The sequence below is a fragment of the Rutilus rutilus genome (assembly GCF_951802725.1).
Source record: "Rutilus rutilus genome assembly, chromosome: 9".
NCBI classification, from domain to species: domain Eukaryota; kingdom Metazoa; phylum Chordata; class Actinopteri; order Cypriniformes; family Leuciscidae; genus Rutilus; species Rutilus rutilus.
The window spans coordinates 34,353,465-34,425,553 of NC_140223.1; the positions used below are offsets into that span (position 1 = coordinate 34,353,465).

The following is a 72,089-nucleotide window of genomic DNA, read 5'->3' on the forward strand; positions in this document are numbered from 1 at the left end:
ATGAGAAGGCAACTTGACAGAATGTAATACAAGACCAATACCCGACAGAGAATGAGAACTAAAGAGGAACTTAAATATACATTGATAACGAATGATGAGATATTTATATTTTAATAGATCATTAACTTAACACAAGACACCTGATTAACTTAATGATTATGTGTCACGGTTGATGAATTCACTGACTCTTCCTTGCGCTGTGTTTATGTGTGTGCATGGGTGTGTGTTTGTGGGCGTGGTCGCTGATGATCCTCCGGGAGAATCAGCGCCAGCTGATTCTAATCACCAGTGCCTATTTATTCTCACCTCTTGCGTCTTGTGTTTGTCAGAATGTTTTGTTGAATGTTTCCCAGTGCAGTGTCTGTTCCTCCTCGTGTCTCCGTGCTTCAAGTCTGTTGTTCGTGTGGGAGGTTTCACCGTTGTGGGTTCCTGTTGTTCATCTGAGTTCCAGTCTTCACGTCAGCTTCATCACTCCGGGATTTACTTCACTCTTCTGACGACCGAGTTGCTTTATTGCAAACCTGCGCTACCAATCTGACTGTTACAAGTGTTTCATCCATTGAGTCTGGTTACTGATATTGTTTCAATAAACCAGTTTTACTTGCTATTGCCTCTTCTGTTCTCTTTGCCGTGACAGAACGATCTGACCATCTTGGAGGCAGCAAGAACCAACACCTGTGCTGTTCCTCGTTCGCGGCACTCTTTCAGGAGATGAAGAGGGTTTTCGATCGGGTGGTCGCAGGTAGAGAGGCGGCACGACGGACCTCTACCAGGGAGATAGACCAGTTGCCGATTATTCTATCGAATTCCGCACCCTCGCAACTAAGTGCCGCTGGAACGAGGAGTCACAGTGGGACAGGTTCCTGCATGGGCTGGCTGACCGCATCCAGCGGGAAATCTATACCCTGGACCTGCCAACGGACCTAAACGGACTTATTGAGCTGGCCCTGCGAGTGGACGCTCGTTTGCATCGCTTGAAGCAAAGCACCCGTACGACTCCGATTCCTAGGACCTTCGGACTCCCCCAGGCCAGTGGCTGTGATGCGGTCAGCCGCGTCGACGATCACGCGCCCATGCAGGTGGGTCGAGCTCGGCTCTCCCGGGAGGAGAGAGTGAGAAGGAGGTCCCGGGGATTGTGCCTCTACAGCGGAGGGGCGGGCCACTTTCTCAACAACTGCCCCCGTAAAAGATCGGGCCCGGCAGTAGAGAAGAGGATTCTGTCGGGCGGGGTCTCCATACAGAAACCCTCTTCCACCCTCCTCCCGGTGAGATTGCAATGGGCAACTCGGTCCCATCATTGTCAAGCTCTTCTCGACTCTGGAGCGGAAGGTAATTTTATGGACTGGACTCTGGCACGCAAACTTCAGATACCTACCATACCACTAACTAACAAGATTTCTGTTAACGCACTCAATGGTCAAGAGCTACCTACCATATCATTCACCACCACTCAGTTAACACTCATCACATCAGGCAATCATTCCGAGAAACTTTAATTTCTTCTACTGGACTCCCCTCACATCCCCATTGTCCTCGGTCATCCCTGGCTTGTACAGCATAACCCCAGGGTTGACTGGGGACATAATTCTGTTTCTGCCTGGAGCACTCAATGTTATGCGTCTTGTTTAATGTCTGCTGGTTCGTCGTTGTCCAGTTCTGTTTTGCAGGAGGAGCCGGTGAATTTGTCAAACGTGCCCGCGGAGTACCTCGACCTGAAGGAAGTGTTCAGTAAGTCCAGAGCTGCTTCTCTTCCTCCGCATCGTCCCTATGACTGTGCCATAGATCTTCTGCCAGGTACGTCTCCGCCTAAGGGTTATACTCTCTTTCTGTTCCCGAGAGGGAGGCCATGGAGAAATACATTTCTGATTCTCTGGCATCTGGGTTCATCCGTCCTTCCTCTTCTCCAGCGGGGGCAGGGATCTTTTTTGTGAGGAAGAAGGACGGCTCCCTGCGACCGTGTATTGATTACCGAGGGTTGAACAACATCACGGTAAAGAATACCTATCCTTTGCCGTTGATGTCTTCAGCCTTCAAGCGGTTGCAGGGAGCCTCGGTCTTCACAAAATTGGATTTACGTAATGCATATCATTTGGTCCGCATCAGGAGGGGGGATGAATGGAAAACCGCGTTTAACACCCCCAGGGGGCACTTTGAATATTTGGTCATGCCGTTCGGTTTGTCCAACTCCCCAGCGGTTTTCCAGGCACTCGTCAATGACGTGCTGAGAGACATGGTAGATCAGTTCATATGTGTTTACCTGGATGACATATTGATATTTTCTTCGTCTCTCCAGGAACACGTTCAGCACGTCCGACGAGTGCTTCAGAGGTTGCTAGAGAATGGGCTTTTTGTCAAGGCGGAGAAATGCACTTTTCATGCACAGTCTGTTCCTTTCCTAGGTTACATCATCTCGTCTGAGGGAGTGCGTATGGATCCTCACAAGGTTAAGGCTGTGGTGGATTGGCCAAGCCCAGATTCCCATAAGGCCCTACAGAGGTTTCTGGGGTTTGCCAATTTTTACAGACGTTTCATTCGTAATTTCAGCCAACTAGCCGCTCCTCTGACTGCCTTGACCTCCCCAGAACTACGTTCAGGTGGTCCGATACAGCCGAGGCTGTATTCACTAACCTGAAGAGCCGCTTCGTTTCAGCTCCCATTCTGATAGCCCCTGATCAATCACGTCAGTTCGTGGTGGAGGTCGACGCATCAGAGGAGGGGGTAGGTGCAGTGCTCTCCCAACGCTCTTCCACAGACGACAAGATGCATCCTTGCGCTTTTTTTCTCATCGATTATCGCCTACCGAACGTAACTATGACATTGGTAACAGAGAGTTGTTGGCGGTCAAGTTAGCGTTGGAGGAATGGCAACATTGGTTAGAAGGGTCGGGGGTACCTTTTATCGTCTGGACCGACCACAAGAACCTGGAATACATTCAATCTGCTAAAAGACTCAACTCCAGGCAGGCTCAGTGGGCACTTTTTTTTTGTCGTTTTGATTTTTCCCTCTCGTACCGCCCGGGTTCCAAAAACATCAAACCCGATTCTTTGTCTCGTATTTTTGATTGATCTGAACGCCCGTCTACTCCCGAGTGCATTTTACCCGAGACTCTATTCATCTCCTCACTCACATGGGAGGTCGAATCGAAGGTCAAGACGGCCTTAGAAGGGGTAACGCCTCCGCCCGGTTGTCCACCGAATCGTTGTTTGTGCCGGAGGAATTACGGTCCGACGTTATTCGATGGGGTCATTGTTCCAACGTGGCATGTCACCCAGGAGTAAACCGTACCAGCTTTTTGGTCAAGCAATGATTCTGGTGGCCATTGATGGTTCGCGACATTCGAGATTTTGTTTTGGCTTGGTCGATTTGCGCCACTGGTAAGACTTCCAATCGACCTCCAGATGGGTTACTCCAACCGCTGTCTGTCCCTTCGAGACCCTGGTCCCACATAGCGCTAGATTTCATTACCGCCCTCCCACCCTCCCAAGGCAAGACGGTCGTTCTGACCGTAGTGGACCGGTTCTCGAAGGCGGCTCATTTCATTCCCTTGCCTAAATTACCCTCTGCCAAGGAGACAGCGGTGACTGTCATAGATCACGTCTTTTGCTTACATGGCCTCCCGACGGACGTGGTCTCTGACAGGGGGTCCCAATTAGTGTCCAAATTCTGGCAGGAGTTTTGTAAATTACTGGGAGTGACTGTAAGTTTGTCTTCGGGTTACCATCCCTAAAGCAATGGTCAAACCGAGAAAGCCAACCTAGATTTGGAGAGAATGTTGCGATGTTTGGTGTCTAAGAATCCTTCCTCCTGGAGTCAGCAGCTCTCAATGGTTGAGTATGCACATAACTCGTTACCAGTGTCATCTACGGGCTTATCTCCATTTGAGTGTAGCTTAGGGTACCAGCCACCAATTTTTTCTAGCCTGGAATCCAAAGTCGCAGTCCCCACTGCTCACGCCTTCGTCCAGAGGTGCCACCGCACATGGACCAGAGCCCGTGAGACTCTGCTCCAGGTGGGGGCGCGCACCAAGGTTAAGGCCGATCGCCACCGGTCAAGACCTCCCGTATACGTCGTCGGTTCCAAAGTGTGGCTTTCTACCAAGAACGTTCCGCTCCGCTCCGTTTCTAACAAGTTAGCTCCTAAATTCATTGGCCCGTTTCCTGTCACCAAAGTCATTAGCCCGGTGGCAGTCCGACTCAAACTTCATCCTGCGTACAGGAGAATTCATGCGCACAGGAGAATTCACCGTGTTCCATGTATCCAAATTAAAACCCGTGTTTTATTCTCCCATTAATCCGCCGGCCCCGGTTCCCCCACCGCCGCGACTCGTAGATGGGGAGCCAACGTATTCTGTAAATCGTATTCTGGACTCAAGACGGAGGGGATGCGGATTTCAGTACCTGGTGGACTGGGAGGGTTACGGTCCGGAGGAGAGAAGTTGGGTTCCTGCTAGGATGATTACAATCAACAGGTAAGTTCTCCTGGGAGCGTCAGGAGACTTCACTCTGGGATTTACTTCACTCTTCTGACGACCAAGTTGCTTTATTGCAAACCTGCGCTACCAATCTGACTGTTACAAGTGTTTCATCCATTGAGTCTGGTTACTGATATTGTTTCAATAAACCAGTTTTACTTGTTATTGCCTCTTCTGTTCTCTTTGCCGTGACATTATGGAGACAAATTAATTGAAGAACTGAGGCACACAGAAACACTAAAACTGAATAGAAACAGAACATACATGTTACACTGGTTTCATCTTGTAACCATCCAGCAAACTGGTTATAAACAGAATAGTGTTAGTATTCTGGCACTGAATCACTTTTATTATTATTTCTATTAACAACAGATATAACTACACCAAATATCACGATTTGTAATTATTCGATATAAAGTATGTTGACAGCTATTGTTTGAACCTCTCAAAACTAATTCCTAAATCGTTATTTATAAAAAAATAAGCCAGGTTCAGTCTGACAATGTAATGCTTTGCATGCAGAATAACAAAATGTAAAAATTATACACCAGTTTAAAAAATACTTTTTTTATTTTAATCTTATTCTTTTTAAACAATACAATTATAAAGAATTACTGACACTAATAGTCTATCATTTTTACAAGATTTTATGGAAGCTTATATTCTATATATAAAGTTATTAATCTGATCTCATATGATATGGATGGCCCCTTTATTCAGTCAATTAAGAAAGATAATCTCTGATTGTGTTTCTAAAACCCTACAATATTTCACAAAAATGTATTTACTGAGGAGGTCAAAGGAAATCTGTATAGAATTCAGAAAGATGAAAACTATCACATTTAGCAATCATTCACAACTAGAAGGTGAGTGACTACTTGATTAAACAATTATCTTTAAATTTCTTCAAACTTGGTTTTCTGTGTTACAGTATAACAACAGAAACAAAGCAGGCTATTTTGAGGCTTTTATAAGATGCCTAATTTTTTTGCGGATATCAGGAAAGTTTAGACCATAAACAATAGGGTTTACAAAGGGTGGTATAACAATAAATTCAAGTGAAATGACAACACTCAGCGCTATAGGAAGTTCCCCATTCATAAATCTACTCAAAGTGAGCTCACAAAAAATAGCAACTGAGAAATTTAAAAGGATCACCATGTGTGGAATACAAGTTTTATATGCTTTGCTCCTGAACTCTTGTGTGCTTCTTTGACAAATTATAATAATTCTGACATAGGTATAGAGTATAAAACTCAAAGGGATAAAAATTGTTGTGATAGTTACAATCAGGCCATAAATATTATTAATTGTAATGTTCACACATGAGAGTTTGACAATTTCATAGTTGTGGCAGTACACCTTTAGCAATTTGTTACCACAGATTGTCAACCTTGCAGTCAAAAGAGCACTAATACCAACAAAAGTAATTGGATAAACCCATGCTATAACTATTAGAAAAGTTAGAAACCGTGTGGTAATTATGTTGTTGTAATGCAAAGGTTTACTGATTGCAACAAACCTATCAAATGCCATTAACATCAATATTGTAAGTTCAAAAGCTGCATATGAGTAAATTACAAAACTCTGTATGATACATGCTTCAAAGGAGATTATATGTGCATCATTGAGCAGGTCTGTCAATAACCTTGGAAAAAAGCCAGCTGTACCATATACAGAGTTGATGGACAAGCATGACATCAAAATGTACATGGGCTTGTGCAATGTCTTCTCCAGAATTATTACAAGAACAATAAGAACATTAAAGTATAAGACAGCACAGTAAAAAATAACCCCCAAAGTGAAGAAAGCATATCTTATGCACCCAAGATTTTCAAACAACATGAAGTAAAAATATGTTCCATTTTCCATTTTCCTTACACAAGGAAAACTTTCATTGACCTGAGGAAGAGAACAAACAAAGTTAATATGTTTTTAGACCATAAATAAATAAACACACAAACATTCATCTTAGAATGTTTAGCCACAGTGTTTTATACCATGTAATATGTCCCTAACTGTAATGTCTTAAGTCTGATTAGTAATATAATAATCATTCAGTTAAATGGATGGTTAGCACAGCAATAATTCAACACAGTCTAAGAAAAACTGTTGTTGTTGTTTTTAACACTACAAACATTATTAGAAATACCTTCTATTATATACTCTGAAATGCCCATCATTGCATCTTCATTAAAATTGCAGGTAATGAACTCTATTTGTGTTCTGATTTAGTTGGACTGTGGAGTCACCAGTGTATGCTACTGTTTTTATAGTATCTAACACATCTCAGGGGCCTGTTGTGGCCTCTCAAGTCCTCTGAAGTTTGATTTCACTAAAAACATAAATTAAAAGCATATATGTAAAACATAAATAGAGCATATACATTTAGCATAATTCTGCTTTCCAAACTTTCCACTGCAAATAATAATTATTAACTCTTTCCTCACTATGTTTTTTTTTTATCATTATCACAAAACATTCATGGCCCCCAGAGTATTTTGTGGTATGAATGTCTGAACCTGCAATATATCAAAAGAAAGAACAGAGCTTCTGCTAAAAAAAATGGGATGGAGCTTCATGACATATTGGATTCAGAACGATTATCAAAACATAGATGGAGTAGATCGAGTCCATAAACACCCCTAAAGCTTCACAGTCCTATAACTCTTCCTAGGTCAACATTTCATTCGGTAACGTAAGGCAACTTTGATTTATATACTGTTTAATGTTTGATGTTCATCTTATTTGCCATGTGATTTATAGGGGTGACCCCAAATCGTCGAAGATTCGATGCTTCGATTGGGAGGAGCCTGATTCGACTACCGATCTCACGGTCGAATCTTCGCAGAGGTGTTATGAAACGAGGATCATGCCACTTTGGCTATATGAGGGCGCTCAATGTCTGATTTCACATAGAACTACTGGTTTTCTGTCAATAGGTTAATATTCAGCCTATTATGATAATGCTGTATATAAAAATGTGCAAAGAAAGAAGCTTTTAATAAATACTTTTTAACGTGTGTGAATAAATCCAAACACCCCGTGACAGATTTAATTTTCACTTTCAATCCGTGACCGACAGAGGAGAGTCTTGGCGGGAAGGATTTAAATCTTTAACAATGTCTGGGAGAAGAAAATCTAAAGTGTGGATGTACACCATCAGAAAGGATATTCTCCAAGGCTGGATTTAGCATCAGGAAAACCATGATCGCACTTCTGCCGGCCAACGTTAACAAGTTCCCATTTTTAACATTCTAAAATGCTTAACGTGAAAAAAGCTTTTAAAACGCTTAAAAGGCACTCAAACGTGGCTTAAGGAAATGATCCGGCTGCGTCTGTTCTTTAATTAGCACGTCGTCAGTAGATCACGCGCTGAACTTTCCACTCCCATCGGCGCTGTGTTGTGAACTTAGAATCGAAAAACCAGGAGACTTGGTTGTTTCTTCAGCAGGATTCTTTATTGAGAACACGAGCTGTCGGTAGCTGCAGTCACCAAGTCTGAATGTGAATGTTCTCTTACAGTTTATATACATTTAGGGGCAGGAACCAAAATAGACAGGTTTAGGAACTGGTTTTAGACTGAGAGCATTGCCCACCCTAATTCACTCAGCATATCTATTAAAATGCTGAGACCCGAGTACAGGACTGGCAGGACTTTCTTGCTAAAACACAAACTCCAAGAGTTTCAGTAAAACAGGACTGACCAGAGTCTTTTGCTAGAAAACTCTGATAACCATAATTTATACCTAACCTTAACATGCTAAATTCAATGTAAACCTAAATTAAACATTTTAATAAATATGGATTTCCACATTTGCCCCTTTGAGAGTCTTAAAAAAAAAAACTCTCACAAAAATACAAATTTATACACTTAAAAGTTAACTCTTGTAACTTGTGTAAGTTACAGGCACAAAGCAAGTTCATTCTTGTAACGTGTGATAGTTACAGGCACATAGCATGATCTGTGTTGTTCATCTGTAATTGCATGTTGACACAGAAACAAACATGCAATTAGGGTCCGTGAATTTCTTACGGGTAATATTCTTTTATGGTTGGACCAGTCATTTTCTCGTGCGAGGCGTGAGTCATTTGTTGAATGAAACACTTGATACTGTGGAAGCATACGTAGAACGCCAGTAGGAGAAATAACAGCAGCAATGCTATTTCTTTAATCCACAGCCAGGGTTTACCAATCAAGTTTCCGAACCATGAAGAATTGTCTTCAGTCATCTGGTGTAATTTTGTTGAAAGATCAAGAATGTCTTGTTGGATTTTGTTCAAGTTCTCTGTTGGATCCATTAACCCGGTGCAGCACTCAGGTCCGATAATGGTGCAGGCTCCCCCTTGCGTTGCAAGAATGTAATCCAAGGCCACTCGGTTCTGTAAGATCATTATCTTGTGTGAAGCTAGAGTGGCTGTGATGTTACCCAGGGCCAAAGCCGTATCGTTGGCCAATTTCTGTACAGAATCCGACAGGCTTCTGACTTGATCGAGAGCCTGCATGACACCATACGATGGGATTAAGGCTCCAAGAGTTCTTGACCACCACGTTTGAACACAAGTGAGTCCTGGAATGCAGCCATCTTTGTTGGTAGAAGGAACTGAATTATGTAACTGTGGAGAGCTTGGGGTGGAGTGTGTATTTTCTCTGATAGCTGGCAGAACATACACCAGGGTGCACCTGCCGTTGAATTGGCTGGGTAGGATGCTGTAGACAGAAGTTCCACATAACCAAAAAGTGCCAGTTGGTGGAGGAATCATACACAACTGATTTATTGCAAAAAGTTTCGGTAGGGATGGGTTCCTGGATAGACACTCGTTTAAATCATTTTCCTGTTTCATTTCTGTAGTAGTGACGTACACATGGGACTCATCTGTTCCTCTTTCAATCACAAAACTGCAACGTTCACGAGGAATTTCACCCAGTGGAGTCGATGCTGGAGCATCATTTTCTATGCACCAGTGGAACATCATTGGCAGGAGTAGATCTGTCATGATGGGAGTAGCTGAAGTTAGGTTGCAGGATGGTAGTCCAGGAATGCAACACTGAGAAACTGGAGGAATGGTTACATTGTGACATGTATCCTTGTTGAATAATCCACTGGTATGATGATCGAACAAGGTACACGTGTCACATTTGGAGATAGGGTGTGCAACCCATGGGATTCCGGCTCCTACTGAAGGTGCATGTGGCATGCAAACGTTCTTTCCAGCAAACAAGGCATTTCTTGACATATTCATCAGCTCTAAGAATATGTTGTTTCTGGGGTCTACACTTTGCGCTATGTCCATGATGGTTAGTATTAAGGCAATCTTGATCATGTTGTTGGATGACTGAAGTTCCCGTAGTTGAGTTCTCTGCGTTGTGTTTTTTTTTTTTTTTTTTTCTGTGTTGGTTGTAGTCTCTGCAGTTGGTCTAGTTGTTTTCTGGAGGTTGGGTATATGCAGGTGTGTAGGTCAGTGCATATGGTTAAAACAAACAAACAAAGAACAACTGCAACAGACCAGTATTCATTGTAAAGACTACAAACATTAGGGTTGTATCATCTATTCAATCTGAGTCTGCTAATTGTGGTTCCTTCTTTCCCTATTTCTTAATTTATGAGACACCTAAAAGGAACAGTGAGGTGAGGATGGACTATGGTTGGGAAGGGCCTATAAGGGAATCTTCACCGCAGGGTTGGCCCCCGAAAGCCTGTTGCTTCCGGTTCTTCCCGGGCTCCTCACTGGTCCGTGTCCTATCCTATCCCTGTGGGGGAGGAACCACTTTACAATGTGACACATGAGTCCATGTTTTCCTTCCCTGAGTTTTCTGACATGTAACACACCTTTTGGCTGTTTCTGTGGCTACATTTCTGAATTTTGGATTCCACCATTGATTTGAGAACCTGTGATTCATCGTTGCTGGACCACTGTGACCCAAATTGTGTATTTGTTGAGCCAAATATGGCAGCAGTGATTCGGGAGCAACATACTTCCCCCCTTTGGTCCAGCAGCCAGATGAATCAACGGTGGCTCCTTTGTCTAACCATGTCCATGCTTCATATAGAGGAACATCTTTGTACAAATCAATGATAGATTCAGGAGGCAGAATTGTCTTCTGTGCTGTACTACCTGAACACACTTGTACAGTTACATAGAAACAAGCCTGTTTAGCTGCTACATCTGCAAGAGCATTACCTTTAGCTTCTGTAGTGTTAGTTGTGAGATGTGCTTTCACTTTGATCACCGCTAATTTCTTTGGAAGTTTCATGGCAAACATAAGATCTTTCACTAATTCAGCATGCTTAATGGGGGATCCAGCAGAAGTTAGAAACTGTCTACTTTGCCAAATGACACCAAAATCATGAATAACCCCAAAAGCATACCTGGAATCTGTGTAGATATTTGCAACTGATCCTGAAGCTAGTGTGCATGCTCTAGTTAAAGCTACCCGTTCTGCAGCCTGAGCTGAAAAATGATCTGGAAGACGACCTGAAGCTACCACCTCAGTGGTGGACGTTACTGCATAACCTGCTCGTCTGTTCCCTTCAATTACTTGTGCTGAACCATCAACAAACAACTCAAATTCTGAATTTTCTATGGGAGTTTCTGCTATTTCACTTGTCGCTGCATATGTAAGCGTAACACAATCATGAGTCATTTCGCCTTCATCCTCTAACACAACTTCAGTCATTGCAGACATCATACATGATGAGGGGTTCGTGACTGGTGCACGCTGTAAAACAATGTTCGGGGCTGTGAGAGTAGTTAACCAATTTCCCCAACGAGAGGAAGTGACAGAAGTGACTTTTGCTTGATTCATTAGTGCGGACACTGCGTGAGGGCATTTTACATTTACCGTCTGACCTAACACCATTACTGATGAAGCCTGAAGCGCTAGATGAACTGTCTGTACTGCTCTGAGGCATGGTCCCATACCTTGAGCTACTATGTCAAGTTTACCAGAATAGTAATGAATTGGACGTAAACTGCCCCCATGATCTTGCATTAGACATGCAGTCATGAAGCCTACGTGTTCATGGACATAGAGCACAAAGGGTCTATCAGACTGGGCAATTCCTAATGCTGGTGCTTGACATAGTGCTCTTTTCAAATCATTGAATGCTTTGAGGTGAAGTTCTTCCATACAAACAATATCTGAATCTTTACCATGGCCTTTCAACAAGTCATAGAGAGGCTGAGCAATCGAGGCATATTCTTCAATCCACGGTCTACAGTAACCTGCTGTTCCTAAAAATGAGCGTAGTGTTTTAATGGTAGTAGGCGGAGGTATGGCTTTGACTGAAGCCGTTCGATCCTGTGTAATAGATCTATTTCCTGCACCAATTGTTTGACCCAGAAATGTGACTTGCTTTTTAGCAATTTGAGCTTTGTGAAAGCTGCATTTGTGTCCTTTTTTATGCAAATAGTCCAACAATGATGCCAATTCAGTTTGATGTACCTCGTGATCTGTTGAGGCAATCAAAATATCATCGACATATTGGATCATAGTGGACTGTTTTACTGGACATTCTGGGTCACACAAATCACGTCTGACAGCCTGATGGTATACGGTCGGGGAGTTTTGAAATCCCTGAGCCAATCGGGTCCACTGATATTGTTCATGGTCAACTGTGAAAGCTAACCATGGCTGGCTGTCAGAGTGCAATGGTACAGAAAAGAATCCATTAGACATATCAATTACTGAAAAAATCTTACAATCTAATGGTAAGCCATACTAGCGGGGTGATTTTATCAATGTTTTTATTGGCTACTCTGTAGTCTATTGTGAGTCTCCATGTCCCATTGGATTTCTTGATGGGCCATATGGGTGAGTTACAGGGACTGTTGGTTTTAACTAGCACTCCTTGCATCAGCAACTTTTCTACAATAGGTTTGATTCCCTGTATGGCTTCCTTACTGATTGGATACTGTTTGGTAACCGGGGGTGGAGTTCCTGTCAATTTGACTGGTTCTACACCTGTCAATAAACCACAATCATCCTTGTCATTAGCCCAAATTGGATGATTCAGTAAGAAAGCATACTCTGGAGGGATTGCATTATTGGTAGAAATGTGTGCTGAGGAAATTTTAATGCTAGCAGATTCTGAGGACATGTCTAAAGTTAGATGTACTTGTCTCAGAAGATCCATGCCTAAAATTGCACCTGTATTCAATGGAGCACATAGCAATTTTGTTGTCAGAGTTTTTGGGCCAAATTGTACCTCTATGGGCGGGGTTTCATACAAAACAGAATCTTCACCTATTACGCCAGTTAAAGAAAGTTTGGTTTTCTTGTACGGGATGTCTAAACCTTTAGCCAATTTTGTAGGAATTATTGTAATCTCTGCACCTGTATCAAGCAAAAAGTCAATCTCTCTTTCTTTTATGCTACCTTTCACAAAAATTCTTTTGTCATTATGATGTATTACAGGGGAAAGGTAGCTACTCACAGCCCCAACAATTAGTTTTTTTCCTGTTCTTTTTGTGCTCTTAGAAGAGCCTGCGCGAGCTGTCCTAAAGTTTCAGTGGACATTGGCGGAACTACGTCAGGATTGTAGGCAGGCTGAGAAGGAGCAGAATTATGCATAGCATTTCTTTTTGTATCTTGCAACTTCTTCCTACACTCTCGCTCCCAATGTCCTAAGTTTCCACAGTAGTGGCATTTGCCTTCTTTTTTAGACCACCTGTTTTCTTGTTTTGTTGGGTTAAATGTAGCTGCTGCTATTCTCACTTGGGTTTTAACATCAGCATCTCTTTCCCATGTAGCTAACCTGTCTAGGTTACTTCTGAGAGTTCCGTTAGCCCACGTAACATGTAGGAATGGCAAGGCTGATCTGTATTCAGCTATAAGACCATCTGCCCAAATTCGGCTTAGAGCTCCTCTATCATCTAGTACACTTTCAGAATCCTCCACTATTCCACTGTAAGTTGCAGCTGACTGACAAAATCTTTCAGTGTATTCACTTATAGTCTCTCCTTTCTTTTGTACACATCTACCCAGATAGCAACAAAGTCTGGGCCGAGTCTGGCTTACATTAGGCACTTCTGGCTTAATTCTGGCACTGTTTTTGTGTCAAACAGTATTAGGCTAAGCTCTGGCTGGAGTCTGGCTAACCAAAAGAAACAAAAATCTAATTGTATCTTTTTGGCTGAGCCCTGGCTTGAGCTCGGTCTGCCAGAATAAGAAAATATTTGGCTGAGATCTGGTTGGGTTTTGGTAGAAGAGTAAATAAAAGATCTCTGGCATGAATGTGCTCTACTGTAAAATAGCCGTGTAAAATGTGGTGCTAATTGGTTCATATTTTATACATCATTATAAGGTTAATTTTGTCAAAACAGAATAAAATGAAATCTCTTTATTATAGGCCTAGTTAAAAAATACCTATAGATATTTATTCACTTTTACACATAAAAGAAGACCTTTCCTTTTTTTAAAGGAAAGAAGACTTGATTATTCTGTTGGCAAGATTATTTTAATGGTTAATTAAGGAGGTGACAATGTGCAAAGTGAAAAAACAAAAAAAAACTATGAGATGTTTGCAAAATGTTTGAAGACAAAGACAAATGGTTCAGTCTGCAGCATATAGGCTAAGACAAAAGATTGAATGGGACTGAATGAGTACTTTGTGATTATCCAAATGGTAGTCAAAATGCCACTAACAAAGTTTTGGCGAATTAATTACCATTTGTACAGTCTAACGACAGTTTTACTACAAAAACCCATGGTTAAAGTGTTTTTTAGAGCAGTCTTGCTCGGCAGACGGATCAATGCGGCGTCTGTGGTTGCTGATACGATGACGCAGTTTGCAATGCATCATGGAAATAGTAGTTGATTTACATATACGTTGTTAAATCCGCTTTAAAAAAAGGACTACTTTTCCCAGAGTGCACCCCGTGACATCATCCCGCCTACCAGAGGATCCGGAAGTTACGTTGCAGTTGTTCAGCGACTCATATTTTCCAACGCAGGCTCGCGGTGAAATTCAAATTGTCGTTCTAACTTCGACTATCACGCTATCTTGGTTTTATCTTTTGGAGTTTTAATACATGATCAAGGTAAGTTGATACTTCTAAACTAACACGTAAGTTAGATTTTAATCTATAGCGCAATACTAGATAGGGTTTTTTTGGGTTGTTTTCTGTGGTTGGATTGTATTTGTTATTATGTTAGCTAGAGGTTCTAGAATTATCCCCCATTTACAGTGCTTATAGGAAAATATGTGGGCTTACAGTGAGCGAAGTAACATGAGAAAAGGGGCTATTAAAAGAGTCAACAAGATGTTTGAATCTTTGGAAAAAGAAATCAATTCAGATTACAACTTTACAGTCTCCCGAACAGGCAATACAATCACCGTGGCATCATGAAACACCCAGACCACAGAGAAAAGGCCTCTCAAGCGATGACCGATTAATAAGATGTAAGATTTATTTTTGTTTTTTTACTATCATATATTCACTGTTAGCGTAAGGCTCATGTCATAGCAGAGGTGGTGTGGTAAACCTTTCAATACCTGTGTTTAATTTTTTAGCACTTCTCCATGACATAATATCTAAACAAGAGATCCTTATGGAGCAGCAGAGGAACATAAGGATGGTGCAAGATCTCAAAGGAAACACCGTTCAGGAGATCACAGAGGCACAGAACCAAAGTCCAAACCTGTTTCTAATTGAAGACTTAAGCTCATTAACTTCCCTGCAAAGTGATCTTCGATCATGTCCAGAAACAAGACAAAAAGTGGTAGGTAACACCGTCAGTAATGCATGCTGTTATCACTCACAAGTCTGGTTGTAATTAAATGGTGTGTGTGTGATCAATTTAAAACATGAAAAATCTATAACCATAACAAAAACTCTTTATATTTGTCTAATTTGGTAAATATAATATCGATATTAGAAACAAAAGCATGTTTTAGTGTTTTGACTTAATAGTGATGGCATGTTTTAAAAATATTTCAGGTACTTGAACTGGGATTGTTGGGTGGAGTCGACGTAAAGGACACGTCTGGCAGATTATGAGGCAAGCAATCAAAAATGACTTTGTCAAAGTGCTAAACTGGAGAGTTTGAGTTGTACATGGGAAAACACATTTCCAAAGCTTGCAGCTTACAAACATTGTGACTGGTAAGTGCATTTTTATTGTGTCAAAGTCTATCTGGAACTTCATGACTATTCCCTCATGTCATGAATGAATGTTGCAAGTTTTAATTCTTTGACTGGTGGTGTCTTTTAATACAAATGCTTTATGTCTCTATTGTTAATTTTAATTAAAAGTATTTTTTAACTGTATTTGTATGCTCCTATTCTAGAGGCTGTAAGAAGAAATCCTGTGTGTGCACGGACATCGGAGCTGGAGGTCGAAAAAGTTATTAAAAGGTGGTTTCATCTAGCTGGTGATCGTGAGGGTGGCAGAAAAAGGACACCTTTGCAAAATGTTAATGTAAGCCACACATTTTAAGTTATCAGGGACTTTGTTTTGCATTGTTGCAACTTATATTTTTACCTTTTTTGCACATCTGTAAATATAAATTGTATTTCATTTGTCTTTTATAACCAGCTTTTAGTTTGTTTCTGTACTTTTATTATTTATGCATGACACATTTATACTTTTGCTTTATTGTTTGTATCAGTTTAATTTATTGCTTGGTTTCTGTTGCTTTTTAGTACGGTGGCCGAGAGGGCTCAACACGCTGCAACAGAAGAAAACGCAAGGAAATAGAAAAACACAAGCAAATGAAGAAAACATCTTCATCCGTTTGACAGCACATGTGCAGCAAATATGCAAAAACAACCAAATACAGAAACGCGCTGCAAATGGCAGACCAACAACGCAAATATCTACAGTAGTGTTTTTATTATTATTTATTATTTATTGGTTGCATTGTATTTGCAGTGTGTGTGTATATTTCACACAATATGTGTTGTGAAACTGATGTTTTCTTAACTTGCTGGTGTTTTTCCTATTTGCATGTTTTCTTCTGTTGCAGGACGTTGAAGTCTCTTGCTGTTTGCAGCGCGTTTTTGTATTTGGTTTCTTAATTTGCTGGTGTTTTTCTGAATTACCTGTTTGCATGTTTTCTTCTGTTTCCATGCATTGAGATCTCTCAGCCACCGTATTTTGGTTCGTTTCTGTATTTCATTATTTAAGCATGCCACATAAAAGGTTTTTTTATTGCATTATTTTTGTAACATTTTAATTTAGTGCTCTGTCTTTTTATTCTTGTATTGTGACTATTTGTTGCTTTTGTTTTGCCTTACTCTAGTATTGTTTTATCTTGTCTTTTCCCCAATAGTTTTTATTTTTCCATTTATCTGGCTGAGATTTTCTTCCCCTCTCAATAAAATGCTGTACTTTGCATTTGTGTAGTGTCATTATTTTATTATTCATTGCACAATATATAAGTATTACACAGGGATCATTTCTGGTTCAGTTTTGGGGACTGGTATAATATTGGCCCCGTTATGGCTGTTTTCTGGAGCTTCTGGATAAGTTGTGGCTGAGTTCTGGGGTAAAGCTGGTGGCAGTTTGGCCCTTGTCTGGCTGACATCTGGGGATTATGGCGTTGTTTTGGGCCAGTTCTGGATAATATCTGGGTACATTGTAAAACTATGGGTGAGTTTTGGTCTGCTTCCGGCATTGATCTGGTTGACTTTCGGCAAACAGCACTTGGGCCAACCTTGGACCGTAATTCCATGCGGTATGTGGGCCAAAATCTCAGCCGAAATTTAGCCAGATCCGGCCCAAAGCCAATTTGCTATCTGGGTAGTAACTTTCGACCAATCTATTTTGGGTCCTAAGAGATTCTTTAGGATTTTCAAAACACCTTCTCTCAAATCGCCTTTACTGGCATGTTGTAGTTCAGACGTAACAGCAGACTCAAAATTGTTGAATTCAGATTCAGTTAGAATTTGTGACATCAGCTGTGTTACTTCTGGCAACGACATGTCGTAAAGACGCATTTTACTTATCAATGCTCTTCTAAATTCAGAAAAATTTGTGCGTGCTGAGGGTAGGCTCTGGGATAGTCTCTCTACATCTTTAGGTCCTAGCGCTTTGACAACAGTTTGTATTTGGACAACAGAAGAGTTGAGAGGAACACTTTCAGTTCCCTCAATTCCCTGAGACCTTCTCCTTGCCACACACACCTTCACTGAATCTACTGGCTTATCAGTTACTGATTGGATGGCTACATCTGTTTCAAAAAAAGCTTGTAAGTCAGGGTAAATGTTATCTGGCTGACTAACTTCTACATCAGTTTTTTCTATAGCTTTGTTGCGGCTCAATTTCTTAGTCAACGAAGATATTCTAGCACGTAGCTCATTTACCTGTTTCTCTAGCTCTGAGTTGCGCTTAGACTGTTCTGTAGCTTTTGCTAAAACATATTCTCGGTGGCAACAAATAATGCCCTTCATATGGTTTTTGCGGATGCTTGCTCCAAGCACCTTTTTACACTCATCTACTGACCAAGTTTTGTCTGGGTGAATTTCATATTTCTCAGTTAGTTCCTGTCTAACTTTTTCAGTGACTATTAGGTCCATTTGTTCTCTTAACATATTTTTGAATTCACTTTCTGACCACGATGGAGTCACAAAGCCACCTTTTTCCGTTGTGGGGATCAGTCTGGCATTTTTTCTAAACATTTCTGTGAGTTTTCTTTGTTACCACACAATAAAAAAACTAAAACTTCTCTAGGGTACACTTGTTAACACATCAGCTATTGTTAACTTTCCAAATGACCAACACTTCACACTTAACCTCCCTGCCTACAAAAAAAAAAACAGAGGATAAACCAAAATATTAGCAATTTACGCTAAAATCTTCCCTGCCTACAAAAACAGAGGATCAACCAAAATAACTAGCACGTAAAGCTAATTCTTCTCTGCCTGAAGCAAAGGATAAACCAAAATATTAGCACATATGCTAAAATCTTCCCTGCCTACAAAAACAGAGGATCAACCGAAAATAACTAGCACGTAAAGCTAATTCTTCTCTGCCTAAAGCAAAGGGTACACAATATTAACCTGTAATGTTAATCTTCTCTGACGGGCAGAGGGTATCTTTCATCTCTAAACAAAACTTTTTTTTAGAGGATAACTTAGTTAACCTGTTAACCGTTGCCAGTGCGCCCGCGCACTGAAGCGTTATTTATTTATTTAATTCAAAATTACTATCAGATTTAATGTTATACCTTGACAAACTATACATAATTAAAAAGATATAATACTCAAGTTTCGGTATTTGACCACTATTGTATTCTGAGAAACTCATAGTGACAGTTATGTCTTAATTTGTGTCAGGAGTTATGAAATGAAAAAATGAAGTCGATACCTTTAATATGAATTATGCGCGTCAGCCGCTTTCATTCATAAAAAACTCTGTGCTGTCGTCATGACAGCGATACACAAAACAACGTCCCTCAGGGCTTTAGCTCAAAACTGTGCAGATTTGGAGAAATATTGATAGATTCTCATAGATTTACATCATATTTCTATAGATAGGAATAATATTTATTGAATTTATACCCAAATGCGTCGATGTAATCTTTATGAGCATTTGGTATTCCGATACTGTGTTTTTTAATTCATACCAATAGCCTGAGGGCGCTACATGCACAATAATAGTCCATATATGGAACATGAAGAAGAGCCATGACCATGTGACATTCCAGGACGTCACTGATACACACAAAGCTAACAAGAGATCGCGCTGTAACATGCAGATACAGATGTTTTGAAGACAATAAACATGATTGCATTGATATTTGAGTTACCTGTGTTTTTCAAGCCATCCCATACAGAAATGTAATATATGTCAATATATGTAAATTACATATATAATGTTAGTGCTCATGTATGTCTGCTGCATATATGAGAATATATGCAAAATTCATATATGTAAAACACATATACATATATGAAACATATATTTCAAAATATATCAAAAATGGCCGTTTTCATGTAAGTGCCATATATTTTCCCGTATATGCACATAAATGTGAAATATATGTAAGACGCATATATGTATACACGCATATATGACGCATATATGTATACACGCATATATGACGCATATATGTATACACGCATATATGACGCATATATGTATACACGCATATATGACGCATATATGTATACACGCATATATGACGCATATATGTATACATGCATATATGACGCATATATTTTACACGCATATATGTATACATGCATATATGACGCATATATTTTACATGCATATATGTACTTATTTCTATAGTACATACTTTCACATATATTAGGGATACAAATCTTATATCTGAATGCCTTGAAATTAAATGCCTATAGTTGGAGATTTTGTCTATTGTGTGAATACCAAATATAGTATTTTAATACAATAATGCAGTGTTTTCTTTGTCATTTTTGACAAATACATCCACAAAGTACCATAACCATATGCCACAGCTTTAAAAATGCATCAGTATCACATGCATGTACACTGTAAAACTTTTCACTGTAAATTTACAGTTAAATACTGGCAGCTGGGTTGCTATCCACATACTGTATTTTTACAACACTACTACAGTAAACAGCATTTACAGTACTCCACTGTAATTAACAAATACAGTATATACCACATTTTACATTATTAAACTTGTCGACAGCAATAAATTGTATTTTTACAGGGAATACTGCTTTTATTATTACATAAATATTAAAATTAAAAAACATTAAAATATTATACTTTAAGGTTTCATAAGAGTAGTCACACTAGGAAAAAGAAAACAACATTTTCTGGGTTTTAAAACATTTATTTAGTTAAATTGCCTTCTGTGAACATGTTGGCTGAATTACTTTTTAAACATAAAATGCAATTTTAACACTTAACAACAAACAGGTAACAGTTAGCACTTAATTAAAGGAATAGTTCACCCAAAAATTTAAATTAGCACATGATTTACTCACCCTCAAGCCATCCTAGGTGTATCTGACATTCTTCTTTCAGATGAATACAATCAGAGTTCTATTAAAAAATGTCCTGGCTCTTCCAAGCTTTATAACGACAGTGAAATGCTGTTTCTTTTTTGAAGTCCATAAAAGTGCAAACGAAATCCCATTCAAAGTCTGCAAGTTTTCGCAGAAGTGAGGACACCTGTAGGCTTACAGTGGTGTTCTTGTTTTGCACAACTTGGCCAGTTTTCTTTGAAGTTACTTGTCCTTTCTTTGTTTTTGATCCACGTTCAGGATTGATGTCAAGAAAGCGTCTAAAAGGCAGAAAAAAACAACAATTAAATATTATTAACTGAGTGTATATATTTTGACAAAGAGAGATAGCACAAAAGCTGACTAAAACTGAACATGAAAAAAAAAAATGCAATGTTGGATGTTGTAAAAAAAAAAAAAATGCAATGTTGGATGTTGTGATCAATAACTGATATTTTTTCTGCCCTGGTAAAATACATCAACTCAATGTGTCTGTTTACATGCGCACTGTCAACTAACAAAATTTTTGGAAGTGGGGTTGCCAGATTTAAAGTTTTATTCTACAACTTTTGTCTACTCATCACCCAGCTCATTAACAATATCATCCCCTCATCCGGTGCCATCAGAGTATCAGTGGAAAGGCGGTCTTTAGACTATCCGTTTATATAGAGCACACACTGCCAGAATCCAGCCCAAACCTTTGTGACAGAAATAATTTAACTTAATTGCAAGCCTTGCAATGTTTATTGCATATATGACAACATGATTTACCAGACTAAAATGCATGTTTGCACCCAAAAATTTAAATTCTGTCATTATTACTCACCCTCAAGACTTTTGTTCATCTTCGGGACACAAATGAAGATATTTTTGATGAAATCTGATAGTTTTGTCCTTCCATTGATATCAATATCATTGCAACTGTCAAAGCCCAGAAAAGTGGTAAAAACATTGGTAAATATATAGCTACAGTGGTTCAACCTAAATATTATGAAGCAGGGTTTCTGCACATTTTTTAAAGTCAAATTTAAGGCTTTTTAAGACCTTTTTAAGACCCGAAGAAATCAAAATTAATACCATGCATTAGGGGTGTGCAATATTGACAAAATATGTCTCGATCGATATTTTCAAAGTTTTCTTGATAATAATTAGATAACATTTTACTGATTGTGTTTCTGTGCTTGGTGCCATGGCTTGTTTAGGCCTGTTGACAGCTGACTGACAAAGATATTCATATTTTTCATATTCTATGCAGTGGTCAGTTTACAGCAGTGACAGAAATTAACATTTTTTATTAAGGGGTAATATTTGCCACCTTAAATTGATTTCAAGGGGCATTTTCACCTATATACGGACATTTGTAGATGTTTCAACAAGATATCTTTCACATCTACTGCAGTCAGATTCACCCGTGTTCACTCTGAAGGAATCACTCACATGGCTGGGCACTTGTATGACACATCAAGGATGTTACGAGGCTAAAAGCAGGTTTAAAACTTGAAGTCAACAGGGTGCAAATTTTAAAAAGAGGATAACACGGTGTAGGCAACACCGATTTTTGTCGTTGTTCTCTGTATTGACAGCACTCCAAATTTACAAAAAAATGAGCTCAATGTTAAAATTGACCGGAGTTCTCCTTTAAGGTTGCACTAGTTACATGGATTATTTAAACCAGCGGTCCCCAACCTTTTTTGCGCCACGGACCGGTTTAATATCAGACAATATTTCCACGGACCGGCCTTTAAGGTGCGGCGGATAAATACAACAAAATATAAAAAATATATAAAAAACAATTAAATATAGGATAAACGTGAATCCAATGTGTAGGCTTACTTGCAATTTTATTAGCAGGGTACTCGTAATATCGCGTCTAAAGACAACTGAGAAAGCCTGAACACAAACAAAAAGCCCCCCAAAAGAAAAAAATCTCCATGTTTACGGTGCTGATGCGATGTAAGGGTGGCGCTGCCAATAAAGCACCTAAAAGCTGTCACAAAGAACCGATTTTAAGAACCAAAATGAATGATTATGAATATGTAAAATATAGCAGGAGACATTTTAATTGTTTAAACAAGTGTTTTCTGTGCAAAGATGAAGTTGACAATGCTGACTCGATCTTCGCAGTATGCCTGAACGCGCCCGAGAGAAATGCACATATACGAATTACATAAGCAGAGAACAGTCAGTTTTCTTTTGTTTTGAATTGTTCTGTTTAAAATTAGACATTTCAAGCTTTCTATGTCTCAGGTCTGTGAGGCAAGTAGGCTACCTTATACGCTGAATTTCGGTTAATTTATGAGATCAGCTCCAGTTCACGCGCCTCCGTGTCCTGATTAAATATTTTCTATTATATTTAGGCCTACTTCTTATTAAATCCTGGCAATTGGGTGATGAAACATTGATTAAAATTAAGATACAATTAATACAAAACGAAATACAATTTAAAGACAGGCTTTTTGCTTTCTGTCTGACTCTGAGGTCTCTGTGAAAGTTTTAAAGCAGTCTTTTTGTGCCGCTTTCAGAGCGCTGCACGTCCGTAAGGGTGAACAGTCCCATCCGAACAATTATTATTATTCTTTTTTTTATATATATATGGGTCAATGACGTATAAGGATTTTCAACAGGCCAATTTTAAAATACGAAAATTAACAATATATATTGCAATTGTTCAATCATTAAGAATGTTGTGTACATAAAAATTCAAATAAAAAATTTAAATTAAGTGATTTTAGTGTTTTTTCATCTAGATGAATTGTCCATAGGCTTAAAAAAATGTCATGTGGGGCGACCGTGATTTATCTTAAAATTAATGAATTTCCTTAACATAAATGTATTTTTTTTTACATGTTCTCAGTAATTAAAGTGTTTAAAAACAGAGTATTTGAATTTCTTTTGAGTTTTTGTATATAATGATCTCATATTTTTGTTCTGCAATTTCAGTCGCCTTCTAAAATGCAGTTAACAGACTTATTTTTCCTGTAAATCGCATAAAACTGATAGAAATGTTTTAAAAATATAATTTACTAAAGCATACTGTATCAGTGATTCATATTTCAGCCACAGAAATAAGATATTTTATTTTTTATTTAATACAGTGATAGCTTTTATTGGTCGCACCACATGATAAGTGGTCGCTCCAAATGACACGAAAACCTTATATAGTTAAAAATCTATTTAAAGAGATCCATGAACAATACATTTTATACAATTTTTTTTATTTAAACCAGATTTTATACAAATTTCACAGAATTTTCCTGAACATAAACATTTTATAAACTCACTTTTATAAAAAAAAAATCACTTCACAAACACAAGTGCACCATTTAATTTAACTTGACTTAGAATTTCTTTCTAACAAATAATAATGTTATAGATATAAATTATTTCATAAAAGTATTGTATACAGGTAACATTTGGGGTCAATAGTTTTTTTATAGTAATTAATACTTTATTAATCAAGGACACATTCAGTGTCACATTCAGGCGCAGGCTATAATTTTACGAAAGATTCTATTTCAAATAAATGCTGTTCTTTTGAACTTTATATTCATCAAATAATCCTGACATGTATGGAAAATGTATCACAGTTTCCCCCCAAAAAAATGAACATTGATAATAATCAGAAATGTTTCTTGAGCAGCAAATCATTAGTGACCCTGGATCACAAAACCAGTCACAAGTCGCACGGGGTATTTGTGGCAATAGCCAACAATACATTGTATGGGTCAAAATTATCGATTTTTCTTTTATTCCAAAAAATCATTAGGATATTAAATAAAGATCATGTTTTATATTTTGTAAATGTCCTACCATAAATTTCTAAACATTTATTTTTGTGAGTGAATATAGCAATATTGCAAACATAAATGGACAACTTTAAAGGCGATTTTCTCAATGTTTCGATTTTGTAGTACCCTCAGATTCCAGATTTTCAGTTGTATCGGCCAAATATTGTTCTATCTTAACAAATCATACATCAATGGAAAGCTTATTTATTCAGCTTTCATATGATGTATAAATCTCAATTTAAAAAAATTGACCCATGTGACATTGACCCATTGAGTGGTTTTGTGGTCTAGGGTTACATATTAGAATTATTTCTGAAGGATCATGTGACACTGAAAACTGGAGTAACGATGCTGAAAATTCAGCTTTGATCATAGGAATAAATTACAGTTTACTATATATTCACATAGAAAACAGATATTTTAAACTGTAATAATATTTCACTCTTCTCCTATCAAGGTACTCTGCTCTTGCTGCAGGGTTAGAATTTTTTCGCTTGGCAGTGGCATCTGGTAAAATAGATTAAAATAGTTTTAAATAAATAAATAGGCAATAATAAATACACTACTAATAAATGCATTATTACTAAACTGAAATTACATGCTCTAATTTTTTTGTTGTTGCATTTTTCTCATATTGTACAAAGAGTAAACACAAACTGTCTGAAATCTATAAAAAAGATCCCAAATTGCATAAAAATCTATTCCAAATGATACTAAAGTAAAGTACTTTTTTTGTATAAACCGTCAATTGAATATAAAAGCATAAAACTGCCAATCTAGGACATATATCTATCATGGAAAACAGTCTGCAGTGGTCGCACCACATGATATTTGGTCGCACCACATGATATTTTCACATTCAGTCATAATTTACAGGCACAGAATTGGCCACCTAAACAAAACAAGCTAGCTTGCCAAAAAAGGTCACTATGAAATTTATAATAAAAATATATATTTGTAGAAATAACTTTAATATTAATTTTTTTTTGAGGTCATACCACATGACATCCAAATGTGGCAACTACATACCCACCATTACAAAGGTTTATTTTTTTTCCAATTTGAGAGAATTACAAACCTGCTTGCTGCTTCCATGGGTCCTTGGTAAATTGGTTTATGATGTAACTTCCTGTGTTTGAATAGTTTTCAACATATAAGTCCCAAAATGGTAGTTCCTTGATGGTCGCACCACATGATATTTCATAAAATGGACATCATCGGACAAAGTTTGTTTGTATATTATGATGGAAATATAAATACAAATGCTTTGAATTTTTTTAAAGGATTACAAAACATTTTGGAAATCATGCCAAATAGTGCAGAAAATAAATTTGAATAAATTCAGAGTAATTTCAAAGACGTTTTCAAAACAGAAGTTATGGCCGGACGGTCGCACCACATGATGTTTTGACACTTTAAATAACAAAAAAAATAACAAATAAGTAAAGGTTTTTGAAAAGTTAAAGTGAGTACATACATGGGAGAGGTACTATAAATATACAGTATCTTTTTAGGCATTTAAACCCATTTTTGCCTGAAAAAATGCAATCGGACAGAAAATGTAGGCGTCACGTCATTGACCCATATATTTTTTTGTGAAATAGGCTACATTTCTAAATTAATGCGACTTATAGTCCAGTGCGACTTAGGCTATATTATGTTTTTTCTTCTTCATGACGCATTTTTTTACTGATGCGACATATACTCCGGAACGATTTATAGTCCGGAAAATACGTTAAGTTATATAGCCTATTCTTTCTGTGAGGCCCGGTACCAAATGTCCCACGGACCGGTACCGGTCCGCGGCCCGGGGGTTGGGGACCTCTGATTTAAACAATGTTTTTACAAGCTTTCTGGGCCTTAAAAGTTGCAAAGACGTTGCTGTCTATGGGTGGTTCAGAAACCTCTCAGATTTCATCAAAAATATCTTAATTTGTGTTCTGAAGATGAACGAAGGTCTTACAGGTTTGGAACGACATGAGGGTGAGTAATTAATGACAGAATTTTCACTAATCCTTCAACTGAAAACAACTTGCACTGACATATCTTAAAATATATGACTGCCACTGTTTTATCTCAAGATGCACACCAGTAATGTTTTTTTTTTTTTGATACATTATTATAAAAGCTGCTTAAATACCCTAATTTTATTAAGGCCTAGACCTGGCTTAAAGGAGAACTCCGGTCAATTTTAACATTGAGCTCATGTTTTTGTACATTTGGAGTGCTGTCAATACAGAGAACAACGACAAAAATCGGTGTTGCCTACACCGAGTTATTCTATTTTTAAAATTTGCACCCTATTGACTTCAATGGGGCAAGTAGTAAGCCTGCTTTTTAGCCTCTTAACATCCTTTAAGTGTCATTACAAGTGCACAGAAAATGTGAGTGATTCCTTCCGAGTGAACACGAGTGGATCTGACTGCAGTAGATGTTAGAGATATTAATAAAAATGAAGTTAATTCAGCCAGCGCTCATACCTTTGTTTACATCCTGTTTTCGGCTTACTACTTGCCCCATTGAAGTCAATAGGGTGCAAATTTTAAAAATAGAATAACTCGGTGTAGGCAACACCGATTTTTGTCGTTGTTCTCTGTATTGACAGCACTCCAAATGTACAAAAAAATGAGCTCAATGTTAAAATTGACCGGAGTTCTCCTTTAAGCTAAGCCCTGTATGGAAACCAGGGCCATATTGTTCATACCAGTAGTCAACATAATAAATACTGTCAAGTCAAGGTTAGTGACACAATTCAGTCTAATTATATATATATATATATATATATATATATATATATATGAATGGCAAATATGCCAATGACTAACCTCTGAACAAACTCAAGGTGCTGCCTCTTCCTGGTACTGCAAGCTGAAGTTATAGGAGGAGGAAAACAGTGCTGCCAGGCCAGTGATGAAGAGGCTGTGATCCTTCACACACACCTTGACCTTCCAAACTTAATATCCAGCACTGGTTGCTTAGAGATTGACCTGTAATGGAATAAAAAAAAAAAAAAAAAAAAAGAATAAATAAATAATATTAATAATTAAAATAACTACTGTGGATTCCACTGTGGTTCAATGTAGTTGTCTATTCATAGTTCTATGAATTAAATTTTTCAACTAAAAATTTAAAATGGTTAGAATGCTAAAATGCACTGGCAAATAATTTTGTTTGTTTTAAGCATAAACTCACTTAATTTTGACTTAATTCTTTCAGAAAACAAGACAATTTTTACGTGTCTATTAAATGCTTCTTCATGTAAGAATTGTAGATATCTGGACTGGAAACAAAATAAAAACACTAATTAAGAAAAACATATTTTGCAGTGGGGTGAGTAAATGATGGCTTTTCATTTTAGGTTTCATCTACCCCTTTAATGTTTACATACCAGGAAATAAGTCGTGGACTTTCTGGCAAATGTAGATTGCTGGACATCAGCGATGCAAATTCCTGAAACAATTTTTAAAAAGGACAGCACAACCTTGATCAACAGAACCAAAACATAAAACATATTACAAATTAATGAGATTTGCTGAATAATCTCTACTTATCTGCTTGAAGGATAACACCGTCTAACTTCTTTGAATTAGGGAGTAGTTGTAGGACCATGGGATGGCAATCAGGAATAGGCCTACTACATTTGAAAACAGCATTAGGAACATGGATTTTCATGTGCTAGCAAAATTCTGACAACGATTCAAAAGCACGATCACAGAACTGACAGAATACTTTTTTTTTTTACCACATAGACTATAACTGTAACACTACTTAAAAGCACTTACATTAACAATGGCCATCAGATTACAAAGCCTAAAACGAAAAAAATATATATCAAATGCACGTCATGCAAATAGCATGGTAAAGGTTGCCTATTATATGAAATGTCGAAGTTAACGTTACTTGGTAAACAGGTGGAACAGAGTCAGTGAATTGCTTGCGCGGCCACGCAGTAAACCACGTTCGCAAAATCAAACCAAATACGTGGAAACAATGTAGAAATGCGAACGCAAAAAAAATAAAAATAAATAACTTATATATGGCTTACCGTATCACTCAGTTGAACAATTCTCCATCTTCTCAAACTCTAAATCCCACTTATCGTCACGCGCAGGTTAGATTATTCAATGACAAATTCTTCCATCCGTCTTCAGGTAGCTGCTACCGTTAACGTCGTCCGTTTTCTGCTGCGTCACAGGCAACTAATGTTTGAAACACGAACCGAACCGAACCTAAAAAAAGCTTTAAAATTGCTCACAGATTCGCAGACATTGTTTATCTTGATAACAGGAATGATTATTTGTTCAGTTGAATCCCGCTGACAAAACGAGTTTGCCTGTTGTAGCTGCCCGTTACTGTCTGCTGCTGCTCGCATGACATATGCTGGCATGACGCGTCACATTTGAACTGAATTGAGCGCGAAAGAAATCAATCCCACAATGCAATGCCTTTTCAGTCAGTATGACGGTATGATCCTATATAACGAATTTATCAGGACGAAAACAGAAATGTGCTGTAAATTTACAGCTGTTCTGTAAAAGATACAGCTTAATACTGTATTATGGAAATACAGTACAATTCTGTAAGAAATTCGTTGTAAATTTACAGTAAAGGGTTACAGTGTATGTTTACATACATTTATTAAATATGTTGAAAACAAATATGTATGTCACATATTTATAATTAATGCTGTCCATATATGCGAGAAACCAATACTATACTGTAATATATGCAGATATATGGTATCATATATGGATGAACTCAAATATTTTCTTCACATGTTTGGACACATAAATGTTCATATATGTTGCAGGCATATATTGTGTTCTCAGATAAGTCAAATATATGTATAGATATATGTTGCAGTCATATATTGTGTTCTCAGATAAGTCAAATATATGTATAGATATATGTTGCACTCATATATTGTGTTCTCAAATAAGTCAAATATATGTATAGATATATGTTGCAGGCATATATTGTGTTCTCAGATAAGTCGAATATATGTATAGATATATGTTGCAGTCATATATTGTGTTCTCAGATAAGTCGAATATATGTATAGATATATGTTGCAGGCATATATTGTGTTCTCAGATAAGTCGAATATATGTATAGATATATGTTGCAGGCATATATTGTGTTCTCAGATAAGTCAAATATATAGAGATATATGTTGCAGTCATATATTGTGTTCTCAGATAAGTCAAATATATGTATAGATATATGTTGCAGTCATATATTGTGTTCTCAGATAAGTCAAATATATGTATAGATATATGTTGCAGTCATATATTGTGTTCTCATATAAGTCAAATATATGTATAGATATATGTCATGCTATTTAAAATATAAGTACATATATGGCCATATATTACATTTTTGTATGGGATGCCAGGTATTTTCATAATAATAGATTATATTTATAATGTAATGCTAATCTATATAGACTATCATTGTGCAGAACACTATCCAATAGTATATTTTCTGTATGATTTTTTTATCTGAAGCCAAATTAGATCACAGAAGATTATTTAAAATACTCAACGTGCGTTAAAAAGTAAGTTTAGAGCACAAACATGGTTTTAATCTCATAAATTGTCGTGTATTGATGGTGTGCTAAGCTAACATGCTAGCTAGCCCTAGGTGCACCTGCTACCTAGAAGTTATACTTTTATTATTTTTTGAATGCTACCTGAAATGTGTCTTTATTCAAGAAATGCATTTGATACAGTTTAAAATGTGTGGTAAACTTTGAGAAAAGAAATTAGGGACTGAAACCCTATGAATAGCCTGTGAATAGCCAGTCGTTAGTAGCTATAATGCAGACAAAAGAAATGCATATTTCGAGCCATAACCAGGCTGGAGAGGTGTGAATGTGTGCAGGGGGAGACTGAGACTGAATGGGGATCGTCTGCACCACAGAACAATAGAGACAATATACTGGATAGATGGTTAGAAGATGACAATAAACATCAGTAGCATTTTAGCGTCAAATCAAAATAAAGTCATTTGACATGGTCTTGAAAAACATTTAACTAAATACAGAGTTTTGGACTTATTATCTTCAGATTTTAAACATAGAATGTTTAGACATATGGCTTTAGCTGTAGTGCATTTCTAGATTGCTCCAGTGCCAACTTCAATTTTATTTTCATGAGGATGTTTCATAAAAATTAATTTCTAATAATTTTACAAAACTTTGAAGCTATTTATAACAATTTTAGTCATTATGACAATAATTAATTCTACATTTACAATAAACTGCCAGGTGTCAGCTTTCAAATGAGATCATACTTGTGCTTTTAATGCAAAGGGTTCATGAACTGTATCTGTTTCAGTTTGGGTATGTCATTTCTGGGGATTTTTCAAAAGTGGGGTTGCAGCTTAACAGGTTAACAAAACCCTGCAGCTGTCTGTTAACTCTTCTCTGAACGGCACAGAGGAAAAAACACATATACTGGTCTGTAGCGGTTCTTTGAATGGAGTGCAACTCACCGAATCTTTTGTAAAGGAAGATTCTGGAACTCAGTCAGGCTTTGAGATCTTTGAGCTTGAAGTTTCAATCTGGAGGAAGCTGGAAAAATTCAGTCTGGTAATCTTTTAGGGCTGTCCCCGACTATGGATTTTCATAGTCGAATCAGAATCGTCATGTCTTGCCTATAGTCGACTAATAGTTGAATCATGTGTATGGGGGTGGGGCTGGGGGCGGGGCTTTAACGTTTCAAAGCCGTGATGTACAGAAAATCACACAAAGATATAGAAGAAAATGTATAAAAACATTTTGGATCAATAAAACTAAGAAATAACATAACTCCAGAAAGCCACACTGCAGACAGGATTTGCATTTCACTTGCAAATCAAATTAAATAGGCTAAATTACCTGTGCGAGCAGGCCAGCCTACAGCACAACATCTATGCACCGAAAAAATAAACAATTAATTTACTAAATTAAATTAGAACAGAATATACCTTTCTAATAAATAAAAATAAAAATACAAAACGAAATAAATCAGAATCACAAGATGAGCAAATGTGTGCAAAATGCCTAAAGTGCAGAGGAACATATATTCAAAACACAAGCCACAAATAGATTAGATAACCCTGACAGATTAATAAATAAAATACAAATAAATAAATTATTAAAATAACGATAGTAGCCAGAATTTTCAACTTTGTCTTTTTAACTGCAGAAACAACAATAAATGCTAAACTGGAGAGGCAGTCTTTTTAGCTAAAAATGTTCACAGCATCCAAAAATCAAATTAGAACCGGCTGAAAAGTTTTGAAATCACTTGTACCCTACCTGATCGAGAGAACAAATCCAGTCTTTCACTCTGACTGTGTCCGTTGGAGTCTTTTCAAATTGTGCGCGCGGATAAAATACATTCTGTAACGCAGGAGTTTCCTACATCACCTCCATTACATCCACGCAGGGAACCGTCTCCTGAGTATTAACAACTACAATTCCCATCATGCAGCCTTTCTGGATTAAACACACTCACCTGTTAACCACTGATTGCCCTCACACCTGTATCCCATTTGCTCTTGTATATAACCAGCTCTCTACCCTCATTCAGTGCGAAGTATTGTAATTGCCCTGGCGTTCTTACTGAGCATTATCTACGTGTTTTCTCTTGCTGGTTTAGATCTCGGACTGTTTGTGGATATCCCGATCACTCTCTGGCTACCTTGACCTTGGACTGTCTCCCGGCTTACGATTATACTCTGGCTCCCTCGATCCTGGACTGTTTAACGTGTTTGACGAATCTCTGCCTGGCCTGGACTTCTACGCCTGTGTATTTGAGTACTCTTAGCCTAGCCCCTTCTACTATTGTCTGCTTAAATCAAATAAAAGCTGCAAATGGATCTTACCGACTCTGAGCAATCCTTACAGAATACTTCGCCAGACCCAGGTCCAGCAGCCGTCTCACAGCTGACCACTGAAGTAACTGCGCAGGCTGCCGCGCTAGTACAGCACAAGCGTCAGTTGGAGCACCTTACAACGCTCACCGATGAGCTCGTGCACGCCATACGAGGTCTGCAAGTATCAGCGAGCAGCGCCACCACCGATCAGCCCTCAGGGGTTTCCCCGTCAACTGCGAGCGCCACTGTCAATCCTCGTCTCGCTCTTCCAGAGAAGTTTGACGGTGCGTCGGCGAGATGTAAGGGTTTCCTACTCCAATGCCGTCTCTACTTTGATCAACAACCAACACTACATCCCACAGACTCCGGGAAAATAGCGTTTGTGTGTTCGCTCCTCACCGGGAAGGCACTGGAATGGGTGACTGCCATCTGGAGGACGGAGGGATTCCCCTTTACCACGTTTGCGTCATTCACCCGGGAATTCCGCAGCGTTTTTGAACACCCCACAGAACAGGGTGATCCCGGGGAACGTCTCCTCAGTCACACACAGGGGAGAAGAACCACCGCTGATTACGCCCTCACGTTTCGTACCCTTGCTGCACAGACCAATTGGGTTGAGGACACTCTAAAGACTCTGTTCAGGAAGGGCCTTACCAATGAACTACAATCTGAGCTGGCATGTCGCGACGAGGGGAGGTCGTTGAACGAATACATCAACCTGGCCATCGAAATCGACAACCTGATTCGCTCTCGACGCACTCCTCGAGCCTCCTACCGTGCACGTTCCGACGACACGCTCGGACCAGAGCCCATGCAGCTGGGATTCACTAGCCTCACTCCCGAGGAACGTGAGCGACGCATGCAGCAGCACCTTTGTCTCTACTGTGGTCAGTCTGGTCATCGTAGACTCACCTGCCCAGTTCGTCCGCCTTCTCAGGTTCAACCGGTGAGTGCATCGGGTATTTCAAACCATCAGTGGCCCGGTTTCATTCTACCTGTTCGTCTCTCCCTTCGTGGCAGAGAGATTGACACCACAGCATTGCTAGATTCAGGAGCTGCAGGAAATTTTATGTCTCATGAATTCATTGTTCAGCACAAACTCCGAACTAATCCTTGTGACTTTCCCCTCACAGTGGAGGCGCTAGACGGTCGGCCCTTAGGAGAGGGGAGGATTCACCGTCTCACAGAAGAGGTAATTCTACACATCGGAACACTTCACTCCGAGTCTATCAGGTTTTATGTTATCCAGGGCTCCAAACACCACATAGTCCTGGGTCTTACATGGCTGCGCACACACAATCCTCAAATCTCCTGGCGCGAGAATCAGATTGTCCAATGGGATCTTTCATGTCACAGAACATGCCTGACCAAGGTCAACCGCACTCTTAACCACACCCTCCAGGTTTCCACGCTCGGGTTCAGCGATCCTAATCTGCCTGCCGAATACTCCGATCTGGCCGACGCCTTCAGCAAACACAGGGCTGCACAGCTTCCGGAGCACCGTTCAAGTGATTGTGCCATCGAGCTGTTACCCGGTGCCACACCGCCTAAGGGCAGAGTCTTTCCCCTGTCACAGCCTGAGTCTGAAGCCATGAGGAAGTACATCGAGGAGGAATTAGCCAAGGGGTTCATTCGACCTTCGACTTCACCAGCCTCTGCCGGATTCTTCTTTGTTAAGAAAAAGGATGGCACTCTGCGTCCATGCATCGACTACCGTGGGTTAAATGAAGTTACAGTCAAGTTCAGGTATCCACTGCCGTTGGTACCAGCCGCCCTCGAACAGCTTCGTCAGGCCAAGTATTATACCAAGTTGGATCTCCGTAATGCCTACAACCTGGTTCGAATACGCAAAGGAGACGAGTGGAAGACGGCCTTCTCCACCACAAGTGGCCACTATGAGTATCTCGTCATGCCGTTCGGGTTGTCCAACAGTCCTTCGGTCTTCCAAGCGTTCATGAACGACGTCTTTCGGGATATGCTGGAGAAGTGGGTGATCGTCTACATCGACGACATTTTGATCTATTCCTCAACCATGGAGGAGCACGTAAAGCACGTCAGATCCGTTCTCCAACGACTTCTCCGCTACCAGCTCTTTGCCAAAGCCGAAAAATGCGAATTCCATCGCACAAGCACGTCTTTCCTGGGATACGTCATCAGTTCAGAGGGTGTGGCAATGGACGAGAAGAAGGTTCAGGCAGTCCTGAATTGGCCAGTTCCTCAAACTGTCAAGCAATTGCAGCGGTTCCTGGGATTTGCAAACTTCTATCGTCGATTTATCAGGAATTACAGTACAGTTGCCTCTCCATTGACAGCCATGACGAAACGCCACAACCATCGCCTGAGCTGGTCACCCGAGTCCTCCAAAGCCTTTGATGATCTCCGTGCTCGCTTCACTTCTGCTCCCATCCTGCGGCACCCTGACCCCACGCGCCAGTTCATCGTCGAAGTGGATGCTTCCAACACTGGAGTAGGAGCAGTTCTGTCCCAGCGCCAGGGCATGCCTGAGAAAATGTATCCTTGTGCCTTTTTCTCCCGTAAGCTCACCTCCGTGGAGCGCAACTATGATGTGGGGAACCGTGAGTTATTGGCCATGAAATTAGCTTTAGAGGAGTGGCGGCACTGGCTAGAGGGAGCGCAGGAGCCATTCATCATCCTCACAGACCATAGAAACCTCGAGTTCCTCCGTTCGGCCAAACGCTTGAATCCTCGTCAGGCTCGGTGGGCTCTATTCTTTACCAGGTTCCAGTTCACCATCACATATCGACCGGGTTCCAAGAACACTAAGGCCGACGCTCTCTCTCGACAGACCGAGGAGACGACCCAAACAACGAGTACCGAGAATATCCTTCCCGAGAGTCTATTAATCGCCCCGGTGCAATGGGACATCACCACAGAAATCGAACTATTTAATCAGCAGGAACCTTCACCTACAAATTGCCCCCCGAATCGCCTGTTCGTGCCTGCTTCCCTACGCACTCGCCTCATAGACCAGGTTCACACGGCGCCCAGTTCCGGTCATCCTGGTATCACCGCCACCGTTCACCTGCTCCGCAACCGGTTCTGGTGGCCCACTTTACTCGCAGACACCACCAACCATATCCAAAGCTGTATCAGTTGCAACACTTCCAAGACACCTCGTCAACTACCCGCTGGCCTCCTGACTCCATTGCCCATTCCCCAACGACCATGGTCCCATATCGCCATAGATTTCATCACCGACCTCCCGGAATCCCAGGGTAACACCACCATACTGACCATCGTCGATCGCTTCTCCAAGGCATGCAGATTGGTGGCACTACCCAAACTGCCCACAGCACTCGCCACGGCCGAGATCCTGTGCAACCAGGTATTCCGATTCTACGGTCTGCCTGATGACATCGTGTCAGACCGAGGGCCGCAATTCACCTCTAGAGTTTGGGGAGCTTTCTTCAAACACCTCAATGTAAACGTCAGCCTGTCCTCCGGATATCATCCTCAATCCAATGGGCAGACAGAACGTCTGAACCAGGATATCATTCGGTTTCTACGCACATACTGCCAGCGACAACAAACCGAGTGGAGTCGATATCTGTTCTGGGCAGAGTATGCACAGAACTCCCTGGTGAAACCCGCCACTGGTTTAACTCCATTTCGGTGCATTCTGGGCTTCCAGCCACCGCTTTTCCCTTGGTCTGGGGAACCCACTGAACTCCCTTCCGTTACCGAATGGCTCCAAAGGAGTGAAGAGGTCTGGGATCAGGCACATACCCACCTGTTACATGCGGTTCGGCGTCAGGAACGCCACGCCAACCGGCATCGTCGACCAGCCCCTCAGTACCGTCCAGGCCAATGGGTATGGTTGTCCACAAAGGATCTCAAGCTTCGGCTCCCCTGCCGCAAGCTCAGCCCCAGATATGTCGGTCCATTCCAGATCCTGAAACAGGTTACTCCAGTTTCGTTTCGCCTGAAACTTCCTGCTAACTATCGCATCGCTTCCACATTCCATGTTTCCCTGCTGAAACCTGCTGTCCATCCCGAGAGAGAGACAAGAGATGAACCCACAACACAAAACCCTCCTCCAGTCCTGGTAGACGGCGAGGAGGCGTATCGGGTAAAGGAACTGCTTGATTCCAGGCGCAGAGGTAGCGTCCTACAGTACCTAGTCGACTGGGAGGGGTTCGGTCCAGAGGAGCAGTGCTGGATCAGGGCTAAGGACATCTTGGACCCCACACTTACCGAGGAATTCCACCAAGCACACCCCAGCAAACCTGCTCCCCGACCTCGTGGAAGACCCCGTCGCCGATTACCTCCTCGCGCCAGGAGTCGCTCGCAGGGAGGGGGCTCTGTAACGCAGGAGTTTCCTACATCACCTCCATTACATCCACGCAGGGAACCGTCTCCTGAGTATTAACAACTACAATTCCCATCATGCAGCCTTTCTGGATTAAACACACTCACCTGTTAACCACTGATTGCCCTCACACCTGTATCCCATTTGCACTTGTATATAACCAGCTCTCTACCCTCATTCAGTGCGAAGTATTGTAATTGCCCTGGCGTTCTTACTGAGCATTATCTACGTGTTTTCTCTTGCTCGTTTAGATCTCGGACTGTTTGTGGATATCCCGATCACTCTCTGGCTACCTTGACCTTGGACTGTCTCCCGGCTTACGATTATACTCTGGCTCCCTCGATCCTGGACTGTTTAACGTGTTTGACGAATCTCTGCCTGGCCTGGACTTCTACGCCTGTGTATTTGAGTACTCTTAGCCTAGCCCCTTCTACTATTGTCTGCTTAAATCAAATAAAAGCTGCAAATGGATCTTACCGACTCTGAGCAATCCTTACACATTCTAACGTGAAACCCAGTCTATGCGTGAAACGTGTAAACGTTGGCCGGCAGAAGTGCGATTATGGTTTTCCTGATGCTAAATCCAGCCTTGGAGAATATCCTTTCTGATGGTGTACATCCACACTTTAGATTTTCTTATCCCAGACATTGTTAAAGATTTAAATCCTTGCCGCGAAGACGCTCCTCTGTCGGTCACAGATTGAAAGTGAAACTTAAATCTGTCACGGGGTGTTTGGATTTATTCACGTACGTTAAAAAATATTTATTAAAAGCTTCTTTCTTTGCACATTTTTATATACAGCATTATCATAATAGGCTGAATATTAACGACATAAAAGCTAGTTCTATGTGAAATCAGACATTGAGCGCCCTCATATAGCCAAAGTGGCATGATCCTCATTTCATAACACGAGCTGCGACGATTCGACCGTGAGATCGGTAGTCGAATCAGGCTCCTCCTATCGAAGCATCGAATCTTCGACTATTCGGGGTCACCCCTATAATCTTTGTTTAGCTGGAAGTTTCGCTCTGGATTCCAAAAGATGCAGTCTGGAAAGCAGATCTTTTGTTGAGCTTGCTGTTTCAATCTGGATTCAGGTCTTTGAGCTTGAAGTTCTTTGAGTTTCCTTTTTCTCCATCCGGGTCACGGCACCAAGTTGTTGTAAACTTAGAATCGAAAGACCAGGAGACTTGGTTGTTTCTTCAGCAGGATTCTTTATTGAGAACACGAGCTGTCGGTAGCTGCAGTCACCAAGTCTGAATGTGAATGTTCTCTTACAGTTTATATACATTTAGGGGCAGGAACCAAAATAGACAGGTTTAGGAACTGGTTTTAGACTGAGAGCATTGCCCACCCTAATTCACTCAGCATATCTATTAAAATGCTGAGACCCGAGTACAGGACTGGCAGGACTTTCTTGCTAAAACACAAACTCCAAGAGTTTCAGTAAAACAGGACTGACCAGAGTCTTTTGCTAGAAAACTCTGATAACCATAATTTATACCTAACCTTAACATGCTAAATTCAATGTAAACCTAAATTAAACATTTTAATAAATATGGATTTCCACAGCTGTTTTGGAATTTCGCTCTTACTCTAATTTGCCCTGTTTAGTAAATCTGGTACTGATTTAAAATCACAGAATATTATAATTTATGTAAAATTCAGTCAATGGTGGGGAAGCGTTGTATCATAAATAACAGAAAATTCTGTCAGTGGAGGGGAAAGAGTAAATATGAAGGGGTGGATTTTACAAGTCCCTCCTTTTTTATCATATAACAACTAGGGAAACATATTATTTTCTTAAATTAAGTGTATTTATTCTGGTATTAATGTTACAGGCAATGTCTGTATTCGTTAACTAAGAGGTGACTAAGAGTCTGCCTGACCCATGTCAGGAATGCAGTAACAGTATTTGCTCATTTAACCAGACTAAATAATACATTATATGTGTAGGCCTGTAATAAATATATAGTTGTGGCAAAGATTTCTTGGCACTGGCTGTCTTACATGTACAGGCTAAAACTCATAACATGTAATATCTATCATTATAAGCATGAGAAGAGATAAAACAACGTTTGATTAAACAAAGATTTTTTTGGCTGTATATCATAAACATTCTGGGTTGTGTTTCCCAAAAGCATCATAAGCCAAGTAGACCGTAGAACCATTGCCACCAATGGTCACCACGATAAACTTAGCTCACGATGCTTATGAGAAATCCAATCCTGCTTTTATAATACATATAATTTTTTTGCCAATTTCAGGAAAATTTTAACCATAAGCAAGAGGGTTCAGGATGGGTGGTACAATAAGAAACTGCAGTGATAGAATAATTGACAGGCCTAGAGGGAGATCCAAAGTCACGACCCGACTCAAAGTAACCTCACAAAAAATAGCAATAGAGAAATTTAAAAGGATCACTATGTGTGGAATACAAGTTTGATATGCTTTTCTCCTGAACTCTGGTGAACTTTTTGTACAAATGATAAGAATTTTAACATAGGAATATAATATAAAACTTAAAGGCATGATAAGAGTTGTGGTCACTATGAAAAAGCCAAAAACATTATTAATAACAGTGTTTGCACAAGACAGCTTGACAATTTCCCAGTTGTGACAATACACTTTCCACAGTTTGTTACCACACATAGTCAGTCTGGCATTTAAAATAGCAGCAATACCAACACAAAGCATTGGATAAATCCAGCTTATAGCTATTAAAACAGATAAAATCCTGGGAGTCATTATGCTGTTGTATTGTAAAGGTTTACAGATTGCTACATATCTGTCAAATGCCATTAACATTAATATTGTATTTTCATTTGATGCATATGAATAAATGACAAAAGCCTGTAAGAGACATATTTCACGGGACACCAAGTGTGTATCAGACAGCAAGTCTGTCAGTAACCTTGGGAAAAAAGCAGCAGTTCCAAACACAGAGTTGATGGACAAACATGAAATCAGAATGTACATGGGCAGGTGTAAAGTCCTTTCCAGATAAATTGCAATAACTATAAAGGCATTAAATAATATAATAGCACAGTATAAAATAATTCCCAAACTGAAGAAAGCATATCTTATGTACCCAATATTTTCAAACAACATCAAGTAAAAATATGTTCCATTTTCCATTTTTCATTAAGCAAAGGATGGATTCATTGACCTGAGGATGAAAGAAGACACAGTTCACGTGATTTTTACCTTTAAAAAGATTGTTTGGTAACATTTATTTTACAGTGTCCTTGTTACATGCTACATGTAGTTAACTAACCCTAAACCTATTCTTAATCCTCCTAACTCTAACCCTACAGTAAGTACATTTAGTTAATTAATATTACTCTGCACCACTGCATTGTAACAAGGACACTTAACTTAACAAGGAAATTTAACCTTAAAGTGTAACCAACTGTTTTCATGCTTATCAGCTTTGTATAATTGTAGCCACAATGTTTAATACATCATGTGAATATGAATTATTTAGTCGGTTTAACAATATACATGTACAGTCATGGTCAGAATTGATGGCACCCCTGGTAAATATGAACAAAAATGGTTGTAAAAAATAAACCTGCATTGTTTATCCTTTTGATCTTTCCTTCAAAAAATTCGCAAAAATCTAACCTTTCATTGAAGTAAAGAATTGAAATTGGGGGGAAATCACATTATGAAATAAATGTTTTTCTCCAAAACACGTCGGCCACAATTATTGGCACCCCTTGAATTTTTTATGAGAAAAATATCTCTGAAGTATATTCCCATTAATATTTACCTTTATTTAGCACACCAGGGTGACTAGGAACATGAAATTGTCCAGCTATGACTTCTTGTTTCACAGGAGTTTAAAAATGAGGAAACACAAAGGCCAAATTCCCTTTAATCATCCATCACAATGAGTAAAACCAAAGAATATAGTTCTGATGTGCAGCAAAAGATTGTTGAGCATCACAAAATAGGAAGTGGCTGTAAGAAAATAGCTAAATAATTGAAAATCCCCATTTTGACCATCAGGGAAATAATTAAGAAGTTATAATCAACTAAAGATGTTACGAATCTGCCAGGAAGAGGACGTGTGTCTATATTGTCTTAATGGACGGTGAGGATGAAAGTTTGAGTGGCCAAAGACTCTCCAAGGATCACAGATGGAGAATTGCAGAGATTAGTTGAGTCTTGGGGGTCAGAAAGCCTAAAAAAAAATTATCAAACAACCCCTACATCCCCACATGTTGTTTGGGAGGGTTTCAAGAAAAATCCTCCTTGCTCATCCAAAAACAAACTCCTGCATATTCAGTTGTCAGACACAACTGTTTTATGGTCAGATGAAACAAAACAAAGGGCTTTTTGGCAGCAAACCCACCAGATGTGTTTGGTGCAAACAGGGATAAAAAGTACCCCATGCCTACGGTTAAATATACTGCTGGATCTTATATGTTGTGGGCCTATTTTTCTGCTGGAGGTCCTGGACATCGTGTTCAGATACATGGTTTTATGGATTCTAGCAAATACCAACAGATAAAAAATCAAAACCTGTCTGACTCTGCTAGAAATCTTATAATGGGCCGTGGTTGGATCTTCCATCAGGACAATGGTCCAAAACAAACATCAAAATCAACACAAAAATGGGTAACTGAGCACAAAATGAAGCTTCTGCCATGACCGTCCCAGTTCCCTGACCTGATGAGTGGAGTGAACTGAAGAGAAGAAGCACAAACATGGATCTGGGAATCTGAAGGATCTGGAGAGATTCTGTATGGAGGAATGGTCTCTGATCTCTTGTCAGGTGTTCTCCAAACTCATCAGGCATTATAGGAGAAAACTCAGAGCCTGTTATCTTGGCAAAAGGAGGTTGCAAAAAGTATTTAATAACAGGGTGCCAACAATTATGGCCAGCGTGTTTTGGAGAAAAACATTTATTTTATAATATGATTCACCCCCCACTTTCAATTCTTTTACTTCAATGAAAGGTTAGATTTTTGTGAATTTTTTTAATGAAAGATCAAAAGGATACACAATGCAGATTTATTTTTTACAGCCATTTTTTATCATATTTATCAGGGGTGCCATCAATTCTGACCACCACTGTACATGAAATTGCACTACCAGAAATACCTTCTGTGGTACGATCTGACATTACCATCACTTTATCTTCAGATAATGTGTGAATGTGCAGAGAATTAGGTCTAGCCTATGTGTGCTATGTTTAAGAAGACCTACGAATCACCATACATGCTTTTTATAGCATAAATCAAGTCTCTGAAGACCTCTCTGCTGTGGCTTGATTTGCATAAACAGCACACCAGAAGTTTTCCTTAACTAAAAACATTAAAAACGTGGCTGTCACGGTTCATGAATTCACTGACTCTTTCTCGCGCTGTGTTGGTATTGTGTGTGTGTGTGTGTGTGTGTGGGCGTGGTCGCTGATCAGTTGCTGATTGTCATCAGCGCCAGCTGATTCTGATCAGCGATCTCTATTTAAGCTCATGGTTTTCGTCTTGTGTTTGTCAGATCGTTGTGGGATTTTTCCCTGTACTGTTGGTCTACGTTGGTGTTCCCGGTACCCGTTTGATGTTCACGTTGAGTTCTGCCTGCCTGTCCTCGTTCAAGGATCCTGTCTCGTCTCTTCACTTCACGGGTTCGTGTTGTGTTCCTGTCAGCCCACGTCGTCGGAGGATTCATCTCTTCTCGTCATCTCATCACGGGATTCGGGTTGCCCATCTGCTCCCTGCGCTACCAGGGATATAAGGACTGAGCCTTGAGTGTTGATTACTCTTTCTACGTGTTCATTCAATAAAACTGAGTTCTTGCATCTGCATCTTCTGTCTTCATTGTAACGTAACAGAACGATCTGACCTCCACATGGATGCAGCGAGAACCCCAGACCTGGCCGAGTTTCTGTCCAGAAGCGCTACTAGAATGGATCAGCAGGAGGAGAATTTAGCCCTGACTGGACGCGCAGTGCAAGCCTTGGTAGCACAGGTGACCGAGCTCACCCAGCGAATTCAAGATCTAGCTCCTCCCACTGCGCCACCCACACCGCCAACCCCACCTACAACCCCGTCGACTAACCAGCCACATGAGCCCAGAGTACCAGCTCCTGAGAGATACAGCGGTGAGCCACATCTATGTAGAGCATTTCTAAACAAGTGTTCCATGTTTTTTGCTCTGCAACCCCAGACTTTTGCTTCTGAAGACGCAAAGGTAGCACTGGTTCTCACGCTACTGTCTGGACGTGCGGCTCAGTGGGGAATGGCGGTGTGGGAGAAACAAGATCTATGCTGTTCCTCGTTCCAGTCACTCGCGGCAGAGATAAGGAGAGTGTTCGATCGAGCGGCGGTTGGAAGAGAAGCTGCACATCAACTAGCTGATCTTCGCCAAGGAAGTCAATCAGTCACCGACTACTCGATTGAGTTTCGCACTCTCGCCACGGAGTGCCACTGGAACGAGGAGGCGCAGTGGGATCGGTTCCTGCATGGGCTGGCTAACCGTATCCAACGAGAGATATATGCTTTGGATTTTCCGAAGGATCTTAATGGACTCATCGAGTTGGCCCTGCGGGTGGATGCCCGACTGCAACGGGTAGAACAACACTCCCGCAGGACTCTGGTTCCGGAGACCTTCGCAGCCCCTCGAGCCAGTGGTGGTGATACGGTCAGCCATACCTTTGACCACGAGCCCATGCAGGTGGGTAGAGCTCGGCTCTCCCGGGAGGAGAGAGAACGACGGAGATCCCGGGGCCTATGCCTGTACTGCGGTGGGGCTGGTCATTTCATCAATACCTGCCCCGTAAAAGATCGAGCTCGACAGTAAGCAGGAGGCTACTGTCGGGCGGGATCTCCACCAACAAGACCTCCTCCACTCTCCTCCCGGTGAGACTGCAATGGGAAACCCGTTTTTTCAACTGCCACGCACTCCTGGATTCTGGGTCGAGGGGAATTTTATGGATTTATCCATGGCACGTAAGCTACAAATTCCCATCAGACCACTCACCAGCCCGATTTCTGTCAATACACTTAACGGACAAGAACTACCGGTCATTACACTCACTACTGTCAATCTGACACTCATATCCTCAGGCAACCATACAGAGGAACTATCTTTCTTACTCCTGGACTCTCCTCATACTCCAGTGGTCCTCGGTCATCCCTGGCTCACACAGCATAATCCCAGGGTTGACTGGGGCCACAATTCTCTGTCTGCTTGGAGCACTAATTGTTATGCGTCTTGTTTAATGTCTGCCTGTCCTTCGTTGTCCAGTTCTGTCTTGCAGGAGGAGTCGGTGAATTTGTCTAACGTGCCCGCGGAGTACCTCGACCTGAAGGAAGTGTTCAGTAAGTCTCGGGCTGCTTCTCTTCCTCCGCATCGTCCCTATGACTGTGCAATAGATCTTATGCCAGGTACGTCTCCGCCTAAGGGCAAGTTATACTCTCTTTCTGTTCCTGAGAGGGAGGCCATGGAGAAATACATTTCTGATTCTCTAGCTTCCGAATTCATTCGTCCTTCCTCTTCTCCAGCGGGGGCGGGGTTCTTTTTTGTGGGTAAGAAGGATGGATCTCTGCGACCGTGTATTGATTACCGAGGGTTGAACAACATCACGGTAAAGAATACCTATCCTTTGCCGTTGATGTCTTCAGCCTTCGAGCGGTTGCAGGGAGCCTCCATATTCACGAAATTGGACTTGCGCAATGCATATCATTTGGTTCGCATCAGGAAGGGGGATGAATGGAAAACCGCTTTCAATACCCCCAGGGGTCATTTTGTATATTTGGTCATGCCCTTCGGGCTGTCCAACTCCCCAGCGGTTTTCCAGGCACTCGTCAATGACGTGCTGAGAGATATGGTAGACCAGTTCATATATGTTTACCTGGATGACATATTGATTTTTTCGTCTTCTCTCCAGGAACACGTTCAGCACGTCAGGCGAGTGCTTCAGAGGTTGCTAGAGAATGGGCTTTTTGTCAAGGCGGAGAAATGCGCTTTTCATGCACAGTCTGTTCCTTTCTTAGGCTACATCATCTCATCTGAGGGAATACGCATGGATCCTGACAAGGTTAAGGCTGTGATGGATTGGCCAAGTCCAGATTCCCGTAAGGCCCTACAGAGGTTTCTGGGGTTTGCCAATTTCTATCTGCGTTTTATTCGCAACTTCAGCCAACTAGCCGCACCTCTGACTGCCTTGACCTCCCCCAGAACGACGTTCAGGTGGTCTGATACAGCCGAGGCTGTATTCGCTAACCTCAAGAGCCGCTTCAGTTCAGCTCCCATTCTGATTGCCCCTGATTCCTCCCGTCAGTTCGTGGTGGAGGTCGACGCGTCAGAGGTGGGGGTAGGTGCAGTTCTATCCCAGCGTTCTTCCTCAGATGACAAGATGCACCCTTGCGCGTTTTTGTCCCATCGTTTATCTCCTGCCGAACGTAACTATGACATTGGTAACAGAGAGTTGTTGGCAGTCAAGTTAGCGCTGGAGGAGTGGCGTCATTGGTTAGAGGGGTCGGGGGTACCTTTTATCGTTTGGACCGATCATAAGAACTTGGAATATATTAGATCTGCCAAAAGACTCAACTCCAGGCAGGTTCGATGGGCACTTTTTTTCGGACGTTTTGACTTTGTTCTCTCGTACCGCCCGGGTTCCAAAAACATCAAGCCGACTCTTTATCTCGTATTTTTGATCCATCCGAACGCCCGGTTACTCCCGAGTGCATTTTACCTGAGAAAGTAGTTATCTCCACACTCACATGGGAGGTCGAATCGAAGGTCAAGACGGCCTTAGAAGGGGTAATGCCTCCGCCCGGTTGCCCACCGAGTCGTTTGTTTGTGCCAGAGGGGGTTCGGTCCGACGTTATTCGATGGGGTCACTGTTCCAGCGTAGCATGTCATCCAGGTGTAAATCGCACCAGTTTTTTGGTCAAGCAACGATTCTGGTGGCCGTTAATGGCTCGCGACATTCGGAGTTTAGTTTTGGCTTGCTCGGTTTGTGCCACTGGTAGACTTCCAATCGACCCCCAGATGGGTTACTCCAACCGTTGTCTGTCCCTTCGAGACCCTGGTCCCATATAGCGCTAGATTTTATAACCGCCCTCCCACCCTCCCAGGGTAAGACGGTCGTTTTGACCGTAGTGGACCGGTTCTCGAAGGCGGCTCATTTTATTCCCTTGCCCAAATTACCTTCAGCCAAGGAGACAGCGGTGGCTGTCATAGATCACGTCTTTCGGTTACATGGCCTCCCGACTGACGTGGTTTCTGACAGAGGGTCCCAATTTGTGTCCAAATTTTGGCAGGAGTTTTGTAAATTACTGGGCGCGACTGTCAGTCTGTCTTCGGGCTACCATCCCCAAAGCAATGGACAAACGGAGAGAGCCAGCCAAGATCTTGAGAGAATGTTGCGATGTTTGGTGTCCAAGAATCCTTCCTCCTGGAGTCAGCAACTTTCATTAGTGGAGTACGCCTATAACTCGCTACCAGTGTCATCCACGGGCCTATCTCCGTTTCAGTGTAGCTTAGGGTACCAGCCACCAGTTTTTTCTAGCCTGGAATCCGAAGTCGCGGTCCCCTCCGCTCACGCCTTCGCCCAGAGGTGTTGTCGCATATGGACCAGAGCCCGTGAGACTCTGCTCCAAGTGAGGGCACGCACCAAGGCTAAGGCCGATCGCCACCGGTCAAGGCCTCCCGTATACGTCGTGGGTCAAAAAGTGTGGCTTTCTACTAGAAACATTCCGCTCCGCTCCGTGTCTAACAAACTAGCTCCTAAATTCATTGGCCCGTTCATTGTCACCAAGATCATTAGTCCGGTGACAGTCCGCCTCAAACTTCCTCCAGCGTACAGGAGAATTCACCCCGCCTTTCATGTCTCCAAATTAAAGCCCGTGTTTCGTTCTCAGCTTAATCCGCCAGCCCCGGTTCCCCCACCGCCGCGACTCGTAGATGGGGAACCTACGTATTCGGTAAATCGTATTCTGGACTCTAGGCGGAGGGGACGCGGATTTCAGTATCTGGTGGACTGGGAAGGTTATGGTCCGGAGGAGAGAAGTTGGGTTCCTGCCAGAGACATTCTGGATCACTCCCTTATTGATGATTACAATCAACAGGTAGGTCCTCCTGGGAGCGCCAGGAGGCGCTCCTAGGGGGAGGGGTAATGTCACGGTTCATGAATTCACTGACTCTTTCTCGCGCTGTGTTGGTATTGTGTGTGTGTGTGTGTGTGTGGGCGTGGTCGCTGATCAGTTGCTGATTGTCATCAGCGCCAGCTGATTCTGATCAGCGATCTCTATTTAAGCTCATGGTTTTCGTCTTGTGTTTGTCAGATCGTTGTGGGATTTTTCCCTGTACTGTTGGTCTACGTTGGTGTTCCCGGTACCCGTTTGATGTTCACGTTGAGTTCTGCCTGCCTGTCCTCGTTCAAGGATCCTGTCTCGTCTCTTCACTTCACGGGTTCGTGTTGTGTTCCTGACAGCCCACGTCGTCGGAGGATTCATCTCTTCTCGTCATCTCATCACGGGATTCGGGTTGCCCATCTGCTCCCTGCGCTACCAGGGATATAAGGACTGAGCCTTGAGTGTTGATTACTCTTTCTACGTGTTCATTCAATAAAACTGAGTTCTTGCATCTGCATCTTCTGTCTTCATTGTAACGTAACAGTGGCACAGTGGGTAAAAATCTTAAAAATAACTCAAAATGTACTGATAACACAGACACAGTAATGAGCTTGTGAGTCTTTGGAAAGGTATTGTAGTTGAAATTAACCTTTACATATAGCCTATGTAAAGTGTCAGTGGGAATATGGTACTATAGAACTAGATTCATACACCATGTTCTCAGTTGTGTTTGTCTTTTAAATGACAAAGGGTGTCTTAATACAGCCTTCACCAGCAGGTAGTGATATTGATCTGTGTATAATGTAGGCAGTATGTGGCATGTGAACCTCTCCTAATATTATGATTAAAGTGTTGAATGGTTCATGCTTGAAGTCATGTGGACATTCTCATTGTGATCAGCATTTCCTTGGTGTTGTTTCTTGTTGTTTATGTAAATTAAGAAGTGAGCAAATGGTACCTTTTCCAGTGCTAAATCCTGTTTAGATATTAAGTTCTGGCATTAAACTCTTGATGGCACAGGCTGATAGCAAGCAGTCTATTGTATGTAAACCTTATACATTAAGATTATAAGGTTATGTCATATACATATACATGATACATCGAATGATTTCATTATGATATTTGCTCAGGTGGTTGCTGGGTTTTTGTCTCTTATCAGCCCGCAACGTATGTCTGTTGTTAATGAGTTTACTGTATGTTCATTCATATGTACAGATATACAGTTCAACCAGAATAATACTTTTACTGTAAATTGCGGGTGTGTATTTGCAGCCTCTTACCGCTAAGAGGTGCTACAATCACAGAATTTGCAAAGTGTCAGTTGATTCTCTCTAGTGCGTAAACTGCCACCGCGCCGTGGCTCAATGAGAGTGATTGAAAGCTGGTAGCAGATCAATTCAAATGAAACATTTAACAAATTCATAATTACAATACTGAAATTACTGAAATTAAATTGCATACATTTAATAATGAAAACCTTTTCAACATAAAACATTGCAAAAGAAAAATATTAGGCTACATCAATGAGGCTTTGGTAGACCATAAGACGTTATCTTAACAGCATTCAGACACATGAGCCTCGCGGAGCTTCAAACGATCTGAGATCGAATCTCAGTGTAGCCGACAGCATTTATGTTTTACTGTTCTTGATAAAGGGGAGAGGGGAGAGAGGGGAGAGGGGGAGAGGGGAGAGGGGGAGAGGGGGAAACTGTCATCGCCAGTGGCCCATGCATATCGACTGTCACTAAAAATCAGTGGTAACACGTGAGGAAATGCTAGATTTTTTTAATAGCTGGAAAAGTTAAAGTCTAATGAAATACACTGACACCTTATTTTTGTCCTTTTAAAAGTAACTGAATGCCCTGCTACATATATTAGCCTACAGTAATCATAATTGTATTTAAAACATATAAATTGTTTCTATACACACTATAAATGCATATATTTGAACATAATAAATTTTCCAAAAAAAAAAAAAAAAAACGTTCCGTACATAGCCTAGATCTACGCGCTCCCTAAACCCCCATAATAAAGATGGGCAGTGACATACATTTTCACAAATTAAGCATACGTTCCATACAAGAGGTATTATCGAAATATCTAAATTTTAATAACGAGTGATTATTTAACAAAAGGCAAGTAAACCGGTCAGGGTAACATTTTAGACACACACACACACACACACACACACATACAGACAGACACACACACACCTCTGAAGCGATAGAAAAGTCCTCGGGACCGCATCACTAGACGCAACCTGCATTGGTGTACAAGGCCGAAGTCCACCATTCTCCAGTTGAATGGTTGCTACACACACAGAGTTTAGATGTGTCCGTGGTTGATGGCCAACCGCCCGCCCGCAGTCAGAGTCCCAGAGTTTCACAGACCTATGGCCACCAAAGCGCTTTGCATATAGCCTCACATTCACCCATTCACTCACTCATTCATACACCTACGGCGGTGTCAGCCATGCAAGGCGCCATCCAGCTGGATGGAATTTAAGTTCTGTTGCTTTTATATGAAAATAAATATAATGAACAAGACACCCAAAGTAGCCTAGGCCTACTTATTTAATTCCATTCCAAATACATGTTTATCAATCTTTTTTTCTTTAATACAGACATATGTGTGTTTATGTTTTTTTTATAAAAATTACTTTGCATAACCCATAGAGATCGCATGTCAGATAGTTTGGGAATATTCACACATAACGTATACACATTAAACATGATATCAGAGTTTTAAAATCAAACATTTTAAAAGAGAACAATACATCACGGTTGTTGAAACCAATGAGCATTAAGCTGTGTCGTCAGTAAGTCCTTTCCCATCATGCTTTTGATCAGCGCAGTTGGTGGAGAGCAACTGCACGCAACTGCAGAATTCGACACGTGCGCCTTGCGGGCGCGAGAGTTTTTTGACATACGTCAGCATGACATCAGAGCATACGATTCCGTATTATACGGAACGGTTGGGAACCCTACCCTCCACCATAAGCACTGCACTCAACACAGTGTCACTTTTGCTGTTCATACCGTCACTATCCAAACATATTAAGACATGAGTTAATTTCACGAGTTCACATGTTAATGAAATCTGATGTAATATTATAATGCGTATTTGGCTTGCTGTCCGGGGGGAGGGCTCCGAGCTCGGAATTCGGCCCGACCCCAGAGTACTCCCCCCTATGAATGTATAGATCATAGGTATCTATGAGCAGACCCATCTGAATGTGAGGTGATGGGGTGGTGGTGGGATGCTGAGAAATTAGTCATGAGACAGGAGGTAAGGGAAGGCTTTATTTATACTGGCTTCTTCTTGTGCTGATTGGATGATTACCTGAACATGCTCCTCCCGAACTTTGTTACATAAAACTTCATTTAACACCATCTCATGGTGACGCTTTTCAGACTCTGTTATGGCTGTGCACGTTCATGTGTTTTGGGTTTGGAGATGCTCTGGTGGGACGGTGGGATCTTGCTATTGCTAGCCCCTACCTTTGCCTACCCTACTAACTTGATAATGCAAGGTCAAAATTGAAAGTTGCTTTTTTTTTAAAACACTTTCATGCTCATTTGAGAACTCACATGTGTCAAACTCCAGCTGTCAGTCACTGATTCCAAAAACTTCACATAGTAAAAAGTGTGTCATTACAGTCAGTACATGAAATATTGTAGACAATAGTGATAACATTTTAACAATTGCTGAAAGATAATTAATTTAAACAAAGTCCATGGCCAAGTACCCAACTAAAGGAACACTTATCAACATAATGGTGACTTCAAACAGAATTCAACAACTTTTGTAAATGTACCATATGAAATAAATAAAGCAAAACGTGTTCCTAACAAGTAACATGATAATGTTTTTTTTTTTTTTTTTTTTTTGAGTTGTTTAAGCATTATCTGGTGAGATATTGATTTTATTTGCTGATTTATTGTCTGTGTGGCTGTGAGTCAGCTGTAGTTGTTGTGCTATCCGCTTGTCTCTTCTCTTTTTTTCTGTTCTTGTTGTTCCTCTTATCTTCATTGATTCTACTTGTTACCAATAATAGTCAATCATTACTTGTAGTGTGATGGTCCCAGGTCCCAGGTCCCAGCATGCAAAATATACTTTATACTGGTCCACCAGCACACCACTATGCATTCACCTTTGTTCAGCAAATCAACAAATCTGCACTAAATAAACAGAATTACAACTTAAAGGGTAACTAAACCCCTGGTCAGAGCCTGACTCCACCCACTGGCAATATTTGAAAAATGCTAGAAAAGTGGGCAGACCCCAACGGAGATAGAGGGGACGAACCGTGAGCGGAAGGGCGTGCACCTGAGAGTCCTGCTGTCAGACTGTCTAAAATGGAGAGTTTGCTCACAGGGTCGCAAGACGACGTAAATGCATCTGATGAGTTTTATCGAGTTGATGTCAATAGCGCGCGCTCTGTATAGGCATATTCATATTTTGCAGCTCTGTGAAAAAATCCAGCAAAATGCGCCGACGCGTTTGTCGACCCCAGAGGATTAACTTTAGCCTAACCATAAATTGTGATTAAAATATATATGATCACTCACATCAAGACGCCGCTGCGGTGGTGGAGTCCATGCAGGATCGAGGAACAGCGTTTGGCACTGCGTCGCTGTTCAGCGCGAGCTGTGTGGAGAAGCCAATGTCCACCTCTATTGCGTTGGAAAAGCAATTCCGCGTAAAATGCAGGTTTTACACTCACGGTCTTCCAGGCCAAGTGCATGCAAACACTGGCGCCTAATTTCCAAGTCTGCTGGAAAGCTATGCAGTTGCACCCAGCAACACTATACCTACCACTGTACTAAATACAGATAAATCTACGCTAGCTCATCCAAGGGCGTGGTAGCTCGTACCAAGGGAGGGCGTGGTGAGCTGGAACCCGCCTACGTCACGCAGTACCGTTTACGTCACGCAGTACCGCAACATCCAATAGGAAAATTCAACTGCAGTAGCCACCGTTCAACCTGAAGAGGGCAGCACTCAGACGTTTTTACACCATATATTGTAGAATTAAAACACTTTATACCAAAATGTCAAAAAAGTTACTCGAATCAATGAACAACACTAATAAAGCCCCATTCTTACAGATCATTAACTAAAAAAAGTTGGTTTAGGGTTTAGTTACCCTTTAAAGGTGGGGTATGTGATTTGCAAAACGGCCAGCAGATTTTGAAAATACACAACTCAAATGGTCCTACCTTCTTTCCTTTGACTCCACCCATTTGAAGAACATGGACATGGATGGGGGGAGGGGGTATGGTACGACCGTTTGATTGACGCACTTACTGTCCAATGATTCTAGGTGGTCTTGGAAATGATTGGCTGGAGTTTTTCTAGTCCTGCCCGTTCCACAGATGATTAAATTGCTTAATTTTCATTTCAGTGCTTCTAACTTAGTGGCTGTAAGTGGGTTAGGAATAGGATTTCAAGTGATTTTGAAAAAATGGCCAAAAAAGAGAATCACATACCCCACCTTTAAATACAAATTTCGAACATACTCGAGCTTCGCGCCATTATATACAGGCCTAACGCCATGACCACCGTGCTTAAAATGGAGTCCTGAGCGCTAGTGATGTATGTCTCGAGACCGGTCTCGAGACCACTTTTACGTGGTCTCGGTCTTGTCACGGCCTTGACGGTCCTTGGTCTTGGTCTTGTCTTGGTCTCGGACCTCTCGGTCTTGTCTAGGTCTCGCTGTCTCAGACCGACATCGGACATAGTGGTCGGGGGATTTAGCAATACAATATCCACGAGGACACAACGTTCGATAATGCAATATTATTATCCGCAACGGAACAGATTGAAGCGCGCATCCGAGTGGCATTTGCTTAGATGAATTTGTGTCTTTGATATCTCTGTGTGTGTGTGTGTTGTTTGATTACAGTATTGTATTTAGGATGGTGGTGTTAGACTAAATAAATGGTCTTTTAAATATCATCTGCATATCTCCGTTGTGTTGATTAAACATTAGGCCTAATCCAAGTTTATAATTGTGTATCTTTAATTTGATGTTACAATTTCATCTACACATTAAGTATAATTTCAATTGGTTACATATTTCTTATTCTTTAGACAGTTGTTGGAGGAGCAAGATGGTGTTGGAGGTGTTTGATGTTTTGTCAGATGAACCAGTCAGTACCAGTCATGTCAGTCCTCAACAGTACACAAAAGTTAAGGGAGTCTCAATCCTCTAATAGTGCAGTAACAGCCGTCATGCAATTGCTACACAGTTGATCTCACCCAGTCTGCAAAAACATTTACAGTGAGCTCACAGTCACACACATGACATGGTCTGTCTCTGTATAGTTCTGCCTGTGTAGTTGAAGTAATACCGTCTAATATGTATTGAATGTAAACTGCGGCTGAACCCTAGTATGCTTATGTTCTTGAATTCATAGTTATTGCTTAGCTTCAACACTAGTCTGTTTTTTTTTTTTTTTTCTCCGGTCTCGACTTGGTCTCGGTCTTGGTCTCGACTTGGTCTTGACTTGGTCTGTCTTGGTCTTGGTCTTGGTAGTGTCTTGGTCTCGGTTTAGGCGGTCTTGACTACAAGTCTACTGAGCGCGCGCTTTTCCGAACTAACCATTTCAACATTTCAAACACACAATCAATATAACACTCACGTCTGCATACTCTTAAACATATTATAACATCATATCAAAGTGCTTTAAATAATCATTATACTTCATACCTGAAAATGGGAAGAAGATTAATATCACAGAAAACTCGCACTCGCTGTTTCTCCACTGCAAGCTTTATGTAGAATGAAGAAATCTCGCGAGCTCTCCCCCTAGTGTTCACGCAGACCAGAACAATCGATCGTCCCGCTTATCGTGCCAATTAACTGATCACAGATAAACTCAGAATAACTATAAACTACATATTTTTGCAGGGTGAGCTTTGTTTTATCAGGAAAATCAGTCCTTACAGCCTTACACTTGAACGAGTCAATGCGCGCAATGGCGACGTAAGTTGCATCAAGCGCTCCGCCCCGTGAGACGGGTATAAATACGGAAGCGGGTGCATACACCATCTGTCTTTCGCTTTATATTACAACAAGCGAGTGTGTCTGTGCTTCTTCTAGGAAGACTCTTCTTGTCTTAACCCTCTGGGGTCTGAGGTGTTTTTGGGGTCCTTGAGATGTTCTGACATGCCCTGACATTTGTGCTTTTTTCAGTTGCTTATAAACATATTAATGGCAAAAAAAAATTACACACTATTTAGCACAAACAGGGCTACCATAATATGTGAGCAACAAGAATGTACAATGTCTGCATTTTTGAGAGAATAATGTTTATGCGTGGTTATTGAAAAAACTAAAAACTAAAGTTTCTGAAATAAGGCCATAAAACACATACTAAATATGTGCCAATAAGACTTTTGTCTAATAGATGTCATTGCCTAGTGTTTTTTCTTCAAAATGATGTGAAAATCACCCTGCCTAATCATTCACATAACACAATACATTGATTTGAATTTTGCAAAGCACTTTCTGTTTGGAAAGGCAATATGCGGAGTGGGCGTCACAGATCATGCATATTTAGTGGTTCACACCTTAGGAGACAATGGGGCCTGCATACTTAATTAGCCATTCATTCAGGTGAGTCACTGAGCCACAAGAATGCAAGAGCAACAGTTGGAAGCATCTCAATTCTTTTTTATTTTTCCACATATTGTGCTTGCAATTTGGCCTATAATATCCAAGGAAAACATGTCTAGTAATTGTGCAGTTAATTCTCATACTGTATTTTCAGTTTTGGAATATTTATCCTCTCCCCAAATTTGTCACTAATAAAACACAATAAAAATTATTTAAAGAAAAGGCTTATATTTACCTTTTAAAAGTTTGTTTACATCTACCTTGTAAATATATTTTTTTATTAAAAAGGTTACAATTACAACAACAATTCAAGTGTAATCTTTCTTTGTAAAAACTAAAGTATACATTTTATCATACATATTTCAAAGTTAAGGATTTGATTGATTATTTGATTACTTTATTTTTGACAAAACATGCTATATTTAACATGAGCAAATATTGGCAAACAAAAGCTTATTTGAGTTGGCAGATATTTTATGTCTTATATGTCTGTAACATAGGTCTTTCATTTTTATTATAAGAAATATAAATGTTAATTTGCAGTTTAATACGTTGCTTATACAAATACATTTTATTTCAACATATTTCAGTCGATTTTTACTCAGTATAGCAATACAGTTTGCTAAAACCGAAACATTCATTCACAAACAGAAACGCCTGACTGTAACGTTGTTTTTATGAAATATTAGGGCATATAAATGTTAATTTTCAGTTTAATACGTTGCTTATACAAATAGCCTACATTTTATTTCAACATATTTCTGTCGATTTTTATAGCAATACAGTTTGCTAAAACATCATTCATTCACACAGAGACACAATTTAAATTTAAACTGTCTTTTTGCGAGCTGTGATAAACAGCGCGCATCTCTGCGGCTGCCGTTCATTCATTCACAGAAACGCGATTAACTTGAGAAGGAAAAAAAACTTACTACATATTCGGATCCTCTCTCCTGCAATACCCGCACTCTGAGGTAGATTTTCCGTTATTATTATATGGTGTAAACACGTAGGCTACAATGATCTGAATAAACTTGTGTTTTCTCGAGCTGATATGGGGGGCGTTCACAGGTTTGCCTCAGTAATTTGCGTTTGAATAGCACGCGCTCTCCGTGGGCGGAGTCACATTACATTTGAATTAGCTCTAATGAGCTCGACTGGAATCGCTCTCTTTTAATACAGATTTCACAAGATGAGAATATTTGTTTTTTATATAAATTACCTCATTTTAAAGAAGAGAATTCAAGCTTCATGCCTGTATGTCTGTATGCCTGTTTGACTCAGTATTCGCTGAGTTATTGTTCATTTTCGGACGCGTTTCAGAATGGTCTTCACTGACAGAGAGAAGGCAGAACTAGCATCACATTTATTTTTCTTTATTTGGCAAAAAGCACAACAGTTTGTTTTTATTGTGAGTATACACAAAAATAATACACATTTAACAGTATTTCTAGCATACACGCGTTTTCCACGCGGCTCATGCCGCGCCTGAGACGAGCGTCTCACACAGGCAGTGTGCAAACTCTAAACTGTTAACATGGGAGCCGAAATAAAAACGGACACGCCATGCAGCTGAGACGCTTACGCCACGCATCCAGTGTTTCACCGGCCTTATCCAGCGGATGTGGGCGTTTCAAAGGTTTGTATGCATCGCCTCACATTTGTGTTTGTATAGCGCGGTCTCCGTGGGCGGAGTCACATTACAACTTAATTAGCTGAGATGAGAACGACTGACATCTCTCTCTTTACATACATATTATATAAACTGTGAAAATTTGTTTTTTATAAAAATTACTTCATTTAAAAGAAGATAATTCAAGCTTCATGCCTGTGTGTCTGTATGTCTGTTTGACTGAGTATTCTCTGAGTTACAGTTCATTTTCGGACGCATTTCAGAATTGACTTCACTGACGGAGAGTAGGCAGAACTCGCATCATGTTTATTTTTCTTTATTTGGCGAAAAGCACAACACTTTGTTTTTATTATGAGCATACACAAAAAAAATACACACTAAACAGGATCGATTGATGTATAACACAAGCATATAAGATAAAAATTAAAAAAAAATTTATATATATTTTTTGCACTCATAAGGAAAAAAACGAGCCTATCGCGCCGGCGCGATAGCCGACCCCAGGGCGTTAAAAATATATCTAAATTACGCCATATGCTCTCATTGACAAATGTGGAACAATTAGTTCATGCGTTCATGTCATCAAGGCTAGATTATTGTAATGCTCTACTGGGTGGTTGCCCTGCACGCTAAATAAACAAACTACAGCTAGTTCAAAACGCAGCAGCTCGAGTTCTTACCAGAACCAGGAAGTATGACCATATTAGCCCGGTTCTGTCAACACTGCATTGGCTCCCTATTAAACATCGCATACATTTTAAAATATTGCTGATTACCTACAAAGCACTAAATGGTTTAGCTCCGCAGTACTTGAGCGAGCTCTTAACGCATTATAGTCCTTCACGTCTATTGCGATCTCAAAATTCCGGCCAGTTAATAATACCTAGAATATCAAAATCAACTGCTGGCGGTAGATCCTTCTCCTATTTAGCACCAAAACTTTGGAACGGTCTTCCTAACATTGTTCCTAACATTGTCCTTCTATAATTCAATGTTAGGCTGCATAGATTAGGTTAGCCGGAACCGGGAATACTTCCCATAAATCCTGATGTACTCGTTACATCATAAGAAGAATGGCATCTTCGCTAATTTTAGTGTCTTTGTTTATCCCGAGGCTTTCCTGCAGCCTGCCGGATCCAGGCCGTATCCAGATCTGACGAAGGACCTTCGCCTGGACCCGATGACAACGCAGTGCTGAAGTGCCAACTAGTCTCTCCCTATGGAGGATCCTTTTCCCACTCTACAGATAAAGCGTTGTCGGGAAAATTCGTTTTGCGTACCTACCCCGAAGTGACAAAATAAAATAAAATTCTGCATAAAAATTTATTAGGAAAGTTACCAGTACTTTGTTTAGGCTTGGTTTGTAGGGAATTCCAAACCTGCGCACATATATTCAAACACACATAACTATAGAACCAATTCTTAATGCTCATGTGAACGCCATCAGCGTTTCTCACAGGTTCGTGTTTAAAGTCTGTGTAGAGAGAATGGTGTCGTCTTAGCAGCCCCTAATTTAATAACAAATGATCGTTGCGACGGAAGCGAATCAATCAAAACTAACTTTAGCTGGAAAATAATTTTATTAAAGCCCATGTTGCAGGTTAGAGTACCCAGTAAGCCAATGTATAGAAAAATAATGTAGGAACTAGATTTAAATATAAACATATACTTATAAAACGCTATTTAGGCTTCTGGGGTCGTTTTTGTGAGAAATTTTTACTTCCGCATTTGAAAATCGCTTAAACCGCCGAACCTGAAGTGATGTAACATGAGGTAGAGCGGTCAAAGTAAATCAACTAGCGAATAGGAAAGCAATGGATGACAGCTCGGAAAGGGAATTGTAGCCTAAATGTTTACTCGTATGATATATATATAATTCATTTATAATTGATATATATGATGATATCATATAATTATGAGCCTGATATGAAGCCAAGTGAGCAGGACATGACAGGGTTAGACAGAACAACGGTGAGTTGTGGTGTGAGGAGAACAGGGCGAGAGAACAGTGTTAGCTTATAGATGTATTCACGTTAGCCGACGATATGTATAACACTATGCTCAGATCACAATACTGTACAGATTATTATCATCATGTATCAGGCAATAGCAAAGCTAGTACTTAGACCCTTACCTGCATGTGTTGTGTGTGTCAGCCATTAGGAGACAGTTTCCAGAGGAAGAGGGACTTTATAAAGGCTTTGAATTGACCCATTTGGTGACGATGAATAAAATAAATGATCACAATCACAACTGTCTTACTGTATAAAAACTTTATATGTAGAAACAGCCAACACAAACATTAAAGTCGGTTTGTACAGATTGAAAATGAATTATAGAACATAATATATTATATTTATAATAATAATAATAGTGTCGGCTGCAGACTAATAACAAACACATAAATGCATTACATTACAAGTTTATGTAGGATATGTTAATGAATTAAATTAAGACAAGGCACATTTTGTAAAACAGATGTACAATAAGTGATCTCTGACGGATCCGTGAGCGTCATGTTTCCCGCTGGCGGTCGAACCACATGCTGATGGCGGACCGTCACCGGGCGACCCGATGAAGGAGCTGGGACAGTGTGCACATATCGCCGGGATTATAATCATTCGGTCCACACTACCGCGTTTTTCAAAGCAGAAGCAGAAGTGAAGTCCCGTCTCTTACCCGGCACAAAACGCACACTGGCACGGAAGATTGCACCGTCCTTTTTCTTATTCGGAAACCTGTGGACTCGATGTCCTGACAGGCCATAATTCACAATCATTTACTACGACGATGATTCATTGAAATAAGCACAGAAAACACACTGAATCATGACCGCTCCAACTGACTACCAACCTATCTCTGCACTGAGCGCGAACGCAGAGCCAAACGACTACCTCATGTGACGTCATATGACGCGATGGTGAAAAAAAGCGCTTTTTCAACACGGTCAAGGAAATGGTCACGTTTTCTATTAAATTTGTGCCCTTATGTCTTGCAAAACAATTTTTAATCCTGCATTTACTTTTCATATGGTATTTTCATACAAGGTTATATTAATAAAAAAAATTAAAAAAAACCTGCAACATGGGCTTTAACCCTCTGGGGACGGATTGGGCGGTACCGCCCAAAATGGCATACTTTTACAAATGTGTAATTATCTTAAAAACTATTAATGATAGAGAGATGCGGTCTTTTTTGGCGTCTTCCTCAGATTCCGCTGAAAACAATGGTATATGGTATACACACTTCCTTGTTGCGTAATACCACTGCGTATAAGGCCAATGAAATCGATGTTGTTAGGAATATTCCACTGGCAAAGACCAATGGAAAAATTGCCGCTGGGAGGAATATTTTTCTTACCCAATCAGAGGAAGGGTACCATGACGTATTCTAGCTAATCAGAGGACTCTGTAGCCTTGCAAGGGGTGGTACTATAGTAAGTGATATGACGCAAACAGCGTTGAGTGGAGAAGGAGACAGAGAGTGAACGGAGCGGAGTATTACACACAGAGATTTATATGAGAAAGAGACAGAACGATTATAATATATATATATATATATATATATAGCATATTAGCATTATTATTTTATTGTTTTAGCACTTTTATGATGGCAAGCAGTAAAAGATTTACCTCAGAACAAGCTCTGGAACATTTACTGGAAAGCTGACAGCTTTTTGAAAAAATGCCTGGGACTGTTTGTATATAAAGTTCATTATTTCATTGTTCTTTACACTTTTGATTGAACAATTACAAATGTCTGTCAAGCAAAGGGTTTGAAAAATATATTTTTGCTCAAAAACTGTTCACTAATTGTTGTGTGAGGTGTGATTTTCAGTAATAAATGACTAAAACAAAATTTTCGGTTTTGAAATTCTCTAGTTTATTGTACATTTTTTACTTATACTTCCTTTATAAACACGCATTACATGCATTCTTATGTTAGCTTAGGGTCTTCTGAATCCATAGATACTAAACACATGGTGTTCCATCTCCATTACATATGGTTTATAAGCCCAAATGTAAAAATAGAGAAAACGGACCAAAAAGGGCTTAGTCCCCAGAGTGTTAAAGAACCGCTATAAAGCCAAAACAATTGTCACGGGGTGACTAAATACATCAGTCCCCTGTAAAGCGGAACTAAAATTTGTCGCGACTCCCCCGGAACCTAAACAGTGAAACACCTACACAGCCTGAACCAGCGTAAGCGCCCCGTAAACAGGAATTAATTATCCGAGATCACCGGCAGCTGGGCCCGAGGTGAGCGAGGGCTGAGAATGAGACACGTTGTCTAAGAGGAGCATAAAAGGAGAGGTAAAGGGAAGCTGCGGCGTGTTTTTGGGGTGGTGCTTGTGCAGTGCTTACAGCAATGTTTGGAGCTGAGTTCGGGGCTGAGCTGTGATGAGAGTGAATGGGCTGCGGGCACGGTCATTCAAGGGCAGGTGTTGATTCAGGTACGTTCGTGGAAAGAGGGAAGACGCTGGAATAAGGAAAACTTGATGAGAACTGTGAGTACAAGATTCGATCGCTGACTTTTCACATATGAAGATGGTTGCTGTAAATGCGGATTAGGAAATGGGCAACGGCCTTAAGCTTTGTATTTCCCCTTGGAGTGATGACTTACAGTGATGAAGTGATGTGATGCACGGTCTCGTTGTGTGAATTTATACACTTAAATCTGCTGGAGCCTATCTACTGACCTGCATTACAATACTGTGATTGTGTGAAGAAGTTAACTATGATATATCTTACAGAGAAGAAAAACGTTGTGAAATACTGAATCATTGACTGTGAGAAACTGTTCATCGGCTGCTTTGCAGTGAAAGACTCCAGTTGTAAGTCCCCTGTCTTCTGTGAACCACGAAGATTTACATGAATGCTCACCTGTCTGCTTTGCAGAATTAACTCCTCTCACCAGCTCTGTGTGTAAGCCCGCCTCTGAGGAAGACTGTGAGAAACTGTTCATCGGCTGCTTTGCAGTGAAAGACTCCAGTTGTAAGTCCCCTGTCTTCTGTGAACCACGAAGATTTACATGAATGCTCACCTGTCTGCTTTGCAGAATTAACTCCTCTCACCAGCTCTGTGTGTAAGCCCGCCTCTGAGGAAGACTGTGAGAAACTGTTCATCGGCTGCTTTGCAGTGAAAGACTCCAGTTGTAAGTCCCCTGTCTTCTGTGAACCACGAAGATTTACATGAATGCTCACCTGTCTGCTTTGCAGAATTAACTCCTCTTACCAGCTCTGTGTGTAAGCCCGCCTTTGAGGAAGACTGTGAGAAACTGTTCATCGGCTGCTTTGCAGTGAAAGACTCCAGTTGTAAGTCCCTTGTCTTCTGTGAACCACGAAGATTTACATGAATGCTCACCTGTCTGCTTTGCAGAATTAACTCCTCTCACCAGCTCTGTGTGTAAGCCCGCCTCTGAGGAAGACTGTGAGAAACTGTTCATCGGCTGCTTTGCAGTGGAAGACTCCAGTTGTAAGTCCCCTGTCTTCTGTGAACCACGAAGATTTACATGAATGCTCACCTGTCTGCTTTGCAGAATTAACTCCTCTTACCAGCTCTGTGTGTAAGCCCGCCTTTGAGGAAGACTGTGAGAAACTGTTCATCGGCTGCTTTGCAGTGAAAGACTCCAGTTGTAAGTCCCTTGTCTTATGTGCACCACGAAGATTTACATGAATGCTCACCTGTCTGCTTTGCAGAATTAACTCCTCTCACCAGCTCTGTGTGTAAGCCCGCCTTTGAGGAAGACTGTGAGAAACTGTTCATCGGCTGCTTTGCAGTGAAAGACTCCAGTTCTCTGTGTGTAAGCCCGCCTCTGAGGAAGACTGTGAGAAACTGTTCATCGGCTGCTTTGCAGTGAAAGACTCCAGTTGTAAGTCCCCTGTCTTCTGTGAACCACGAAGATTTACATGAATGCTCACCTGTCTGCTTTGCAGAATTAACTCCTCTCACCAGCTCTGTGTATAAGCCCGCCTCTGAGGAAGACTGTGAGAAACTGTTCATCGGCTGCTTTGCAGTGAAAGACTCCAGTTGTAAGTCCCCTGTCTTCTGTGAACCACGAAGATTTACATGAATGCTCACCTGTCTGCTTTGCAGAATTAACTCCTCTTACCAGCTTTGTGTGTAAGCCCGCCTTTGAGGAAGGCTGTGAGAAACTGTTCATCGGCTACTTTGCAGTGAAAGACTCCAGTTGTAAGTCCCTTGTCTTATGTGAACCACGAAGATTTACATGAATGCTCACCTGTCTGCTTTGCAGAATTAACTCCTCTTATCAGCTCTGTGTGTAAGCCCGCCTCTGAGGAAGACTGTGAGAAACTGCCATTGGCTGCTCCACAGTAAAAGAATCCAGTTGGTCATCCTTTCGCCTGCCCTGTGCGTTTGTCCGCCTTTGGGAAAGACGGAAGGGAAAGCCGCCGCCGTCTGGTGGGCGGTGAAAGACCTTGGTCAGAAGACCCACGCTCCTGGCCGTAAACCCCCCCCCCCCTTTCTCTTCCTCCTTCCGAGACATACGTACCATACACTTACCTGACGGCAATTCCACGAACCCCTTTAGTCTCCCCTTCTGGCCTGGGAACCGAAGAAATCCTACTCACCGGACCTCTACCTTTTAAGACTTTTAACCTTCTAATTCATAAATAAAATATACCTTTTTGATTATTCTGTCTGTTGTTGTCTTGCTTGGCCTCTGTCCGACCCCCCAAGGGTGAAAGAGGGGTTCCAGGGGTGGGTGCAGCCTGATTGGCCCACCCCGGCCTGTGACACAATCTTTATTTAACAAAATTTATCTCTGTAAAGCTGCTTTGAAACAATCTACATTGTTAAAAGCGCTTTATAAATGAAGGTGACTTGACTTGATTGAGTGTCGTGGCATGGCGTGCGTGATCGTTCTGGCGATCATTCTCGTTAGTGGTCCAGGAGCGCCATCGTTGTCTCGGCCTGGTCGTATGGCGGATGCGGACAAGGTTCGGTTCCTGGTTTACTCAATTTCCCAGGTTGGGCTGCTCGGCGATGCGGCGGAGAACTGCGCCCAGCAGTTTTCTGCTGCCCAAGCGCAGAAGGAGGCCATCCAGCACATCCTGCCCCTGCGGCCCGCTGCTGCCAACCCCGCCACCGGTGGCAGTTCCTCTGCCTGCTCATCACCGAGGGTGTTCCCCTACTGCCGCTCCCGCTGGGCTTCCGCAGCAGCCTCCAGCCAGGCCTCAGCATAGAGCTGGCCGCAGTAGGGACGCCCAGCCTGCTCTAGGTGCTGCCAAGCCAGGTGGCAAGCGACAGCGAAAGCGTTCCTGAGCGGACCGCTCAGGTATGGAGGATGGTGCTTTGGAGTTTGTCATCCACTCCCTCCCCCAGGATGAGGGCTGGGTGGAGTCTTTGTTTGTGTGTGTGTCTGTTCCACCGCTGGCTCCCAAAAAAGGGTGAAGCAAGCGGTACCCACACTTCAAAGAAAGAGCAAATTCCTCTATTCCTGGGCTCCAAGAGGGCTAGTCTGATGGTGTGGGACCTAAAGCCTTACACCCTTCAGCCCCCTCTTGTTCACCAGCTGGCAGCTGGGTGCGTTCGAGGACCCGGTCATCCGCCTTCTCACGCTTCCCCTGCCACCCAGTGGAGTCAGGTAAGCGCTGCACCGTACACTCAGATCCCGCTTTGGGCCGCCTTCGGGCCTCTTGAACTGGATCCCTGTCCTCCACCTTGCTGCCCCACCTCGGGTACGTCTGTGGTTCCTGGCCCCTGGTCCGGTTTTGTCGAAGTCTAAAACGCTTCCAACCGATGCCCAGCCTGGCCTCATTCGGTACTTTCAGACCCGGCTTGCAATTCATTTCGCTCGGCTTCGCTCGTGTTGAGCAGAATTGCTCCTAAAAGATTTTTTAGTGAGATCCATCACACCTAGGTGTTAAGCAGAGCTCCTGTCCTGTGTGTGTGCGCAGCAGTCCTACTGACGAAGGACGCGTGCTAACCGTTCCCTCCAGCCGGTATGGAGTTTGGCTTCAGAGCCTGTACTTTATTGTACCCTTATTATATAGTGGGTTATGACCATCTTGGTTCTGTGTCAGCTGATACGGGCCCTTTTTCGAAAGCCTCCGTTCACTTCCAGAGTTGCATAGTCAATGCCCCGTCCCCAAGCTTGGTCTGCAGCGTTCGACCTGAAAGATGTGTACTTCAGATCTCTATCCTTCCGCTCCACAGGCTTACTGTGTTCTTGCGTTTGAAGATACGAAGTATCAGTACATGGTCTTACCCTTCGAGTGCTCCATAGCCAGTTGGGTCTTCAGGTCAACTGGGAAAGAGTAATCTCGCCCAAATCCCAAGTTTCTCTTTTCTAGTTTGGAGGTGGTCTCTGTCCAGCGCATCTCTCAAGTGAGATGTGCCAGCTCAGTGCTATTTAGAAGTGAGAAAGTGTCCCACTGAAACTTTCAGAGGCTCCTGGGGCATATGGCAGATTCAGCCACACAGCTTCCTCCATTTGAGACCACTTCAGCACTGACTTGACGACCGAGTCCCTAAGGTGGCCGTGGCAGAGCGACACACTCCCTGTAAGAAAACAAACACTCTGGCCTGTCACCAAACCCTCAGCCCATAAGCAGACCTTTGTTTCCACGGGCTAGTGGCTCCTGGAACAAGAATCCTCCAAATGTTGGCTGAGGGGCCACGTATAAAGGGCATGCAGTAACAGAGCTCTGGGCGCCCTCTGACTGCATTGGCAGTTGCCTCGAGTTGCGTACAGTCCCTCGCTTCGAGACACCGCTGCTCAGCGAGCTTGTACTGTTCTGACAACATTGTGACCGTCGAGCCGCGCTCCCCTTGCATGTTGCAACTCGCCCGCCACCTCCTCCTTGGAGTCAGAAGCTTCTAAGGTCACTTCATTCCACCAATTTTTTCTGGCTTGCTCAATCGTACCGCTCACAAGCCTCACGACAGCCTCCGGTCTGGAAACAGTGGAGACTCCATCCCCAGCTGGCCAGCTGTTCGGACCACTTCAGGGCCACACAGCCACGTCTGTTGCCCCTCAGAACTCGTCCTACGCCAGTTGTTTCTTCTTTTGTCTGAGTGGATATCCCTCGACAAAGACTCTGGCCACAGCTGGCCCTGAGCCCCGCAGAAATGCATTCCCCAGTGAGCCTTCTTGCACTATGGTGCTTAAATCAGGAAGAGAACAAGTTCAGTGATCTTCATCACACCAGGTGTTGAGCAAAAATGCTTCTGAAGCTCAGTGAATTCCATCACACTCACGTGTTGAGCAGAGATGCTCCTGATGCTCAGTGATCCCCTTCACATCTGGTGTTGAGCATTGCTCCTGTCTTGTGCATGGAGCAGGTCTTGTTAGCTGCCCCTTATTGGCAACCAGCCTCCTCTCGACAGCCTTCCTGACACCTTCCTCTGAGCACATTCTCAGGGATGGGGCACGATGGCACCCACGTCTAGACCTTGGAAAGTTTCAGGTCTGGTTCTAGTAAGAATGGGACGCGGAGGTTCTGGTCTACCGCAATAATTGTTATGCAGTAGAGACCATCACTTCTGTGAGCACCCTCTAGAAAGACGCTTGTTCCTCTAATAGAAGTCGAACCTGTTTGTTGAAATTGAGTCTTCTCTCCGTGAGGAGATCCCGAAGGTGTTCGACCACTTCAGTGCTCCCTTTTAAAAAACTGCTTGTGGTTGTAGTGAGGGTTATCCCCTCCACCTCAAAAGGTTGTGGCTTCTACATTGGCGCACATCATGAGGCAGTGGATTCAAATCCAAGCGGAGTGCGATTTGATCGTCAGGTCCCTGAGGCGAGCAAGGAGATATAAAGGAGATATAAATAACGCCTTACGTCCCCTCCTTAGCCTCTTGGGTCTTTTTCTCTGGTGCTACTGCACTGCAGAGACCACCCCTGAGCCATCGCAGGCAGTGACTTAAAAAATTCTGTTTTTTAAGAAACAGTTCTCCTGCTCATGTGGTCTCCACTAGAGGGTAGGGACTTGCTAGCTTTCGGTCAAGGAGTTGTGCCTGGAATTCGGCCGGCTAACTCTCACAAGTTGAGACCCCGGTCTGAATGTGTGCCCAAGGTTCCTACCTCTCCTACGGGACCAGGTGGTGAGCCTGCAAGCGCTGCCCCGGAGGAGGCAGACCCAGCCCTAGCTTTCTCTGTCCGTCCGCCTCAGTGCGGTTATATGTGATCAGAATGCAAAGCCTAGACCTTAGACCAGCTCTATCTGTTATGGAAACCAGCAGAAGGGAAGGCTGTTTCCAAGCAGAGGTTGGCCCACTTCAAAGTGGTTGCCTTCGTCTTGGTGAGAAATCCCAAGATGCACGTGCCCACTTGGGCGGTGAGCTCCTCCTAAGTGAGAGTACTGCTCCCTCCTAGGCATTGGCATACAGTACCTCACTGAACAGATGTTGAATAGAGTTGGGGGCTGGGCGACACCTATACACATTCTCTAGAGAACTAGCATGTGTCAAACTGTTGCTTCCAGTAGGCTCCCTTCACATGAAGCCAGTTTTCACTGTAAGCACAGTTCGAAGTGTCGGCTTGCTGAGCCATTCCCCTCCTATGGACTGGATGCGTGCGCAATTTTTGCTCCAGTTGAGTTCCCTCTTAAACTGAACCCTGTTGAGTTCCTCCATACCCTTTGGCATCGGACGTGGCGGAGCGTCCGAAGCCAGGCCTATCACTCGTATGCACTGGTGGAACCTGTGTTAGGCTGGGTCCATATGTTGTGATCCCTATGGCGATCCCATATGTGTATTATTCCACGGTACGGCTCCCTGTGGTGAGCCTGTGTCTTCCCTCTGCCGTCACTGTTGGTTGATCCTCCCCCCTGTTATAGGCTGGAGTCATCCCAGTGACATTCCATATGTTATACTGCCCGGTCATCTGTCCAGTCCATATGTGTATCCCCCACATGTTACCTCCCTTCGGGCAGGATGTGGTTTCCGCAGCGTCCCTTCCTTCCTTGTCAGGGTACGCCTTCCCAGTGGTCCTGTGGAACAGCAGTTGACTTCCCTGGCCTAAGCCTCGCCCTTCTCCCCCTCAGAGTTGCAGGGGGACTTGAGGCTTTTACCCAGGCACTGGAAGGTGGTAGCTCTAGTGGCGTTTTCCAGGGGTAAATGGTAAATGGACAGCATTTATATAGCGCTTTCACAGACCTATGGCCACCAAAGCGCTTTACATATAGCCTCACATTCACCCATTCACTCACTCATTCATACACCGATGGCGGTGTCAGCCATGCAAGGCGCCATCCAGCTCGTCAGGAGCAGCTGGGGTGAGGTGTCTTGCTCATGGACACCTCGACACTTGGTCAGGTGGAACCGGGGATTGAACCACCAACCTTCCGGTTTTGTAGACAACCTACATGAACCACTGCGTATGCAACCCACCGTTCCCTGAAGGAGGGAACGGAGGATGTAGTCCCTTTGCCACTATAGCTGGACCACCGCTGACTCCGAGTTCCGCTCGGCTCCTCAGCGAAAAACAGATGGTGTATGCATCCGCTTCTGTATTTATACCCGTTCTCTGAGAAGGAAAACGATACACTGTGTCTCGTTGCCACCAAAAAGTTGATGACATGTACTACAGGTGCCATCTTATACTCACAGTCGGATCGGCAATGACGTCATGTCGTGTCTCATTCCCCTTCTCAGGGAACCATGGTTATATTTGTAACCCGATCTTAATAAATATTTTACAGTATAAAAAATATACCCACTTATTTTAGTAAAATTCTTATACTCTGTCACATATAGCACAGAGAGTGAGAATTTTTTATTTTATTTGATTCATACATGAACAAATTATTGCATCCCACTTGCTTTTACGGAACGATGAAACAAATAAAACTATTATTTGTGGAAATCAAAACACTCACCGTGCTCTACCTGCTAATTACGTGCTGAGACCTATATCACTACAAAAAAGCAAAAAAAGGTCTGCACAGGAGATAAAGACTGACTATACAAAGGGCTTTTTGCCTTCATCAAAGACACTGACGAAGGCAAAGATCTGAAATGTTTGTTTAAAAAAAACCAAAAACGGCTAATCCACTGATGAGAAGGCAACTTGACAGAATGTAACACAAGACCAATACCCGACAGAGAATGAGAACTAAAGAGGAACTTAAATACAGTTATGGTCAGAATTAATGGCACCCCTGGTAAATATGATCAAAACTGGCTGTAAAAAATAAATCTGCATTGTTTACCCTTTTGATCTTTCATTCAAAAAATTTGCAAAATTCTAACCTTTCATTGAAGTAAAATAATTGAAAGTGGGGGGGAAATCACATTATGAAATAAATGTTTTTCTCCAAAACACGTTGGCCATAATTATTGGCACCCTTTTATTAAATACTTTTTGCAATCTCCTTTTGACAAGATACCAGCTCTTAGTCTTCTTCTATAATGCCTGATGAGTTTGGAGAACACCTGACAAGAGATCAGAGACCATTCCTGCATACAGAATCTCTCCAGATCCTTCAGATTCCCAGATCCATGTTTGTGCTTCTTCTCTTCAGTTCACTCATCAGGTCAGGGAACTGGGATGGTCATGGCAGAAGCTTCATTTTGTGCTCCGTAACAAATTTTTGTGTTGATTTTGATGTTTGTTTTGGATCGTTGTCCTGATGGAAGATCCAAACACGGCCCATTATAAGATTTCTAGCAGAAGACGTCAGGTTTTGATTTTTTATCTGTTGATATTTGATAGAATCCACGATGCCATGTATCTGAACAAGAAGTCCAGGACCTCCAGCAGAAAAATATGCCCATAACATTAAAGATCCAACGGTATATTAAATTGTACACATGGGGTACTCTTTATCCTTGTGTGCACCAAACCCATCTAGCGTGTTTGCTGGCAAAAAACTATTTTTTAGTTACATCTGACCACAGAAGCCTGTGCCGTTTGAAGATCCAGTTGTGTCTGACAATTGAATATGCTGGAGTTTGTTTTTGGATGAGCGAGGAGGATTTTTCTTGAAACCCTCCCAAACAACATGTGGTGATGTAGTTTTTTTTTTTTTTTTTTTTTTTTTTGTGGCTTTCTGACACCAAGACTCAACTAATCTCTGCAGTTCTCCATCTGTGATCCTTGGAGAGTCTTTGGCCACTCAAACTTTCCTCCTCACCGTGCATTAAGACAGTATAGAGACACGTCCTCTTCCAGGCAGATTCGTAACATCTTTAGTTGATTGGAACTTCTTAATTATTTCCCTGATGGTCAAAATGGGGATTTTCAATTCTTTAGCTATTTTCTTACAGCCACTTCCTATTTTGTGATGGTCAACAATCTTTTAATGCACATCAGAACTATATTCTTTGATTTTACTCATTGTGATGAATGATTAAGGGGATTTGGCATTTGTGTTTCCTCATATTTAAACTCCTGTGAAACACGAAGTCATAGCTGGACAATTTCATGTTCCTAGTCACCCTGGTGTGATAAAAAAGGTAAATATTAATGGGAATATACTTCAGAGATATTTTACTCGTAAAAAATTCTAGGGGTGCCAATAATTGTGGCCAACGTGTTTTGGAGAAAAACATTTATTTCATAATGTGAGTTCCCCCCCACTTTCAATTCTTTTACTTCAATGAAAGGTTAGAATTTTGCAATTTTTTTGAATGAAAGATCAAAAGGATAAACAATGCAATTTATTTTTTACAGCCAGTTTTGATCATATTTACCAGGGGTGCCATTAATTCTGACCATGACATTGATAACGAATGATGAGATAGTAGATTTTTACTTTTTTCTACACACACTGAGATCATTAACTTAACACAAGCCACCTGCTTAACTTAATGATTATGGAGACAAATTAATTGAAGAACTGAGGCACACAGAAACACTAAAACTGAATAGAAACAGAACATACATGTTACACTTGTTTCATCTTTGCAAACTGGTTATAAACAGAAAAGTGTTAGTATTCTGGCATTGAATCACTTTTATTGTTATTATTATTTCTATTAGCAATAGATATAACTACACCAAATATCATGATTTGTAATTATTCGATATAAAGTTTGTTGACAGCTATTGTTTGAACCTCTCAAAACTGATTCCTAAATCTTTATTTATAAAAATAAGCCAGGTTCAGTCTGACAATGTTATGCTTTGCATGCAGAATAACAAAATGTAAACATTTTACACCACTTTAAAAAAGACAATTATTTTTGAACAACACAATTATAAAGAATTACTGACACTAATAGTCTATCATTTTTAAAAGATTTCATGGAAGCTTATATTCTATACATAAAGTTATTAATCTGAGCTCATATGATATGGATGGCCCCTTTATTCAGTAGATTAAGAAAGATATAGTCTCTGATTGTGTTTCTAAAACCCTTATACAATTTTTCACAAAAATGCATTTACTGAGGAGGTCAAAGCAATCACTCACAACTAGAAGGTGAGTGACTGCTTGATTAAACAATTATCTTTAAATTTCTTCAAATTTGGTTTTCTGTGTTACAGTATTACAACAGGCTTTTATAAGATGCCTAATTTTTTTGCGGATATCAGGAAAGTTTAGACCATAAACAATAGGGTTTACAAAGGGTGGTATAACAATAAATTCAAGTGAAATGACAACACTCAGCGGTATAGGAAGTTCTCCATTCACAAATCGACTCAAGGTAAGCTCACAAAAAAGTGCAACTGAGAAATTGAAAAGGATCACCATGTGTGGAATACAAGTTTTATATGCTTTGCTCCTGAACTCTCGTGTGCTTCTTTGACAGATTATAATAATTCTGACATAGGTATACAGTATAAAACTCAAAGGGATAAAAACTGTTGTGATAGTTACAATCAGGCCATAAATATTAATTATAGTAATGTTCACACATGAGAGTTTGACAATTTCATAGTTGTGGCAGTACACCTTTAGCAATTTGTTACCACAGATTGTCAACCTTGCAGTCAAAAGAGCACCAGTACCAACAAAAGTAAGTGGATAAAGCCATGCTATAATTATTAGAAAAGTTAAAAACCGTGTGGTAATTATGTTGTTGTAATGCAAAGGTTTTCTGATTGCAACAAACCTATCAAATGCCATTAACATCAATATTGTAAGTTCAAAAGCTGCATATGAGTAAATGACAAAACTCTGTATGATACATGCTTCATGGGAGATTCTATGTGCATCATAGAGCAGGTCTGTCAATAACCTTGGGAAAAAGCCAGCTGTGCCATATACAGAGTTGATGGACAAGCATGACATCAAAATGTACATGGGCTTGTGCAATGTCTTTTCCAGAAATATTACAAGAATAATAAGAACATTAAAGAATATGACAGCACAGTAAAAAATAAACCCCAAAGTGAAGAATGCATATCTTATGCACCCAAGATTTTCAAACAACATGAAGTAAAAATATGTTCCATTCTCCATGTTCCTTACACAAGGAAAACTTTCATTGACCTGAGGAAGAGAGCAAACAAAGTTCATATGTTTTTACACCATAATTAAATAAATAAACATTCAGCTCAGAATGTAATGTGACCCTAACTGTAAAGTCTTACGTGTGATCAGTAATATAATAATCATTAAATTAAATTAATGGTTAGCACAGTAATAATTAAACACAGTCTACGAAAAACTGTTGTTGTTGTTTTTAACTTTACAAACATTATTAGAAATACCTTATATTATATACTCTGAAATGACCATCACTGAATCTTCATTAAAATAGCAGGTAATGAACTCTAGAAATGAAAGCTGATTTAGTTGGACCATGGAGTCACCAGTGCATGCTAGTGTTTTTATAGTATCTAACACGTCTCAGGAGGCCTGTTGTGGCCTCTCAAGTCCTCTCAAGTTTGATTGAGCATGAATAGAGCATAAATAAATAGACCATATAAATGTAGCATAATTCTGCCTCTAGTGCTTTCCAAACTTTCCGCTGCAAATAATAATTATTAACTCTTTCCTCATCAGGTTTTTTTTTATTTTTTTTATCAGTATCACAAAATATTCTTGGGCCCCAAATTATTTTGGTTTGAATATCTGAACATGCAATTTATCAAAAGAAAGAACATGCTTCTGCAAAAAAAAAAAAAAAAAAAAACATTGGTTACGTATGTAACCCTGGTTTTATGGCATAACTGAGTGGAATATCTTCATGTCCTCTTCCTAGTCGAGAACCTAATATAAAAGCTGTCACCTTGTGACCTTAATGATGTGTGTGTAAATACCTTCTTTACATGTCATCTCTTCCTCCGAGTCTTCTCGTTGACATGAGTGACCAGAGACTCATACGTAACCAACGTTCTATTTCCTTGGCTATAGAACGCCTGAGGGCATAACTGAGTGGAAGACGAATATCAAATTTGTCATGAGTGTTTGATCAGCATGCATCTCC

The 72,089-nt window shown here is 41.1% G+C and overlaps 3 protein-coding genes and 2 long non-coding RNA genes across 8 annotated transcripts; 1 reads left to right on the top strand and 4 right to left on the bottom strand.

Moving 5' to 3' along the window:
- Positions 1–5,425: 5,425 nt before the first annotated feature.
- On the bottom strand, positions 5,426–6,343 carry LOC311297397 (olfactory receptor 51I2-like; the record flags this gene model as incomplete). Its single annotated transcript, XM_084419642.1, has 1 exon — positions 5,426–6,343. The coding sequence occupies one exon, from the start codon at positions 6,341–6,343 to the stop codon at positions 5,426–5,428; it is 918 nt and encodes a 305-aa protein (XP_084275768.1).
- Positions 6,344–13,528: 7,185 nt separating this feature from the next.
- Positions 13,529–16,812, top strand: LOC311297126. Of its 3 annotated transcripts, none has more exons than XR_014628756.1 (6): positions 13,529–14,515; positions 14,787–14,877; positions 14,989–15,197; positions 15,416–15,580; positions 15,766–15,896; positions 16,121–16,812. It is a non-coding gene; the product is annotated as an uncharacterized lncRNA (long non-coding RNA). The 3 variants fall into 3 exon arrangements; XR_014628757.1 differs by having other exon boundaries at positions 14,799–14,877; XR_014628758.1 differs by lacking the exon at positions 13,529–14,515 and having other exon boundaries at positions 14,535–14,877.
- A 3,368-nt stretch (positions 16,813–20,180) lies between these two features.
- On the bottom strand, positions 20,181–28,557 carry LOC311297125. Of its 2 annotated transcripts, XR_014628755.1 has the most exons (6): positions 28,250–28,410; positions 27,987–28,014; positions 27,593–27,838; positions 27,030–27,191; positions 21,243–21,337; positions 20,401–20,697 (listed from the first exon to the last, which is right to left on the bottom strand). It is a non-coding gene; the product is annotated as an uncharacterized lncRNA (long non-coding RNA). The 2 variants fall into 2 exon arrangements; XR_014628754.1 differs by lacking the exon at positions 21,243–21,337 and having other exon boundaries at positions 20,181–20,697; positions 28,250–28,557.
- Positions 28,558–38,672: 10,115 nt separating this feature from the next.
- LOC311297124 (olfactory receptor 6N2-like) lies at positions 38,673–39,536 on the bottom strand (the record flags this gene model as incomplete). Its single annotated transcript, XM_084419254.1, has 1 exon — positions 38,673–39,536. One exon carries the CDS (start codon positions 39,534–39,536, stop codon positions 38,673–38,675), a length of 864 nt encoding a protein of 287 aa, XP_084275380.1.
- A 30,629-nt stretch (positions 39,537–70,165) lies between these two features.
- On the bottom strand, positions 70,166–71,119 carry LOC311297398 (olfactory receptor 51I2-like; the record flags this gene model as incomplete). Its single annotated transcript, XM_084419643.1, has 1 exon — positions 70,166–71,119. The coding sequence occupies one exon, from the start codon at positions 71,117–71,119 to the stop codon at positions 70,166–70,168; it is 954 nt and encodes a 317-aa protein (XP_084275769.1).
- Positions 71,120–72,089: the final 970 nt, after the last annotated feature.